This window comes from Nuphar pumila, chromosome 1, assembly GCF_984573655.1.
Source record: "Nuphar pumila chromosome 1, dmNupPumi1.hap1.1, whole genome shotgun sequence".
Classification (NCBI taxonomy): Eukaryota; Viridiplantae; Streptophyta; class Magnoliopsida; order Nymphaeales; family Nymphaeaceae; genus Nuphar; species Nuphar pumila.
This window is the reverse complement of record NC_143249.1, coordinates 26,042,830-26,110,038: the sequence shown is the minus strand read 5'-3', so window position 1 is coordinate 26,110,038 and position 67,209 is coordinate 26,042,830. Positions and strand designations below refer to the sequence as shown.

The 67,209-nt window shown below is 38.5% G+C and overlaps 2 protein-coding genes and 1 long non-coding RNA gene across 3 annotated transcripts in view; 1 reads left to right on the top strand and 2 right to left on the bottom strand.

Annotated features, from left to right (window-relative positions):
- The window catches only part of LOC149848443 (potassium channel KOR2-like), an 11,052-nt gene extending 10,185 nt beyond the window's left edge, over positions 1 to 867 (bottom strand). The window contains exon 1 of the mRNA XM_090004351.1: positions 1 to 867. This exon is cut by the window's left edge and continues 193 nt beyond it. The gene's annotated coding sequence lies outside the window, so the exon portion shown is untranslated.
- Positions 868 to 16,815: 15,948 nt separating this feature from the next.
- Positions 16,816 to 20,995, top strand: LOC149848442 (uncharacterized). Its single transcript, XR_016432800.1, has 2 exons — positions 16,816 to 17,105; positions 20,705 to 20,995. It is a non-coding gene; the product is annotated as an uncharacterized LOC149848442 (long non-coding RNA).
- Positions 20,996 to 34,910: 13,915 nt separating this feature from the next.
- Positions 34,911 to 38,152, bottom strand: LOC149848441 (B-box zinc finger protein 22-like). The gene is made up of 2 exons (XM_090011513.1): positions 37,094 to 38,152; positions 34,911 to 35,934 (listed from the first exon to the last, which is right to left on the bottom strand). The coding sequence occupies exons 1-2, from the start codon at positions 37,274 to 37,276 to the stop codon at positions 35,536 to 35,538; spliced, it is 582 nt and encodes a 193-aa protein (XP_089867639.1). The 5' UTR covers positions 37,277 to 38,152; the 3' UTR covers positions 34,911 to 35,535.
- Positions 38,153 to 67,209: the final 29,057 nt, after the last annotated feature.

Here is a 67,209-nt window from a genome sequence, read left to right as displayed (position 1 = left end):
TCTCTCTCTCTCCTCTGTACAATTACAGGGACTAATAACTAATGTTGCAAGGAAGCAAAAGACATCAGCTTGTCTTTGGATCTTCTGTGGTTGGTGGCCACTGCCATGTGAAGTTTGGGCCGTTGTTGTCTTGAAAAGGATGCATTTTTTCTCTTAAAAAGGGACCTTTTGATCCACCCCGCATGACCTTTAATGGACTGACCATCGAGCCACAGTGGAAGTGGAAGGATCACCAATTACAACACACAATTAAAAATGTTCTCATGTATGGTATGGATAATGGATGGGGTGGGGTGTGAATGTAAAGGCCAACTGCATGCGTGTAAAGATGTGTCCGGAGAGTATTATACTGCCGACTTCTTCGTCATACATGGATCTGATTTGTGGATTGGGTAATACAAAAAAGTTTGGGCTCATCATAAGGTGTTCACCCCTTTTCCCTTGAGACCGCTTTTCATCTTATTCTGTAGTTTTCCTGCATCAATGCTGGGCCAGCCTTGGCACATGGAAGGCTCATCTATTAACCGACAAGCAAGTCCACGCACTAGTAAGAGCGAGCGTGAGGTTGTTTGTGGTATGTCCTACTGTCTCAATCTTATAGACATGAAAGGAGGTAAAGAAAGCATGGGTTTTTGTGGCACCGGAAGCAGAAAGAAAACGACTTGTTACCTCAATTATCTTGAAAAGGTAAGATGGTAGTATAAATTGTTCCCCCTGTCTAATATCTCATCCAATTTACACGGCAAAAGCATCTCAGATCGGGTTTTCTCACAAGAAACTTGTTCCCGAGACTAAGAAACAACAGCGTCTATACGTCTTGAAGTTTGCTGTAAATGGTTAAAGCCTTGCATCTACTGGCCTCTTGAGGTTCGCTAACAAGAAATGCCGCTTTGGGGGTAAGTTCATTAAGTGGCCCAGTTCTCGGCAAGGGTTCTTGTTGGATTTTGGTATTGGACCCAGTGAGGCTACAAGGTCTCACAAATGGAACCACAAGAATTGTGGGCTCATTAGGATAAATTATGTAATTTAATATGATTTATGAGCTGTATATAACCTAATAAATATGGATTATGGAGGAGGTTATTGAGTTTAATGGGGACACTAACTCTAAGTTAGTGGGCACTATCTCTAAGTTAGTGGTGTATTTAATAGATCCCTGTATATGATCATGATAGGAAAGTTAAGCAGCAGAGAACAAAAATATGAGGAGGATTGTGAAGTGTCTCACACTTAGAGATGGGCTGAAATAACTCAACTGACAGAACATGTCTTTTCACATAGATGGATATTTAACTCCTCCTAGTACATGCCCATTCGATACAGTGACCTCATCCATACCGAATTTTGGAACCACCATGTTCCAACAGTTCCTCATCATGAAAAAAAAGAAAGGGTGCTGCCTGCAGTGAAAACTTCTCCTGATCTTTTTCCTGCACAACTGCACATATATTTTGTTCTTAATCTCCTGGTTAGGTAATTAATAATAGCGATGATGATCCAAACACGACACAACTGTATAAGATAATGCCAACCTTTTCAAATACCACTATCGCACTCGACCTCTACTTGGGCAAATTTTATCAACGGTTCACTTTTCAGAATCTGCTTATCAGTTGGGCCCTTCAGCAACCAGTTCAATATATATCCTTGAGAACATGAGCTTCTGGCTTACGTGGCCTGAGACAAAGAGTTTTGGATAAGGTGATATTGGAAGTCACAATTGATGATTATTTTCAATTGTTTTGCACCGGACACCAAATCCATCAATCTTTTTTTTTCTTTTTAATGGGAGATTTGGCATCCGGGTCTTGATCCATCAGGATGGCCCCCTGATCCCATCTGGACCCGATGGTCCAATCAAGTCTGGGACAGAGAGAGAGAGAGGATTATATATAATTGACAATATTAATTATTCTTTCACTTATTTGAGCATACCTTTTATGGTAAATTAAGAATTCTATTATCTAAAAGAAAATATTACCATCTTAATATTTTCATATTTGAATTGATAAAAACTTACTATAATCAATCCCTAACTTTTAGTGTCCTAATCTATCTTCAAGTTTCCTATCCCTACCTATTCAATTCAACATTTCCTAATTTGCCTATTACATTAATATAATTTCTTAATGAACCTATCATTTGTTAGCCTTGTCCTAAGGTTGACCCTAAATTATCTTTATCCTTCTATTACTTCCATTTTTGTCATCTAATACCATAGGCTTTATCAGAAATAATTGTTTTTCTTTACACCTATAACCATTGTAATATTTTTAATCATAGCGCCGAAAAAGACCACGCATAGTTAGATCATGAGGTTCTTGTACAAGCCTTTTAAATTTTCTGCTTTCAATTTTGCATTCTTTTTGCGCCGGAACCACTAATCATAGTTGCAAAGCTCTAGGTTAACCAGATTATTTACAAAACCATATTTATGATATTGCTTATCCCTTAAAAGGATCTTGCACTATGTTGCTCCTTAAGGATTCTTTGATCTCTCTCGGGATGATAAAATTGTAGGATGAGTTCAAGCAATTTCAATACTGATAAGAATGTTCAATAGAAATTGGAATGACTTTTGTCAATAATCTTGGGGTCTGGAAATAAGCTGATTAGTTGTTCATATGATATGAGAACCAAATGGCCAGAAAACTCGTTTTTCAAGAAGCAAGAATATATGCTATCATTTTACTTTCACGAGAGTTGGTTAATAAACAAAATATCAATGGATGGTTCCAATGGAAATCTCATGGTTCACTTATTCCAATGAGAAATGCTACAGCTACCGCTTGGTGGTGGCCATAAATTTTCTGGTTCCGCCTCTCCCGGTGTGCTTTTGCTTTCCTGCATAGTATCCGAGCTCTCACAATTCCTCAGGAATTGCCCTGCTTGGCAAATCGTGATTAATCGGGAAAAAGATCGTGCAAACTTGGCATGCAAACTCATTAAATCATGATTAATCGGCAAAATCACAAATCTGATTTGTCAGCAATATCATACATTTCACATTAATAAATATAAGCAACTAAATTAGAAACTATGATAACAAAAATGATGAAATTAATGAAGTTTAAAGAGATATATGACCTAATTGATCCTAAAAGATGGTTAATTTTTTGCTTTATTAACCAACTTATTAATTGGATATTACCTTATAAAAAAGATTAATACACATAAAGTACTTTCATTTTTCTATATATTCATTTTTTCAAAATTTATTTCCTATATTGATGTTATCTCTTATTTATTGATAATGGTTTTATTTTTGTCGTAAAGTCATTTAGTTTTTAACGCATATTCTTTAATAAGAATAAGGATGACTCTCTCTCACTGTTAGTTTTTTCGATACGAAAGATGGTGTTAGGCAGACCCCTACCAATGTATTGATGTATCAGTAAAAATGGACAATATTAGATATGTTGTACAAAATGGTTCCAATCCAGAGGTTTGTCTCTCCAAATCTTGTCTTCTGGGGACTTGGCAAAATTAGCAAAATTATATACCAGTTCATTGCTAAATTTTGAGGTTAAATGAACTTGGCACCTGTGTAAAGAAAGAAGGCTTTGAGACAAAAACCCGGGGTCCGGGAGGGGCTTCCTCTTCCTTTTAGGGATCTATTGAATTGATGCGCTTGGTTTCTCCTTGAACATTCGATGATTAGAGGTTGAGTGACTGAAATGGCATGACCTTATGCCAGTACTCCCAATCCTTTTCTGCAACTGAGCTGCTGCCAAACACCCAGCTTCTCATCTCTGCCGCAATTGTATAGTGAGCCCATCTGTGGCCCAGGCCACGGATCCAAACGACAACCTTCATCTAGGTCTGGGGGTGTTCCTGTGATATCTGAATAGGCTAACCCTGCTCCATTACCATCGAGAGAGATAGCGAGTTAGGATCTCTCTCTACAACCTTTTGGTTCTTTTGACATCTTCTACTGGACAGAAGCTGGTCATGTTCAGGGAGAGCTTTCAATTTTGTTATCTCGTGGAGCACCTGACAACCAAAGGTCAGCAGCTTACACGACAAGTTTTTTCTTTTCTTTTATGCTTACTTGATTGGCCCCTGTTGTCACTCAAATTAAATCCATCTGGTTGGATGATCACTTGGGGAGGATGTTCTGCCTCACAATGTCTTTCTTGTTGTGGAGCCACTAAAGGCCCATCGAATCTTTGAGCTGAGAATTCGTACCCAGGGAGAGTTGACTCAATTTCTTTGTTGATCTATACTGAGAACAATATAGGCTTCTAATTGAATTCATAAGGCTTAATAGCAGCTTTCTGATTGAGTCCTTTAGGTGGGGAAGGAAACAAAATTGCTGAAGAGGTCAGCACAAGGGAGGAGGAGGGGAGTGCTTTTAGAAATGGCAGAGCTTTGGACTCATGTATTCATTAGGGATTTGGTCATTCTAGAGATTAATGGGTGGAAGAGAAGTTTTGGGGTTGGGGCCTATAGGGCTGACCATTGAATTTGTGTTCTTAGAGCAGGGGTTGCTAGGGCTTGGTTGTGTAGGGTTATCATCCATCAGTTCTAAGGCACTAAACCTATTGTTGGAAACCTGATAGGGGGTTTTTGGATTAGGTTTACCAGGATGTCAAGACATCTTGACGAAAGACCATTCATCTTCAACCTTCAGAGTGATCAGAGACTGCGCCCATGATCTCTTAGGGAACGTGGACAGAGTGATTGGTGGAACCACAAACTTTACAATATCGCATCCTTCCCTCATAAATGATTTCCTGCTGAAAGCTTCTCCCATTCTCGGTCATAACCTCAACATGAGGAACCGAAGTAAAGGTGAGCGACACCGCTATGCATACTTGAGCATACAAGAGTCGTTCCTGATTTTGACTGTGGGCTTCAATCTCTCGTAGATGACCCTTCAAGAACTTAGCCACTCTATGGAAGCACTCTGCCGACCACAGTTCTGTGGACAGATTCGGGCGCCTCATACACAGGCACCATATGACTCTCTTCCAACCTAAGGTCCATACCTGGTTTCCATCGTCTAACCAACAAGGTACGTTTCCCTACCTTCCATGCTCCCTTTCTCATCACCACCCTAATATATTCTTCATTTCTTAATCTTATAACGAAAAACCCTCTTTCCAAGATCGAGAACTTCAAACCCACCATATTAGGCCAAAAAGAAGCAAAATTATCAAATACAGACCTGTCTTCCATACTTTTGGAGATCAAGCCCCCCAGCTAGACCGGCCAGAAGAGTCCATCGATAGGGGCCTACCATTTCTGCATAGACATCGGTTGGGATGATGATTTTATTTGATGGGTCTTCTAAAGTTGCAACTAATAAAGGATTTGGTGGTGGATATTGAGCGTCCCCTAAGCCAATGGCAGCCCACAAGGGTTTGCTACATTGTTCAGGGCTGGGGGGAGTTATTTTCCCCACTGGTGTAGAGGGGGTCTCCTTGGAGGTTATATGCTCCCGGAGGAAGATGGGGGCGTAGGGATGAGGTGCCAAAGACTTCTCATTCTCCAGTGTAGGGCCCGAAAGGAGGGGGTTCATGGGGGATGCGGATGAGGAGGTGGAGGATCGCTGCTCGCACTCAAGGAATAGGGAGTTAGGATCTCTCTCTCTCTCTCTCTCTCTCTCTCTCTCTCTCTCTCTCTCTCTCTCTCAGTGTTCACGCTTGGATGTCCTTGGTTCATGCTTGGATGCTGGCTCTCTTCATATCTCGGACTTCAGAAAATTTATCCGTGTCGTTAGGAGAGAGCCTCTCGAAGCCCGTTCTGTCATGGCATTGTTTGACCCGCCTTTCTTTTTTCGGGAGCTTTCGCATTGGGTCGCTGATCGGGGTTGGCAGCATGTTCAATCTTCATGGCAACGCTCTTTTCGTGCCCTTCGCACAAGATCTCAGTTGCGACGTGCTAAACCGGGAGACTGGTGGTGCGCATCATGTTTGTTCTTAAATTTTCAAAAACATTTTGATTGTCATAGGTGTGGTTTTCATCTTTCCTTGCTCGTCGTCATCCTTTTTGGAAGCAAAAGCGAATAAATGCTCCTCACCAATATTCAACCGGGAAGCCTCTTGACTCCAACGAACCTTTTGTGTTGGGGACCCACTTTGCCTGTCAGAGTTATAAGCGACCTTCGCGACGTACTTTTTTTTCGCCATGGGTGCAGATTGGAGATCTTCAGGAGTCGAAGATTTCTTTTCATGACATTAAGATTGAGACTATCTGGGTCCCGGTCCAGTTATCACATGCTCTGCCAAGGCAGCTTACCAGAAAATCTTGTTCTAATACGGTTCCAGCTATATCATCTACATCTTCAACGTTCGTTGCCAAACCCAGCACGTCTGATCAACTTCTCGCATCTCGCTTTCAACGGTCGTCGAACGTGCTGCTGGGGAGCCCTAAGATATCTGCTGCAACTAGTTCTGAATATTATCCTACTGGTGATAAGTCTATCATTATTCCACATGCTCATGCCCATCATGGTTTATTTGTTAGTGACTTTGTGCCTTACACGACTAGCGCCCCTTCTCGAGGTGGATTGGCAACTCGGTTAGACAGTCATGCAAAAAGTGAAAAAAGGTCAATTTTGTCATCGTCTTTCATTATTTTTTCATTGAGGCGCTTTGATTATATGACGGTTCACATTATGGCATTTAATGCTCGTTCCACTGAGGCTCACAGATGCATGATTATTGGTCTATCAATTCATTTTCCTTTATCGTCGGTCGTTACTGAGGCCACTATTACTGCATCTACCGTCACTGATTCTGTGTGTAGTTCTTGGAGGTGTGGGGATCTCCCAAGTGTGGCTCTCCCTTCCGCTCCACCCGTTCCTCGACAGTCCCCCCCTTTGTCGCCCTTGGGTGTTGAGATTGAAGAGGCAGCCCGGATGCTTGATATCTCTCTCTCCTCATCTCAGCTGCTTCATATAACTGTCGATATGGTATCTACTATTTCGGTAGTCTCTACTATCCTAGGTGGCTCCTTAGGTCCTCCACTTGATGTTGTCTCTGATCTAAGGGGTGATTCTCCCGGTCCTTCGAGGACTACTGAGCGTATGGTGGTTGTTCGGCACTGGCAAGTTAGCAGTGGTAGTAGAAGCAAGAGAAGCAACCCACACAATGTTACGACTTTCGATGACAGGTCTCCACGAAGGTCAGCGAGGTCACACACACCCCAGATTTTTCCAGATTGTGTGTCATGAAGTCTCTTTGCTGGAATATCAGGGGCTTGAATTGCCCCTCTAAGCGTAGGTTTTTGGCGAATTGGGTTAGACAGGAGAAGCCTGACCTGATTGCTATTTGTGAAACTAAGATGGATGAAGTTTCTCGCTCTGTTGCCTCTAGTATATGGAGGGGTGCTGACTATTTTTTTAAGCCTGCGGTCAACCATGCCGGTGGTATCCTTATTTTGGGGAAGCAATCTTTAAATATTTCTCAACTAGACATGGGCCTGTTTTCTTTGTCTGTTGCCTTCACTTTGCAAGACAGTGGCAGGAGGGTTGTGGTCACTGTTGTATATGGCCCTAATCACGCTGTCATGAGGCCTGCTTTCTGGAACGACTTAAATAGGATCATCGTCTCAAACGGGGAGTACCATTTCCTTATGGGAGACTTTAACTGCCTTTTGTCTATTCAGGATTCTAATAACCTCGTTCTTCCCAATCCATCTATGCGAGGTTTTCAAGATTTTGTTCATCGACATCACCTTTACCCAATTCCTTTTATTGGGGAGCATTACTCTTGGTCGAATAGGCGGATTCGCCCATGCTGCAAAGTTCTTGACAGGGTTTTTGTCACTCCAAATTTGCTGGATCTCATTCCAGATGTCAAATGTGTCTTGTTGGCTCCTTCTATCTCGGACCATGGTCAGTTAATCACTACTTGGGGGGGGGGGGGTTAATTACGCCAGGAGTTTTGTGTTTGAACAATGGTGGCTCCAGGAGCCAGATTTTTATACTATTATTTCAGACTCTTGGAACAAGCCCTCCAATGAGCAGTGGGCAGCTATTCGGTGTCATGCGAAGTTGTCTTGTCTCGCTAAGGATATCAAAGCTTGGCTCCATAATCGAGACATGGTTAAATTTCAGCAAATGACTGCTTGGGAGCAAGAGATTTCAGCATTGTATCAAACTATGTCTTCCCCGGAGTCTCTATCTGATTCACACTTGCAAAGTTTGCAGGCCCGATCTATTGAGTTATCAACGCTTTTGAAGAACTGGAGGGTCAAAGAGGAAATTAGATGGAAGCAACGGGCAAGGGTGAAATGGCTTGCGGCCGGAGACGATAATACTAATTTTTTTTCACTCATATGCTTCTCATCGTCATAGGAAGAATGCCATCTCATCAATCACCATTGGGAATGTTTCGTACCTTAATCAACACATTATTTCAGCTGTCACTCAGTATTTCAAAGATTTATATTCAGTTTCCCTTACTGGGAAGAGTGTCATTGGTCCTGTTTCTGTTGGTTCGATTCAACAAGATCAAGCTAGAATTATGCAAATGAAGTTCTCTGAAGATGAGTTTTTTAGGGCAATCAAAGGTTTGTCAGGGTGGAAAGCTCGAGGTTATGATGGGTTTCATGTAGATTTCTTCAGAATTTTTTGGTCTTGTGTGAAGCCTGATGTTATTAACATGTTTGGTGAGTTCTATCGCAACTCCAGATTGCCTATTCAAACCCACTTGGTAATTATTTCTTTAATTCCGAAAGATGATGTTGCAACTGATATCTCTAGGTTTTGCTCGATTTCTGTTATGAGTGCCCTTTATCGGATGATTGCCAAGGTGTTGGCTAATAGGTTGAAGGTCGTGACTCGCCAATTTTTTTTGAACTCTCAGTTCGCCTTTATCCACAATAAGAGGATTCAACATTCATTCATCTTGGCCTCTGAAGTCATTCACTCCTTACATCTTAGTGGTCAGGCCTATTTTTCTCTTAAATTAAATTTTCATAAAGCCTTTGATTCTGTGCATTGGCCCTTCTTATTTCAAATGTTATCCAATTTTGGCATTGGTCGTCATTTTTCTGGGTGGGTGAGGGAATTGGTCTCTAATGCTCACGCCATGATTAAGATTAACGGCACTAGAGGTGGTCAAATCAAATTGGGGCGTGGACTAAGGCAAGGCTGCCCTCTATTGCCTTTGTTGTTCAATGTCATTGCTGAGGGTCTCGTGGTGTTGCTCAAGCGTGCTGCGGAGAAGCGCCTGATAGATCCTCTAGATCTTCCGGATTTTTTGCACCATATTCTTATTTATGCTGATGATATGATTATTTTTGGGCGAGCAAATGTGCAGCAAATGCTTAGATTCAAGCTTATTCTCCAGTTCTTTCTTTCTCTTTCTGGGCTTTTCCTAAATGATAGCAAATGCTCTATTACTATGTTCAATGTTCAGTATTCTATGCTTGCAGCGGGTCAAAGGATTTTCAATTGTGCAATCTCTGAGTTGCCAATGACGTATTTGGGCCTGCCGTTACAAGTGAAGTGCCTCTCTTCCGCTGCTTGGGCTCTAACTATTCAAAAAGTGAAAAACAAGCTTTTTTCGTGGCAGGCGTCTTATCTCTCCATTGCTGGCCGTCTGACTTTAATCAGACATGTTCTTTCTTCTATCTCTGAATTCTTCATGTCAATGTTCGTGATGCCTGTGGGTGTGGAGAAGCAGATTTGTCGTTTAATGGCAGATTTTCTTTGGTCTGGGTGTTAGCTTAAGAGTAAGCGCCATTTGGTTGGTTGGCGAACGGTGGTGTTACCTAAGCGTATGGCTGACTTAGGTGTTTTTGCTCCAAGACAGAGGAGTATTGCTCTTGTGGCCAAGCAATGTTGGATGGCCCATCAACCAGGTTCTCCTTGTGTTCATTTGCTTCATGCTAAATATGGTGCTCTTGATTTATCTAATTTTCCTCATGGAACCCGGGGGCTGGCGATCTCGCACTTGCGAAGCATGTGGCTGAGAGCCTTATCGTCCTTCAGAGATCAAATTGGGGATGCAGGTAATTATGATCAGTGGTTACATTGGGCTATTGCACCAAATGGTGCGTTCCACACCCACAAAGTGTATAGATCGTTGCTCCCCCCAGGGACAGATTGGTTCCCTGAGTGTGCGTTATGGGGTAAGGGCCCTACCCCAAGATCTCGGGTCTTGGCTTGGTTAATTTTGCATGATAGGGTTCAGACTCACAGTTATTTAAAGAAGTTGGGCTTTCAGTTTCCAAGTTGGTGTGTGCTGTGTCAAGCTGCTGAAGAAACTACTTTTCATTTATTCTAGTCCTGCCCAATCTTCGTGGCCCTATTTAATAGCACGTGGAGATCTCCAAACGTAATTGTCAAAGAGGAGTCTTTTGCGCTTGATCTGCTCTTAGGCCCTATTGAAATTAGACGTTGCAAGCAGTGGAGACTGATCTGGAAGACATGGTTGCTTACTACTTGGTGGTTTGTTTGGATGGCACGCAATGATGCTACTTTTCGTCAAATTTCGGTCATCCTTAATAATCTTGTCCATAAAATCTTGGTTGATGTATACGCGATTCTACGTATGCATCTTAGAGACCTCTCCTTCCGTCTGAACAAGGTTCACTCATCGGTGGTTCCTTCTTATCCAGAGGATCCTGGTTGAGCTTGGCTTTGTTGTTTGTTGCTAGCTGGCTGTAGCTTCTTTTTCTTTTTCTTTTTCTTTTTCTTTTGTTTTTCTATATTTTAGTTTTGTTTTTTTATTTTGTTCGGTTCATGGGTTCAACATTTTGTTGATCTTCATGAGTGATAATGTTGATCCTCTTTCGGCTCTCTCTCAGTGTTCACCGGCCACCACCGCACCCTCTCTCTCTCTCTCTTGTTCGATCGCCTCTCCTGCACCACCATCGGTGTTTCTTTTCATGTTCACCGGCCTGCAATGCTTTGTCCAGCTTGCCACCACCCCTTCACCCAAGGTAAATTTTTAATTTTTTTACAATTTATAAATTTAAAAGTTTTGTATTTTAAATTTTAATTTTATAATTTATTTAGTTAATTCATGATAAATTTGATTTTTTTTATTTATATATGATTTAAATTTAAGAAATTTTATATTTTAATTGTTAATTTTGTAATTTATTTAGTGAATGCATACTAAATTCAAATTTTTTATTTATTATTTAGATTTTAGAAGTTTTACATTTTAATTTTTAATTTGGTTATTTATTGAGTGAATGCATGTTAAATCTGATTTTTTTTTTATATATGACTTAGATTTTAGGTGTTTTATATTTTAATTCTTAATTGTATAATTTATTTACTTAGTGAATGCATGCTAAATCTGTGAGTTTTTTTATATATAATTTAGATTTTAAGGGTTTTGTATTTTAATTTTTAATTTGGTTATTTATTGAGTGGATGCATGCTAAATCTAATTCTTTTTTATGTATGATTTATATTTTAAGAGTTTTGTATTTTAATTTTTAATTTTGTTATTTATTAAGTGAATGCATTTTTAAATATGTGTTTTTTTTTCTTATATATGATTTAGATTTTAGGTGTTTTGCATTTTAATTCTTACATTTATTATTTATTTAGAGAATGCATGCTAAATTTGATTTTTTTCTTATATATACTTTAGATTTTTGAGGTTTTATATTTTAATTACTAATTTTTCTAAATGCGTGTTAAATTTGTTTTTTTTCCTTATATATGATTTAGATTTTAGGTTTTTGTATTTTAATTTTTAATTTTATAATCTATTTAGTGAATGCATGCTAAATATGTTTTTTCTTATATATGATTTAGATTTTAAGAGTTTTGCATTTTAATTCATATTTTTTTTATATATTAAGTGAATTCATGCTAAATCTGATTTTTTTTCTCATATATGATTTAAATTTTAGGAGCTTTGCATTTTAATTCTTAATTTTGTTATTTATTGAGTGAATGCATGTTAAATATGTTTTTTATTATATATGATTTATATTTTAAGGGTTTTATATTCTAATTCTTAATTATATAATTTATTCAGTAAATACATGTTAAACTTGTGATTTTTTTTCTTATATATGATTTATATTTTAAGGGTTTTGCGTTTTAATACCTAATTTTTTTTATTTATTGAGTAAATGCATGCTAAATCTAATTTTTTTCTTATATGTGATTTTAATTTTAAGGGTTTTACATTTTAATTCATAATTTTGTTATTTATTTAGTAAATGCATAGTAAATATGATTTTTTCTTATATATGATTTAGATTTTAGGGTTTTGCATTTTAATTCTTAATTTTGTATTATATTTAGTTAATATATGTTAAATCTGTTTTTTTCTTATATATGATTTAAATTTTAAGGGTTTTGCATTTTAATTATGAATTTTATAATCTATTTAGTGAATGCATGATAAATTTATTTATTTTTCTTATATATGATTTAGATTTTAGAGTCTTAAATTTTAATTTTTATTTTTTTATTTATTGAGTAAATATTTGCTAAATCTTTTTTTCTCATATATGATTTAGACTTTATAGATTTGTACTTTAATTTCTAATTTTATTATTTATTGAGTGAATATATGCTAAATTTATGATTTTTTCTTTTTATATATGATTTAGATTTTGACTTATTATTTAAGTTTCAATAAATACAAAATCTTAAACTAATATCATTACAAGTATCAATATAGAAATCTGAAACTCTTAATGAGTCATTAGGTGTAATGAAATGTTGTTTATGGTAACTAACAAATTATCAATATTTTCAATGCAGTAGTTAGAAAGGCAAAACAATATATATATGCTTTGGTTATTGTAGCGCTTGACCACAAAAGGTTAAGGTGGTTATTAATTAGTATGGACAACCCATAAAGTGAGAGACACAATACCTTAATAGCTTCATAAGAATCATCGCACGAGTTCCATACTGCACGCCTTTATATTTTTTTACTTAGCGTGCATTATCAAATTCCTACAAGGAAGATGCTTGATCTTCAGGTATGTATATTCTTTATATATATATATATATATATATATATATATATATATATATTGTAATTGATTTGATCTTTAACATTTATCGTTTCAATAATAAGATACATATATTGTTAATGAAGAAAAAATATGAAATTTTAGAGATGATGAAACGATGGATTATGAAGGAATATACTAGAACTTAAAGAAACTTTAGGTTCAAGTTTATGATAATCTACAAGCAGTATAGTACTCTCGAGGAGCGCCTCGTTGCACATTCACCTTACATTCTTGATCATTAATAAGAATGTTTGATGCATCATTTTTATTTTCGTCAATCGAAGGTTTACAATTTTTATTATATGTTAATGTTTTATTCAATTGTAATATATATATATCATTTCATGTCTTTGTAGGCACTAAGTACAAAGAATACAACCAATTACGCGTAACAAATTTTTTTGCACACTATGGGCATGAAAAGGTTCATACAGTATCGAGAAGAGAAGGTATGCATCATATTTTGTATAGTTATTGTTCATATATAAGACTTTACATTTTTAATCATATTTTATTTATTTGTAAGTTGGTGATGATGGGGTAAGACATTCTTGATGGCAAATGTTTTGGATGACCCATACCAAAAAAAAAACATGAAGTTATCAATGAAGAAACAATTGAAGCGACTGTAAGGTCTATTTGCTTTATTAAGGTTTATAGTTGGAATCATGGTCAAAACTGTTTTTGAAACCATAGACAACAAGGTTAACAAATTTCTAAAAACCAACAAGGCAATCAAACCAATTCTAGCTCTCAAAATCAGTTTTTTAACAGCATTGAAGGCCAGAGTTGCCACCTTGTTGGGCACTTTAATGTGTATTGCAAGGATCGCTATAATTGAGTCGTTTAACCTAAAAATTTGCCTTGCACTTTAATTTGCAGCTCTTACTATGGATTATGTTGGTGACGAAGAATGGTTTCTTAACACGAGTGCTACAAATCATGTCATGAATGACACTGTTGATTGTAGTTTGAGTTTTTATTGGACTAGGCACCTTGCCACATAGAGAAGTTTCTTTTGAACTCTTGTTTAAAATTTCATCTATCTGATATAGAAAATAGAGATCATATGAGGTTCTTTGATGGATAAAGACTCTACCTTGATAATTATAAATAAAAAGTGTGTTCTCTTTAATAAAAGGTTAAGAAATACTTCTTAGCTGAGAAAAAAAAGAAAAATCATCTATCTTTTGCTATTTAAAGAGAGTGGTTTTGCTCGCTTGAGTGGTTCACTGATGCTTGCATTTTTTTTTTGAATTTTGATAGAAAGTGAGAGAAAATATGACAGTTTCTTTTTGGTGAGTGAGATGAAGTTTTGGGTTGCATACATCAATACTCTCAGTGGATCGAACGACAAGTGTGATTGTTTTCGTGATTTTATTTATTATTCCTTATATTAGTAATTGATTATATTAATAAAGACTTTCGATACTCTCTTTGTGAATGTCGAGGACTTTTGCTGAATCACATAAAATCATCTTGACTTTAAGTTATTTGCTTATTTATTGATTTTATTATGATTGTTTGTGTTTCCTAATCACATTAATATCAAATCTGATCATCTTAAGCACAGGCCTCAAAATCACAACAGACGCTAGGTTGATGAGTTTCTCAAATGCTTATCAAGATGATTGTAAACTGTAACACCCCGATTTGGGACCTCAGGAGTCCGAGTTCGGTTGGTATTACTTCCCAGAGGGAAGAGTGCAAAGCTTACACAGTGAAAACGTGGCTAAAAAAAAACTTTTTATTTCATTCTCATAAATCAAACTTTTTCTTACAATTGTTCATCATTCATAATAACTAAAACAATTACATCTTATTCAATGACAAGGAAAGTAAAAATATACCGCTGCTCTGCTGAAGACTGAAAAAGAACTGCTCACAAGCGACTGATTTAATACCTGGAACCTACAGTTGTAATTAAACACAAATGGGGGTGAGTCTACAACCCAGTAAGAGATAATCATAAGTAAACAAACAACAATTTACAACTGTAGTGGGCTCTAAGCCCCTAGTCTTATTTTAATTCTCGATACACCTCACATGTTTGTCTATTTTAATTTCCCCCATTATCATTCTCAATTACTCTCTTTCACACAACTATCACTAGGCTGGCTATACCGGTAATAGCCATCTATGGGCGTAGCAACCCTGTAGAACACCCCAATTCTACATGTTGGCCAGACAATGAACCATACACTCCCAGTGGTCCCCAGACCACCAGGCACTGCAGTGAACCACCACGGGGACCCCACCGGTAGCTAGCCAGGGGATCAAGCTCTCAATCTCGGCATGGTTCATGCTACATCCTAAACATGATGGTTATTAACCATCCATGGTCCTCTAGAGTCTCAAACCAGTGTGAGTGAAATCCTAAGTCATAGCCAAGTTCACACATTGAACAATATTCTCAAATTCAAAGTTCACTCGTTCCCTCACGAGTGGTGTCATGACTAATCACAACAATCTCATTCTCAATCTCATGATGACGTTAGGACTCACACCGCTCTCACTTAGCACGCAATGATGTAGTGTCTCTACATCATTAAATCACCGGCGGCCCACTCTCCATGGTGGCTGCACTCTGGCCGCGAACCAGGTAGCCCTTGCCACAGGTCGCCACTTCCGGGATTTAAGGGGTACTGCATGCTGAACTCTAAATATCCATTCACACCACATGAATGAATTAAATGAGACTCTAATCTAACTCAATCTCATCACAATGCATGATATAAATGCTCAATTAACATGCAATCATAAACACAATCTCTTTCTATCATGCATGACATATTAACACTAACATGCATCTCAAAATAAACATGTATTTAAAGTAACTCATAATTGTCAAGCATGAAATTTATGCATGTCAAGGTCTAACACAAAGCTATCATGCTAATCACATGATCCCTATAGCACTACGATAACAAGCAACGTGTAAAGGGTTTATTCACATCTAAAATTACTTATAACATCTTTTACCTCAAGTGCGGATCTGTACTTTCACCAAGAGTGAGTCTCAAAATGCTAACAGTAGGATCTGGTAATTAAAGCAATATATTTGAGTTAATCACAAAACCTCTTACTAAAATTACTAAATTACCCCTCCCGAATCTTCTTAAAGAAACCAGAGTTTCTGTATTACTAGTTTGACTGAAGTTCATAGACTATTGGATTCCTCTCTTTAATACGAATCCAACGCACCAAACCTCGCTCGATTCCGAGTTCGGAGTGCGAAGCTATGTCCATTTTACTGAAATGGATCCCACGGATCCAAATGGATCTCTGGCGCATTTCGGATTTCGGGCCAATCCGAAACTATTTTCTGATCCAATCCTGATTTGGATCCAAACCCTGTCTGTTTGGATTCCGATCCTCCTCATAACTGGATCCAAAACTGCTAGTTGGATCCAGAAAGTCTGATTGGGTCTGAATCGGTTCGACCCGAACCGGTCCACCCAACAGATTTGGGTCTGAACCGGTTCACCCAAACTGGATTGGGTCTGAACCGGTCCACCCAATCAGTTTGGGTCTGAACCGGTTCGACCCGAACTGGTTCACCCAACTGGTTCGGGTCTGAACCGGTTCGACCCGAACCGGTCCATCAAACCGGTTTGGGTCTGAACCGGTCCGACCCGAACCGATTCACCCCAAACCGGTTTGGGTCTGAACCGGTTCGACCCGAACCGGTTCACCCCCAAACATTTTTTTTTTTTTTAAAGGGACTCGGTCTGGGCGCAACCCAGACCGGTGGGCTCGGTCTGGGTCGCACCCAGACCGACCCGGTTCGGTCCGCCCTGGACCGAACCAGTCCCCCAAATTAAAACAGCGGAAGGGGCTGAACCCCTTCCGATCTCAGGCGCAGGGGGGTCGGCCCCTGCCGACCCTCCCTCTGCACCCACACGCCTGGGCCGGTCTCCGGGACCGGCCATCCGTGTCGGTCGGTCGCCGGGGTCGGCCGTCGGAGTCGGCCGCCACAGGGGCCGGCCGACCACCCCCCTTTTCTCTCTGTCTCTGATTTTTTTTTTTTTTAACTGCAACTTGCCGGCAACCATGGCTGCCGGCCCTCTGAGCTCCCAACAGAAAAACGAAGAAGAAGACGAGGAAGGTGGAGGCCTACCTTGCTGCTGTCGCCGCCGCCGCCGCCTCAGGTAAGTCTTCCTCTTTCTCTCGTTCCCCCTTCACTCTCTGTCTCTCTCCCTCTGCCGCTCGTTTGGTGCGGTGGAGGGAGGCTGCGTGAGGGTTTTTATAACCCTCACGCAGGGTGAGGATAACCCTCACCCTCCCGCGGATTTCGGGGGGTGAGGCTTATCCTCCCCCCTCTGTTACGCGGTTTCCCCTTTGGGGAGACCGCAGTTACAATTTTTTTTTTTTTTTTTTAACTTATCCCCTCCGGCGACTTTGCCGGAGGGGGTTTTACATAAACGGTAAGAGGTTACATATTTCTCCTGTTGGTAATGGTAATATCATTTTGAATAATCATACCTTTTATTTTAGTAATATGTTGTTGGTTCTTGATATAAACAAGTTGTCTGTAGCTTGTTTGACTATGCTCTTTTATATTTTTTTTCCTTGGGGTTATGAAATAAAAGATCTGAGCATGGGGGAGGGTTCTCTATTGGGGAAGGAATAAAGAGAACATCTACCCAATTCAATCTGGTGAAGTTGATAGAAGTCCTCGAGCTTTTCTTAGTTATCGAGCTCCTGTTTCAGTATGGCATAACCAATTGGGTCACCCAAGTGAATCAGTTTTTAATCTTTCAAAAAGCGAATAAATTTGTTTTTATTGGGACAAATAAATTGATGGGACTTTGCAAAACTTGTTAAAAGGCTAAAAACCATAAGTTGCCATTTGAGCATATGCCTCTAATGCTGATTCATAGTTCCGTTATTGGATATAGATAATATATTGTTTTCATAAATGATTTTACTTGGTTTGGATGGATTTAATCGGATGCCTTTGATCGTTTTAAACAGTTTAAAGCTCTTGCAGAAAATCAGTTTTCTTTGAAAATTAAATCGTTTCAAACTGATGTTGGTTGCGAGTTTACAAGTAATGTTTTTGAATCCTATTTGCTAGAGCATGACATTCATCACCGCTTTTCTTGTCTGGACACTACAAGGGCAGAATGGTCTAACAGAACAAAAGCATAAGCACCTTGTTGAGATGGGATTGGCCTTAATGGCCCATGGGGTTCTGACAAATCTTGGGAGAAAATTTATTTCTCACAAACTGTTACACATAAAATACTGATATTTTAATGTCAAGGAAAGGCCCTGATAAAAATACTCAATGGGGTTATTGAGGCTGGAGAACATACAACGAGGTTTGTGTTAGGGATGGCAGTGTACCGGGGAAAGTGGGGCCCCACCCCACCTCGCCCCGTTTGGACCGGGGATGAAGGGTATGAAACGGGGATGGAGGCAGGGACGAAGGTTAAAATCCATCCCCGTTCGGGGATGGAGGCGGGGATGGACGTACCCTTTTCCCCGTCCCCACCTCATCCCTGCCCCGCCCCATCCCTGCCACTTTTCCCCGCCTCATCCCCGTTTGAACCGGGGATGGAGGACATGAAACGGGGATGAAGGTGGGGGTTAAAATCCATCCCCGCCCGGGATGGAGGTTCTAATCTTGAGGCGGGGCAGGGGTGGAGACCTTGTCCCCCGCCCCGCCCCACTGTCATCCCTAGTTTGGGTTCTGAACTAGACAAGACTGTATTTTAACTCTGACAAGGTGCACTAAAAAAATCAGATCTCCTACTGAAATTAAGATAAATTCTGATTTTAGGTGGGTAGAATAGGGACACTGGGGAAGTTGTGGTTCAATTTTCAGTCCTAAACTCATTAAGGTTAGATAAATATGATGTCTGTAAGTTCACATCAACAGAAACATGCCTTATACAATGGTGCGTATTGGCAGAAAATTGATCCGCTTCACCTTGAATCGGCTATTTTTTAAAAAAAAATGCAAAAAAATATTAAAAATTAATTATTTTATTAGTATTTTAATAGTTTTAACACGTGTCATGTTATGATTGACACATACTATTTTTTATTATTTTCTAACCAATACAGAACGATTCACTTGAGTATCGGGCTGATACATCTGAATCGGTGGCCCAATGATTCAGGGCCTATTGACAACATTGGCCTTATAAGAGTCCCTATGAGAAATTATATCACAAACGACCTAACTACAATCTTTTTGTACTTTTACATGTCTTTACTTCCCATTCTTGGGACCTATATAAAAAACAAGCTTGATTTGGAGACTGTTGGCTGTTGGCTGTGTGTTTTTGGAGTACAACTTTAATCATAAAGGTTATTGGTTATGGATGCTTGGATTTCTCTACTCGTTGTCTCTATGTATCTGGTCATGTAGTTTTTGAGGCGCAGATTTTTCAGCTTCAGCTCGTTCATTACCACATGCCGCTTTGCCTAACCTTCTACCTTCTCCACCATCCCAAGATCCTATTCAGCCATGCACTGTATACACACCACAATCCAACTCAAGTTTGCTTCTTCATTTCCCACTGCACCTGGGCCTTCAGCTCACGAGCTGTCCCTATAGACTCCATTGTTGAACCTGTAACCTCTTCGGCACATCCTCACACACCAAACACCCAACAAGTTGTCTTTACCCATCCCATGGTAACCCGATCCATGGACGACACTGGACGTTCAATTTTTTTTCTCCACCCAGCATCCCTTACGGACGTGCTTTCTAGCCACATCTATTTCACCTTTCTCACCTGAACCTCACACATGCAAGGATGAGATTTGAAGGGCAGCCATAAATGATGAATTTCATGCTTTACTCAAAATAAATCTTGGACCCTTATTCCTGCTGCCCAAGCCAAAAAAATTAGTTGACTGTAAATGGGTCTTTAAAATTAAGCAAAGAAAAGATGATTCTCTTGAAAGGTACAAGGCTCGGTTGGTGGCCTATGAGCAGGTTGGTATTGATTTTGACAAAACTTTTCCATTATAATTCACCTAGTCCTTAGTTTGGTTATTTCTCAACATTGAACCATTCACTAATTAGATGTCAAAATTGTCTTTCTCCGTAAACATTTTGATAAATAAGTGTATATTCAACCTCCAAAATTTTTTACTCATGTCTTTAAGCTACTTAAAGCTATCTATGGGCTTAAACAAGCCCCTCGGCAGTGTTTTCAACATTTCAACTCAACTTTTAACCGTTGGTTTTCAATATAGTCAAGCAAATTCTTTTATGTTCATTTATAGTGGTCATCTTTCTTAATGAATTTGTTGTTGTATATTGATGACATTATTTTAGCAGTGGATAACTTGCACATTCAATAATTTATTTTCAAGCTACATGCATAGTTAGGACCATTGCATTAATTTTTGGGGTTTGGAGGTTACATGGATCAGTTCGGGTCTCATTTTAACTCAGCAAAAACATGCCTTGGATATTCTAAAAAGGTTTCAAATGGAAGGATCCAAGCCTCTGTTGCTTATGGAGGAAAATGTCTCTTTATGATGTCAGTGCTCCTTAAGACCCTATTGAGTATAGGCGTTTGGTTGGTTCCTTGCAATATTTAACTCTTACACATGTTATTAGCCACTTGGTAAATCAATTCTGTCAGTTCATGTATGCTTCTCTACAGCACATTTGACGACTGTAAAACATATTTTTATGTTAGATCAGGGGACTCTAAATATTGGCATTTAAATTCGTCCAGCTCCAACAAGAAAACTTATTGCTTTTTCTGATGCTGATTAGGTTGGGTGCCTCGACAACAAATGTTCCACTAGGGGCTATTGTATTTATTATGGTGTCAACAAATGTTCCACAAATGAGCCATGCAACGGACTGTTTACCAATCTAGTGTTGAAGCTGAATGCAAGTCCATGGCTACCACTGCTACTGAATAATTTGGTTTCCGTATTTAATGAAGGATCTTAATATTTTTTTTGGGAATCTAATACGTATATATTGTGATAACATTAGTGAAATTTACATGGCTCCAAATTCTATTTTTAATGCTAAAAGGTGCCACATTGAGATTGATTATCATTTTATTAGAGAGTTGTTCAAGCTGATTTTCAGCTTTGCAACAGCATACTAAGGATCAATTGGCAGATGTCTTCACCAAAGGTAATTCATGGTCACAATCTTTGCAATTTTGAGACAAGCCCATGGCATTTCTGCCTATTCGCTTGTGGGGGAGTAAGAACGGATCAATAAATTCTGATAAAGATCCAATGTCAAATCCAAATGAAAGCAAGGATACGAAGGAAGTTGTGATTATCAAGTCAGCTAACTCCAAAATTAAAAGAGTCCCAGCATGGAAGCTTGTTTTTGCATAGTGACCAGCAGAAAGGAAAGCCTTATAAGGTGCCATTCAAGGAGCATATTAGATCTGATTCTCATTCTAATCTTAAACAGAATAAAGATGATGATCAGATAAGCTGTCAGATCAAAATCTGTGCCAGAAAATGAGACTCAATGTATATATAAATATTCCCCTTCACTAAATAATGGATGAGAGTGGGTATTCATCGTTGATGTAGGTTTGACAAACCGAAGCACCTAAATCGTTTTGTCTGTTATTTATTTTCTTGTTTTTGGTTCAGGGACGAGAGAGAGAGAGAGAGAGAGAGAGAGAGAGAGAGGGGTGGGTGGGTGGAAGATGAAGATAGAGGAAGCTCCATGGTAGCCCATGGAATGAGATGTGAGAGAATGGTGGACAGGGTGGAGGAATTTTTCCTATAAAAATCAAACTTTTTAGAAAAACTTTCCTTTCCAAAATTTTCTCTTGTTTGGTACGGATGAAAAAGTTATAATATTTTCTTCCCTACCATCACCTTTCCTATTACTTTTCTCCACTTTCAAAGGCGTGTGTTGGACATCACCTTAAAAAAGTCACTCTGAAGGGGGACCTGATAAAACATGGTGCACGAGAAGGAATCATAACAGAGACAAGTAGCGTGGTTCGGCATGAAGCCTACGTCCACGGGAAAGAAGGGCACTCAATCAATCTTATTCAATGTCTACAATAGGGTACAAGGCATGAAGAATATATATAGGATGAGGCCATGAGGATATATCGTTTCCATTAGGAAACATTACAAAGAAGGGAAAGCACGAGATTTGGTGGGTTTCCCATTTAAGGAGATGACTCCCATTCGAGTAGTTAGGGGAGATCACGACCCTGATCTTCAGGGAAACTTAACACTCCCTCTCAAGTTGGGACTTGGATGTTAAGCAGTCCCAACTTGCTTGTAATTTCTGAGAGTTTACCCTTTCCAACGGCTTTTGAGCATGTCGGCCAGTTGGTCTTTGCTTCTCACGTGCAAAGAGTAGATGATACCTGCTTCAACCTTTTCTCTTACAAAATAATAGTCAACTTCAATGTGTTTTGTCCGTTCCTAAAAGATAGGATTTGCCCCTACTAATTGTTGCATCATAGTTCCATAGGCTTTGTGTCACGAGTCCCGTATCACAAAGTAAGGCCTTGATCCATATGAGTTCGCATGAGGCTGCAACCATTGCTCTATCTCGATGTAGATCTCCTGTCATTTGGGTCTCCTATTCAATTCTCATCTGAGTATCCTACAACTTCAATGTGGCCATTTTTGCACATGAGAATTCCTTTGCCCAGCGACGATTTGATGTATCTCAAAATCCTGTGGGCGATGTCTAGGTGAGGCATTTGCGGACTGTGCATAAATTAGCTGATGAGATTGAGCGCATACGTGATGTCGGGTCTCATGACGGTAAGGTATATTAGACGACCAGCGAGCCTTTGGAAGCTGCCAATGTCTTGAATGGGTTCTCCTTTATCCTTTATGACTTTGTGGTTTTTGTTCGATGGGGGTGTGATAGGTTTTGCTCCCAACATTCCAACTACTTTCAGTAAGTCCATTGCATATTTTCTTTGGCACACGAATATGCCCTTATCCGACTGGGCTATTTCTATGCCAAGAAAATACCTGAGTTTACCGAGGTCTTTAATTTCAAATTGTTGATGTAGGTAGTCCTTAACGTCATTTATTAACTTTTGGTTGTCTCCCATCACAATAATGTCATCAACGTAGATACGGATGATGATAGTACCTTTGGTGCTTTTTTTGGTGAACATTGAGTATTCAGAGGGGCGTCTTTGGAATCTAAACTGAGTGAGGGTGTCAGTTTGGCAAACCAATCCTTGGGATGATTATTTGAGTTCACATAGGGTCTTTTTAAATTTGTAGATGAGGTTCTTGCCTTCCCCACTGAGGTGTCACAGGGACAGTTCCATGTATACTTCCTCTTTGAGGTCTCTGTGAAGGAAGACATTCTTGATGTCGAGTTGGTATAGGGGCCACCTTTGATTTGGTGCGACACACAAGAGAATCCTGATCGAGTTCATTTTAGCAATTGGCGCAAACGTCTCATGATAGTCGATGCCCTCTACTTGGGTGTACCCTTTTGCTATGAGTCTTGCCTTATGCCTTTCTATCAATCCATCACTACAGTACTTGAGTTTGTACGTTCACCTTCAGCTAGGGGTGGCAATCGGGTCGAGTTGGCGGGTTGGCGGGTCAGCATACCTCAACCCGAACCCGACCCGTTTATTAAACGGGTCGGCTGTGGCAAACACGAACCCGACCCGTTTAATAAACGAGTAACCCGACACGACCCGCCAACCCATTTAATAAATGGGTTGGGTCGGGTAAACGGGTTTTCAGGTTGGTGGGTCGGGTTGGCGGGTTGACGGATCGGGTTGGCAGGTAGGCAGGTTGGCGGGTCAGGTTGGCGGGTTGACGGATCGGGTTGGCGGGTTGACGGATCGGGTTGGCAGGTAGGCAGGTTGGCGGGTCGGGTTGACGGGTTGACGGGTCGGGCAGACGGGTTGGCGGGTCGGGCAGACGGGTTGGCGGGTTGACCCACCCGCCTAACCCGTTTATTAAACAGGTCAGCCGGGTTGGCGGACCGGGTCAGAAATTGCCACCCCTACCTTCAGCCCACTGGTTTTTTGCCCGACGATAGGGGGATGACTTACCGAGTTTGGTTTTTCTTCAACACTGCAAGTTCCTCGCCCATGACAGCTCTCTAGACGACTTGAGTGTTGGTTTCACGAAATATGGATGGCTCCATGCTGGAATACACGTTGAAAGTGTATGAAAGAGAAGCTTTGGAGAACCCATCGAGCGATACATGCCTCTCAATCGGGTGGTCCATGGATTTGGATGCACAGTAGGTGTAAAAATCCCTCAACCTACTGGGAGGCTTTGTGTCTAGTAGAATCTTGGGGCATTCTAAATTCTTCTTCAGATGTGTCAGTTGATGTCTACTCGTCCTCTTCCCTTGGAGGCTCAATAGCATCATGGGTAGAAGGTTTGGGCAAGGCGCTGTCAACTACCTTGGTGGGTAGGTCATCGTCAGCATCAATCATGGGCATAACAAGGGTCTCAACCTCTGCCAGTCGTTTCCCCTATTTTCCATGATAAAAAAGTATAAGTCTTTATGACAATAATACGACTCTTTTTTAAAGAACTCAATATCACAAGAGAAAAATAATTTTTTGCTTCGTGGGTCATAGCATTTATATCCTTTTTTATGGAGGAATATCTCAAGAATATGCACTTGGTTGCCCTTTTTTTGAGTTTGTCCTTGTGCCATTCTTGTAGGTGCACGAAGCACTTACATTCAAAAACTCGTAAATGAGATAGTGATAGGTGTCTCCCCCTCAACAGTTCCATGAGGGTCATGTAATCGATGGATTGGCTGAGAAGGCGACGTGACATGTAGTAGGCAGTAGATATCGTGTCTGCCCAGTAACTATTGGGAATGTTCATGCAAAAAATAAAACCATGGCTGTATTCAGAAGGGTCCTTCTTTTGAGCTCGACAACCCCATTTTGTTGGGGTGCGCTTGTGAAACAGGTTTGATGGGTGATTCCGTGACTAGTAAGGTACTCAGTGAAGTTGGTGTTAATGTACTCTCCTCAGTTGTCAGAGCAAAGAACCTTGATTTTGGCATTGAACTAGGTTTCAACCATACTCTCGAATTCCCTGCAAGTTTTAAAAACCTCGTCTTTATGTTTGAGCAAGTGTACTCAGGTTGCACATGAGCAATCATCAATGAAAGTGACAATATTTGAAGCCCAAATAAGATTCAATCAAAGCTAGGCTCCACACATCAAAATGTATAAGAGAAAACTTTTTGTCACATTTGTTTTCAGATGATGAACAGGAAATTCTAGTCTGCTTAGAATATTGACATGCATCACAAGAATTTTGACATAAAGAAATACTAGAAAATATCATTTTCAGAATGCGTTGAGAGGGGTGCTTGAGCCTCTAGTGCCATGTCCAAATGCACTCAGAGGGGTGCCTGAGCCTCTGGTGTCATGTCCTATCGGAGTCGATAATTTTTTAGGCGAGATGCGCCTAACTCTCCTCGTCTAAAAGGTAGAGGCTATTCACTTAATGTCCCTTACAGTCACTTTCCTTGTGGTTAGATCCTAAAAATTTACATGCTTAGAGGAGAATATCACAATACAGTCATCTTGCTAACAAAAATGAGGCTAGAGGGAATAAAAGGAATGTAAAGAGCTTCAGAGGGTCTCACTGATGTAGACTCGGTAAGCACCGATCTACGATTCAAGATCCAAACGGATCTCAATACGCGCATAAGTTTTTCACTAAGATGAGTTCAAATAGGACTTTATGAAATAGGGTTTTTGGGACCTGTGTGCTCTGTTTTGACAGAAGCAATCCAAAAAAAAGTTGTGCGTGACTCGCACACCTTTTCAACGAATTAGAAATCATTAGATTTGGATCAGGGATGTCTGTTCCACGGATTCGCAACTGGGACAGGTAATCAAATTCATGATCGACTCTCTGGGTTCGGTGGACAGCCTGTTCGAGGAGGGTTTCGACCTCTCAGACTGCAAAGTTTGTAAAAACTACCAACAAAAGAATTGAAGATCAAATTCAGACCTTTCTAGAAAGATATGGCTCAGAAATTTTCAGCAATCCTACTCGCCTCTACTGAATTTTAAAAATCCCTGATGAGGTAGTTCTTAACTAGCCTAAACTGATAAATGGGTTCTAGTTTTCCGCATGAATCACTTCGGATTTAGGCGCTTTGATGAGGGTTTCAGAAGAAACCCCAAACTTTACTATTGTGTAGCTGGATGTTAGCTAATCATACTAATTTTTAGATTTCGATTTCACACCATAAATAATCAGATATTAAAAAATTACGAAGACATACACAAAATACTCTAACAGTGAATATTATATTCAGACTTAAGAAAAGTGCAAAAAAAAAAAGACTTTTTTGGACTACTTGCAGACTCAATTGGTTAAAATGAAAAACATAAAAATTATAGATCTTTGTTTTACCTTTCTATAGAATCAAACAAATTAGATTTTTATGAAAAAGATCATGAGAAATCTTCAAAATACGGAACATTGTTCACAATATTCTGGATGGGACAGGATCTAACAGATTCTGTTCAAATGACTGCTTGACTGGGAATTTTTAGGATTCTGCCGGCCAAATCAAGCCATGACTTCAACAACAATGTTGAAGGTTTGTGTCTTGTATTTTCAGAAAGCAAAAAAACACTGGAATCAGACCAGTGTCTGAGCAGATACAGTTCATTCTTTGGAGTTATCTCTGACAACTCTGGAATCAGGATTCTGATTTTTGACAGAAAAATAAAATGGATAAACCATAATGCTCAGAATCAAGATATGACTGAAAATAATATTCAATAACATATAATGCTTCTAAACACTTAGTACATTAACAACAATCAATTAGTTTGCAGTTGTATTCACCAAACATCAAGATCAAAGCACAAAAATAACAAGAGATCAAGGGATGCAAACACAGTTTCGTAAAAAAGATGGTGCGACTGTGCAGTGGACAACACCATCACCAGTTCGTGGAAAGTGGGAGATGATGAGCCCTCCAGCCATGGATGTGACTCTTGCAGTAACTCAACCAATGTGACATTTTCCAATCTAACCTTCAAGCACACACCAAGCTCCAACTCGCATTTTTTGTTCACCTTCTTCCTTGATGCCGTCAGTAGGCAACTTATCTGGGACTTTAGCGGCTTAACTGAGCCGAATCAAGCCAAATGATAAACAGAAACTTGTAGAGAAGGATCTTAGCGTTCTAGCAAGCTAAAGATCATGTAATTTGGACCAGTATCTAGGGAGATACAGTCAAAATATTGAGATTGTGTTCACCCTTCAAACAACCTTTTCCTCTCTCTCATCACCATTTCGAATTTTTTTTCTTTTTTTCTCAAAACAACAACCACCAACCCTTATGGTCGACCATCATGAGGGTCTTAAGCCCTCAAAAGGGTAAAATGATGATGTCACCTCCAACTCCAATCACTCACAAAGGGCGGTGGGCTTCTCCAAGTTGTCGCCCACTTGCCCAATGCGTGAGCTCCTTTTAAAAATGGCTATCATTGCCTCCAACAACCACATGCTCCTTTTCCTAGTCAAACTTGGAGTTTGACTGGGGTCCTTGTTTTTCCTTATGAGGTGGTGCCAACTAGGATTAGACCCCAAGTGGTTTGGTTCTTGTGTAAGATCCAAACGTTAGATAATCCAGATCCAACTCCAAAAATGCATTAAAAATAAAATGCGAGAAAAAGAAAATCTATCCGACTTCCCCATATACCCTCTAGTGCCACAAATCAATCCTACAAGGCACTAGAACTATCCAGATCCATAGAATCCGACACCTAAAAAATAAAAATAAAAATAAAAATAAATATCAATTATGATTCCCAATGTGCCAAAATGGAATCAATATTATAAAATATAATAATTAACAGAAATGGATAACTTTGAGGATCCAATTGGACCTGACAAGTCCCAAATGAGATTGAATCGTCTTGGGAACCGTATTTCAGATCGATCCTAAAGAGTTAGTTTTGCATCCAACTCGCCTTTGATGCTCAGATCATTTGGATGCTCTGCATCACTCACACCATCTAGAAGAGATACATCACCGATTCCTTGAACGAGGATCAGAGATCCATTGGAAATACTAATTGGGCTCTTGTTGGCCGATCTGAGATTGAACAATAAGTCAGCCTTATCCATCATGTGGTCAGTGGCTCCCGTGTCAACAACCCACCTGGAATTAATTAACTTGGAGCTTAGGGCGGAGCTGTTACCTGCAGTTTCCTTTTTCTGATCTCCTAGCGCTGTAGTTAAGTTCGATTTATTGAAGCAATTGTGTGAGGTCATCGATAGAGGTAACCACTCTTAATCTTCTCTTGCTGCTATGTAGCTTCTCCTACCCTGGGTGTCTGTGAAGTTCCCAACACTTGTCCTTCACGTGATCGAGTTTTTCTGTAGTGACTATGAGATTTTTTGGAGAATTGTCCCTGTACAACACATACAAGAAGAAGAAAAGCACAAGAGAGAGAGAGCAGTGAAAGATGACAGGACATCTCACCTTAACTGAGTGATGTCATATATATATATATATATTGCGCTATTACAATTTACAATAATACCATAATGCATATCAGGTCTGGATATGGATTCAAAACACATGAGTATCAATATCATTCTAACACTATTCTAACATGCCCCCTCAAACTGAGCGTGGTTGACGACCATGGATAGTTTGGATTTTAGATTCCAATGACAACGAACTATAAGAGCCTTGGTGAAAAGATCAACCACTTAGTCCTCTCCTCGAATAAAGACTGGCTGAATTTCTTTGGCTTCAACCTTTTCTGAAAAAAAATGTTGACCAATCTTGACATGTTTCATCTTACCATGTTGAACTAGATTAGTAAAGATAGCAACCATGCTCCTATTATCACAATAGAGCAGAGAGCTCAATATATGATGATGCAAGCTTAATAATACTTGTTTAACCCATGCAACTTCTATAGTAACAGTTGTCATAGCCCGATATTCCACCTCTATACTAGAGCGGGCAATAGTTTTCTGCTTTCGACTAGCATAAGAGACCAGGTGCATTCCCAAATAAACACCATAACACCTTGTGAGAGGATCATGGACCCAATCTGCATCAGAATAGGCTACAACCTTGATGGAGACATGAGGACTCACCGAAGAAGGTTGAAGATATATGAGACCATATGAAAGAGTGTCTTCAATATATCTAAGAATCCTTTTTACCGCTTCCATATGATGCATCTGAGGTTTATGCATAAATTGAGATTCTTGATTCACTAAGAAAGATAAATCTGTAAGGTAAGATACTGTAAGGCACTAACAATGCTTCGATATTATTTAGGTTCAAAAAAATCAGTATCATCCGAAGAACTATGACCCAATTGAGTTGGAATAGCCATGGGAGTGAGTACAGGTTTGCATGCCAGCATTCCACTGCGATGTAGTATGTCTCTAGCACACTTTTGCTATGAAAGAATAAGGCGATCTGATTGTTGATCCACCTGCACACCCAAGAAAAACTGAACAGGGCTCAGATCCTTCATGTGAAATTGACTATGAAGAATGAATTTAAACTGACTAATCTTGGCATGACTGCTACTTTTGATGACTGTATCATCTATATAAACCAAGATGATTGTGATCGCAGATTTGTCATGATGCACAAATAGGGAGTAATCACAATGACTGCGCTCAAAACCAAGAGAACGAACAACAATGTTGAATGTATCAAACCATGCCCGTGAAGCCTGTTTTAGGCTATATATAGCCTTGTTTAGTCTGAGAACAATGTTGTGAGCATCTCCCTTAGGATAGCAAGGAGGATGCTCCATATATACTTCTTCACACAAATCACCATGGGCAAAAACATTTTTAACATCTAACCGAAATAAATCTCATCAATTAGATATGACTAGAGACAAAACAATACAAATCATTCCTATGTGAATAACTGGACTAAAGGTTTCATCAAAATCGAGTCCATGTTTCTGAGTATAATTTTTAACTACTAACCTAACTTTAAAGCGCTCAATGCTATCATCAGATTTACGTTTAATTTTGTACACCCAATGATAGCCTACCACATTTTTATTTGCTGGTCGAGGAACTATTTTTCATGTATTGCACACATGAAGGGTTGTGATTTCTTTATTTATAGCATCAGTCCATCGTGGATGAAAACTAGCTTCAACAAAAGATTGGGGCTTTTGAAAATCATAAAGTGATGCAGCATATACCTGAAAGTCCAAAGAGAATAACTCATAACTCACCCATTTATCAGGAGGACATTGAACCCTGCTGGACATGCGAGTAGGGTGAGGCTGCTGCTGAACGAAGCCAACTTCTACTGCATTATTGGATGATTAAGATGGGAAACTACTAGTAAGCTGATTGGTGGTATTACCCTCAACCAATGAGAGAGGTTCTATAATCTAATCAGAAGTGTAAGTAGTGGGCCGAAATGGTTTGGTAGTTTATTTGCTATATTTTTCAAACTGTTATCCACCTTATCTGTTGTAGACCTTTTTAAAAATTTGAAAATGCGGTTGTTCTTCATGTACTGGCTGAGTATAGACCAAGTCCTAAATGTCATTCGTAGATTTAAATTGTATGTTGAAACTTAATTTTCTTGAAAAATCTTAACCTTACGGAGTGATGGTGGTGGTGAGTTCATGTTCACTCAGTTCACACATTTTTTACTTGATAACGACATTCAATGTGAGTTGAGTTTTCCAAGGACATCTCAACAAAATGGTGTGACTGAACGAAAACATTGCCATATTGTAGAGACTGCCTTGACCATGATGTATGATGTTAATCTCAAGTCTTACCCATGGTCGGAGGCCTTCCACACAATAGTTTATTTGATAAACAAAATGCCTCTATCCAACCTTGGAGGTGAGTTATCATATTTTTTGTTGTACAGATCATACTCTAATTATTCTTGGTTACGTGCATATGAATGTTGATGCTTTTTTCATATTGATAGCACGATGCAAAATAAATTATCTCTCAGAGCCATCATGTGTCAATTCATTGGGTATGACGAAGAATACATGGGATATAGATGCTTTGATCATGCTGCCAACAAGGTTCTTATCTCTCGTCATGTTGTTTTTAATGAAGATGTTTGTGGGGTTGCCTCATCTGAAATAATTAATAATTCATTTTATTCATTTTTGCCTTCATTTACACCACAAATAAAGTTGCTGCTAATAGGAAATATATTCAAGTGAAACGAGTAAAATCATTTATGAAAATCACATAATACTTGGATTTGGATAAGGATATAACCGGGGAAGGTCCCCAAACATCAGAGTGAATCAATTCGAAAGAGTTCAGCACGAGAGAGTTTATCTGAATCTTCTGTTACATGGTGTGCAACTCCTAAGTCCATAATCTAGCCTTGTGAGGGAGTGCCTGAAGAAGGTTCAGCTAAAGGTTGGAAGTGCATGTTGGCAGCCCATGGATTTTCAACAGGATTATGGTTATATTGAAAGTTCAACTGACCAAAACCAATAATAAGTGCATCTAAATCATGAGAACTTGTGACTGAAGAAGGATAAGTATTGAGAGGAACTTAATGAGCTTGAACAAAATTCGTTGGAGCATGTGGACTTGATTCAGATGGTGCGAATGCTGGGGAAGCAACTGCAAGAGCCCTAACACAAGCAGGAATCAGTATCGTGGGTGGCTGATAAGTAGGAACATATCGCAAATAACAATTGGAAGACATATGACCCTTCCACATATTTGACATACCAAATTCGCTTGATTAGTAGAAGAAGAGGGAATATGAAGTATGCCACGACCACCAGAATTGTGTCCATGGCCACATCCTCTTCCTCGAGAGGTGTTGAAAGAATATGTTGCAATCATTACATCATGACTCACTTCATCTTTCGGGGATCAAAATGATATGTTAAACATCGCTTCATATTCCAATAACATAGTACACAACCAATCAAAAGGCGGGTGAGGAACTGTACTAGTATAAACTATGATAAATATATTATATTCCTACCCAAGGCCTCTAACAGGTTTTGAACATATATCATTAGTTGGCAATGGAGAGCCTATGACTGCAAGCTGATCCACCAAAACCTTGATCTTGTTGAGATATTCAGCAATATATGAATCTCCCTATTTTAGATCTGCGAATTCTGCCTTCCACTGGTAAATTCTGTGAGTAGAAATCTCTTTGTACCATTTATTCAAAGTATCTCATAACTCTTTTGGTAGAACTCTAGATGAAATGTGAAGAACTTCACAAGAGAGAGTGGTTGTGATGAAAGCTACGACTGATTGGTTATTCCTGTGCCACATGATAAAATTTGAAATTTTTACCATGTTTTTGGAGGCTTTTGCTGCACTTTTATTATGTTCTGAGATTGTTTTGGGAACAAACTTTTAGGGTACTGAGATTGACCCATCAAGGTGCCTCATCAGATCATGACTGTTGAGGAAAGGGATAATTTGTTTCTTCTAGGTAATGAAATTGGAAGAATCAAGTTCCTCAGTGACTAGGTGATTAAGAAAAGAAGCATTGATTGTGTCCATCAAAGAAATGAAAGAAAGAAAAGAAATGAGTAACAAAAATAATAAATGATTGATTGACAAAATAGATAGTCTGCACTCTGCGACGATAAATCAGAAGAAATCAGAGAATAATCTCTGGTAATATTGATGCACAGAAGAGTCCAATAACTGATAACATATGCATATAAGGACAAAGCCTATATGTATATTTTAAGTCTATGAGCCCCCCTTTTTTTATTAGGAAGGATACACGTAAGAGCAGATCTGGTGTGATGGTGAAAACCAGAATCATGTCAGATCTGATATAACGTGAGATATAGAGGGAGACAATCGAATATGATATGATGATGAAAATCAGAATCACATCAGATATGATCTGGTCTGAAAATTAAGAAAAGATGCAATAAAAGAAAAGAAAAGAAATGACTTTAGAATCAAGAAACTAAAAAATGAGAAAGGAGAAATATAAGTCTAATTAGGAAGAAAGGAAAACTTTGTAAGGAGATAAAATAAGATCTACAGTGATTTGAAAGAAAATTAGATCTAACGTGATCTGACAGAAAAAAGAACCCCTCTTTTTTTTTGGGATTTAACAAAGAAGAATATGAAAAAAGATATCAAATCATTTTTTTTTAGATCGATTTGATTGATATCAGATTTAGCAAAAATTTTAATTTGAAATATTGAATCTGATTGACAACAGATCTGATAAAAGGAAAGAAGTAAGATCTGCATTTCTGAGGAAGAAGAGAGATTTGCAGTCCGGATCGATGAGGGTTACCTCTTATGGCTGCTATGATACCATGTGATATTTTTTGGAGATCTGTCCTTGCATAACACAAACAAGAAGAAGAAAAGCATGAGAGAGAGAGAGGACATGACATGACATGACGTCTCATCCTAACTGGGTGACGGCCTTAGATATATATTGGTATGTTACAGTTTACAATAATTACAATAATGCCATAATGCATATCGGGTCTGGATATGGATCCAAAACACATGAATATCAATATCATTCTAACACTATTCTAACAGTGGAGGCATCGAGGCCTTGCTTGACCTCGTGGACGCTCGGCATCCTTGGATTCTGACGTCGGGTCATCCTTGGTGCCACCAGTGAAAGCGACCCTTTTGTGAGCTTTAAAGAGGGCTTTTGCTTATGGATTCATTACCCTCCTACAAGTTTCCTCACGTTGTATGGTCCAACAAACGTCGTTGAATCGCAACAGCTCTCGGGACATGAGGATTTGACTCCTCTATGTTGTTGTAGTCATGTTCTACACCAGCAAGAGTTTTGAACACCTTATCTTTCTCGGTGCGTTTTCTGATGGTCTCCACGTCAATGGCACACAGTTTTTTTTGTCAATGAAAATAGGGAACAATTTGCTGAAAAACCGTCTAATGATTAGAAAAATTCAGTCTAGACTGAAAACTCTTATCAAAATTCGAATTTTCTTTTTAAATATAGAATTAAACCACTACATATCCCTCTCCAAGCTTTGCATACTCAAGTCAAAACACTTCCAACTTCATATCCAAACACAATTTACAGCAAAAAACGACAGATTTATAGCTAGGTCTACTGGGAAATCTAATTCTTGACTTGAAGACTATGAACTGTGTATCAGTTACTGTAAAACACAAATTTTGAGCTCAATTTGCATGATCCGAACTTGATTTTCAAGATCAGATCACTCACTCTGATACGAGGTTCAAATGAGTTGATTCAACTTAGATCTAATCAATTTTACCAATGAAATTAAATCTACTAACCTTAAAGAATGGAACAACCGATTTTCTTCGCTCTAGACACGATCAACCATCAATTTTGATCAATTCTTCACTTGATCAACTCTAGCATTTCAGTTTCTCCTAAACACTAGATCTCTAAGAGTTTAAGAACCGCAACAAGCTCTAGCATGAGAATTGCCGTTTTTCTGAGTTTTTTTTTTCATAACCGCCCCTACCTTAAGAATGATACACAAAAACATCACCATCATATTCAATTTCCCAAAATCATCCTTACGTTTCAAAATCTAGGACAAAGGCATTCTTCCATCATCGAAAAGGATGGTTTGGGATTTGCCTTAAAAGGGAGAAACGATTATGGAAAAAAAACTTCCATGGTGAAACACGAGATTCGGTATATGATTGTTCAGAAAATTTTCTAGAACTTCCACGGGATTCTAGGACAAAACTTAACAGTTGAGAATGGATCAAGGTTAGGTACCATGCGTCCCCTTTACCATTAAAAGTTAGAAGATAGAAGCGGTTTCATGGATTTAAGCATAAAATCTCTTTTTTTACCGACTTCAATATAATCGTGGTACGGACATATGCTGAATAATCCAATTTGAAATTAAACTTAAAAAATATCTTCTCAATGGATCTGTCCTTTTATTCAGCAGATTGGTGGTACTGTGCAGCTACAGTCGAAGAGAAGCAAAATGAAGAAATGCAAGACACCATCATCTTCACCCAATCCCTTGGAAGAAGACACCTTGAGAACATCTCTTTACATCAAACAGATTGCTGCTGCTGATGCTAACGCCAACATCACATTCGACGATCCGAATATATGAGCGATAGCCATGTTCAAAGCAACAGAATTGGCATCAACAACAAAAATGAAACAGAGAGATGTACAAAGCATGCTGCATTTCAATTAGGTGGCATCTGGAGAGGTTGCACATCGCCATCCCCAACTTATCTCCTTGCTCACAAGTCCATTAGTGGGGGGCCAAAAGGATCGAGTGAAGATCAAAGTCTAGATGTTAGCAACGAAGTCCAAGAGTTAAGGCCATCACAGGAGCATGTACGAATTCATTAATGCCTGCTGCATCGTCCTGTGTCCATTGAGTTGGAGCTTCTTTACCGTTGTGAGAAATCTGAACACAGATGCTGATAACGCAAACGGGCGAAGGTTTCCAGGAAATCTAAAATGAATGGTGCGGAACATATTGAAGGTGAACACAGATAGAAGAAAGCTGGTAGTGACACGCATAATAGAAGAAGAGGCAAAGGAAGAAGTGTTTTCCTGTTGGTCTGAGATTTAGATGAGATCTGCTCTTGTGCTCTGCTCTCTTACTACTGTTGTGCTCGACCGATAACCTAGGAAGAACTGAATTCCGGGAAGCCAACAAAGAAACCATCGTTATGCTCGTGTTCTGACGGAGATGTGGTGGTGGTGAGCATCATCTCATCGAAAGGCCAGTGTGGTGGTGGGAATCCCGTCATCATCTCACCAGAAAAATGGGTGGTATCCTTCTCATCAGACGAACCGCCGCGTTGCTTCCTCTGGGAAGCTGAGACCAGTGGCTCAGCAGAGGAGGAGTCGGCTGGTGCGGGCGACGCCGCTGGATTGTTGGGCTGATGTAGTCCGACCTTCACCCCAGTGACTAAGAATCTCTGGTGGGAAGAGACGTAAGGAGTGGCCATGTGTATGGACACATCGCACTGCCTGCACAGCAATGCTCTGTCCTCCAGACAGAAGAAATACCCCGCCTTCTCCTGCACATACATTACATTTGGCAAAACCAAGAAAAAAAAAGCAGGAATACAAGTGTGTTACTTAATTATCACCATCAGGTTTAACACCAAATTAACGCTACTAGGAGACGAAATGGATATGAGAAGCCATGTGTGATGCAGAAGAGAAAGCGAGTGTTAAAAAGTAGAACAAAGTCAGAAGTAGGATACAGTTATGACACGATTTTGCAGAAGCATGAGAAACGAAAAAAGAAACACATAGGAAGCACTACAAAGTGGGGGCGAAAGCAAATATGGAATGAAGTGAAAGAAGTACAGAATGATATAAAATCAACATGTAAGCTTGTTATAAAAAGAATTGCCCGAATTATTGGTGTGGAGCTTTTTTCCTTATCAAGCCAAAGCTGTATCCTGTATGTGTGTTGTTGGGTCATGTGTGCCAGCTTCATTCTTATTTCATCATACCATTTTACTTGGATTATGGATGCTCAACTAATCAAAAGATGCATGAATCATAGTTACCGAAAGTTTTTTGCTATAAGGGGAAGCTCACTTTCAGTGTTTCAAAAGTGAGAAACTTCTCCTTTTGCCGAAAGGAGGGAAAGTTTTAGGAATCTGGCTTTTCTTTAGTGGAAAGCCCGTTTATCTCAGACTCGGATAATTTTTTTTGGTTGATCTGTTTTACTCTACTGGTCTGATGGTACCAGTAAGCAGTAACAATACCAGGCAAAACAGGGCAGGCGGATGAAGGATCAGCTCACCACCAACAACCAATTTAGGCAGGGCGACCCTTAAGTCATCTACAGCTACAGTAAAACTGACTAGGTGTTTGTGATGTCATCGAGCTTAAAATGCATAAGAAAGCAAAACGCCCCAAATGAGGAGAAGACGCCGTTTGTACGACTGTAAGAGAGAGAGAGAGAGAGAGAGAGAGAGAGAGAGAGAGAGAGAGAGAGAGAGAGACTCCCTTTGGACTTTGTATGTTGATACACCAGAACAAGACAAGCCTTATTGTTGGAGACGCTTCTTTTTCTGATTGTAAAGGAGAGAGAGAGGCTAAGACTGGAAGAAGATTGAAGGGATGGGCAGACCGGCATCTATAATCAAAACCAGTGCACAAGAAGAAACAGAGGAGGAGATGATTTTTGAAGATTCACAAAGAGAAAAAATAATCTCATACCTGGCAGATGTCGCACTTGGGTATCTGAGAGGAAGGATTAAGCAAGGGCACGCGCTGGTGCTTGCCGGCGAGCTTGTTAGCGGCGTGAACCTTGCCGTCGCAATCCCAGCACAAGGCCGCCTCATCCGCGCAGCACAGAACCGTCGCCTCTGCCTTCTCACAAACGTCGCACTGTATCTTCATTCTTTCTCTCTCTCTCTCTCTCTCACCCAAGTCGTGCCGGGCTCCTTGGCCGAACCATACACGACTGAAACGGATTTTTCTATGTTTCTTCACTCTTGCTTCCCAAAAAAGCTAGAAAGTTCCGGCAATGCGCCAAAACATCCGGCAACACACTGAAATATCTTGGGAGGGAAGGGAAAGCCTGGGTGCGAAGAATAAAATAACAAATAAAAGACGAAAAAAAGTAGGCCCGCTATTAGGAGGAAGCCATGATGATATTTAAGGTCCGGCGCAAAGTCGGCAAGAGCGAAGAGATATTTTGTTGCTAGTGATTCTAGAACATGTGACTACTAACTAATTCTACCAAACCACTCCTTGCTCCCTGCTTGTTGATATACATATATATATATATATATATATATCAAATCCAACGAAATGCTAAAAAATAGTAAAGAAGCTTTGGGTTTAGGTTTAAGATTCGGCTCCACTCGGTCTGATTTGGTTTCGTCATGATCAAGTTGCACTATTGATTTATCTTTTAATAAAACTTTTCCTTATCTCGAAAAAAAAAAATGAAACATAAACATAGTAATAAAAACACACTAGGACTAGGATGACAGTAGACCAGAGGAGAATGGGGCCCTGCCCTCGCTCCGTTTGGACTGGGGATTGAGGACATGAAACAGGAATGATGGTTAAAATCAAAACCCGTGCTAAGATGAACTTATAACCTTTTGCTCCAGCCCCACTTCACTCGTCTCTAATCTCTGTTAAAGAAATTACTATATGTGTATATAACCCAACCTAAAATCCTTTCTCGAATCTCTTCCTCTCCCTTTTTGCCTATTTTCTCTTATCTCCTTCCAATGGTGGAAGACAAAAGATTGAGAAAACGGGGCCTTGTCTTAATAGAGAATAGATAATAGAAAATGGATGTTACAATCAAAACCCATGCAAGGATGAAGGCAAGAATAAAAGGCAAAATTTTGAGATGGGGCAGGGTTTAGAGACCGTATCTCCCGCCCCCACCTGGTCCACTGCCCCCATCCCTAACGCACGAAGGTGGATCATCTTGTCAATTTAAGTGAGTTACTTTCCCAACGCCAAGGGGTCTCTTGTTTTGACGTGTGTTGGTGTTGGTTTTGGTGTTTGGTGAAACCAGCTGGCTGGGTTGGCCCCCATTATTCTTCTTATTGCTGGTGGTCCCGGACAGGTTGAGAGCTTGACCAACTGCGGGGCAGGCATGGGCTCATCTCTCTCTCTCTGTCAAGACCTTTTTAAATACGTGTACCACCCAAATTGAGCCGTTTGAATGCACAAATTTGAACCACGTTATAAAATACTGCCCAGGAAAAGAAAAATGATTTCTTAATGACCAGAGGACCCCACGACGGTTGCCAGTAGCGCTATGCCTTCCGTCTTCATACTCTTTTATTGGGTCAAGTCATATCCATCCTTTGGCATAGTATGGGTTAATCCTAAGCTGTTCCTAGCCATCTGAACTGCAAGATTAGCCCACATAAAAATAAAAAATGTGGACAAATCCTAGCCATTGACTGAACATATAGGATTAAACATATGGTGAAACCCATCATTTGTGAAATGACGATATCCATACTCGATGTCAATCACTCATATTTTGTCTCTTGTAATTAAATAAGTCTATGAAAGGTATTTTGGTCATTAGAGATACTTTAATATGAGAACTGAAAATATGATAAAAAATGTGAACGGCTGTTTTCATGGATTTTTTTTTTCTTTTCTCTTGAATCTATCCATTATCCATATGGATGTGATCTACATGTTTGGTTTTATAAGAACCCGCTCTTGAATCATCTAATTTTTTATGCATAAACAAGACTTTTTAAAGCTTTAAAATCAATAGCTCGTAATCTTCATAATTATTCAAGCATTAAAAAACAACATTTTTCACAAAAAATAGCCCATTCAAGGATTGATTCCTAGCAAATTCACCATGCCAAGCACATCCACATGGTTGGATTTGCACAAAAAGTGTTGAAAATGCTCATATTTCTAATGACTCTTGGTCATTAAGTCTTATTGATATTGGAGAGCAAATGCAGGTTGTTCTAATGCTTATATGTTTAGAAGTGACTTTTGCTCATTCTACGACATGTGAGATAAAAAAGTTTTTGTCTCATATCCATGTCCTACGGCTCATAAGTGATTTTAAGAGTGTTTCAAATCCGATCATGTGAGACTACATTGTAGTGTCTCTTTTGATAAGATAGTTTTTCTTTGGATTGAAAAGGTAAGGTTGTTGATCTTTTGAGGTGGTGTTTTTCTTTGGATTGAAAAGGTAAGGTTGCTATCTTTTATTTTGTAAACTCCTTGTCATCTTTTTATTAACAGTAAAATCTTGATTATGGTTGAACTATTTAAATATCTTGCAGTTTTTTTTTTTTTTGCAAATTTGTCCCTCCATTATATATAGTTGATTTGCAAAGTAGTTTCTATCTTTTGCTATTTTGCAAATCAGTATGGACTGTTTCATTAACCTTTGCAAATCAATCCTTAAAGTTAAACAGCTGTTAGCTTTCCTAACTGTAACTGTTAAAGGGCAGATAGATCCACAAGTTTGCCCATACAAGAAGACCAATTTGCAAAATGTGAATAAGGTAGAGTGAGGGGCATCTTGGTGACGAGTTAACCCCTGGTCAAACTAACAGCTATTGACAAAGTGACCAATTTGCAAAATGGCAAAAGGCAGGAACTATTTTGCAAAATGATTAATTAAAAGGCAGGGACCATTTTGCTAAAAAAAACCTATATTAAAGTTTGTGCCGCTTGTTTTTTTCTATTTTACTATCGCTATCGTGTGCATGCATTTTGAAATGCTTTTGTGGTTGCTTGAATTAATTAGTTCTTATTACAATTGATTTGAGTCATGATCACATTAATGGTCTCCCTCTTTCATTATGAAAAAGAAAACATGGTAGATCATCATGTCTTTTATTGGTTGAAGCCAAATACCATGATTGGAATGAGGTAGATCAGGTGAAATCACATTGCAGGCTGAAAGTGTGCCACTACATCTGACCACCTCCCATCTAAGGGATATATAGCTTGTGAGGTTCAATAGTAAGATGGAGGGTGGTCAGTTGCAACGAGATGCTTTCAGTGTCCAATGTGATTGTTACACCTGATCAACCCTAACTTGAAATGATGATTCCATGAAGCTTTCTCCAGGCACATACATGTTAGTTTCTGATGCAGGCGCAGAGCAACTAGCATTTGGGTCTAAGAGATCTGTTTGGATATAGTTTTTAGTTTAAGTTTTTTTGAGTTTATATTTATTTTTTTGAAACTTAATTATATAATAGATCCATCTCAAATCCAGTTTAGGATTAGGGTTTCTTATGTTCACTATGAATGCTGATTATGGGGATTTTGTGGGTTAGATTGGTTGTGATCTCTTTTTTTTTTCCTCAAAGTCTAAACTTATATCTTTCTCTTCTAGTTCCTTTTTATTATTGTTATTTACATTTATTTAATTGAATTTTTAGTTTTGTTAGCATAATTTTATTGAGGATGTATCAATTTTGGTATCAGAGCAAAGGCCAATTTGCTAAGTTCTGCAATGACAGAACACGAAGAGCGACTGGGAGGACTTGGTAGACGGATGGAGGCCAATACATGCAAGCTATATAAGAGGACTATAGTTTTGCATAAGTGAGATCAAAAGACAGATGAACACAATGGCAGGAGACCTCAAAAAAAAAGGATTATGGATCGAATCGATGGTGGGGTTGAAAGAGCAATTTATGCAAATGATGACAGGTAAGCACTGGAAGAGCGAATATCGTAAAAGATAGAAGAACACATGATGCAAAAGATTGAATCGTTAGAAAAAACATACAAAATATGAGAGAGCTATTGAACGAGATGCTACACGCCCCCAAAGCTTCAGAAGAAATCTATGTTGATGTATTTAGCCACAAGTAAACTTTATAAAAAAGTACATTGATGATGGATGCAGACAGTCATTATGCACTCTAATGGAGCGGGTCTTAACAACTCATTGGCAAGCATAGGAATGTTGAAACACAAGTCTGAGTCTACTTTGTGATTCATCTTGAGCATGACTGAATCGGCCTCAAATTAGGGGCAGCAAGGGAAGCCTACCCAAGACCTCATCTCTGTCGCCATCTGCCTGTACGGCATCCTATCAGAAGGTAGAACAAATTTGGATCAAATTATTTATAATTGAACCCGAGAGCATATGTAATTCGATTTTTTTATTAGAGCCCATATATTGCAAGTGGAATCATTTGATATTGTTTCACACCAACCATCTAGAAGCAGCTGCACCTGCATGCTTTCGGTATTCAAACCTACCACTAGCAGCTCCTTCAGATCAATTGAGATCTACATCTGCTAAAGATTGTATTACTTCCGTGGGTCTCAATGGTGAAGTGACATTGGAAGAAATGAAAGCAGCATCGGACTCAAGGGCGAGTCTTCTCCAATCCAAGGATAATGGTGGAGGAGTGAAAAAACTAATAATCTAAAAGGATACATTTGAAAGCGATAAAAATATAAGAAAAGTGATGCAAAATAGAAAACCTATATGAATTTTTTTGACCCTTCCAAAGAAGAGAAACTTTTTTGCAGAAAAGAGTTTTTTTTTAAAAAGTACATTTTAATAAGAAACATTGCTCCATGAGAGATGGAGGAATGTCTCTTACCAAAAGAATTTATTTTTACATCTCACCACCAACCATCTCACCATCACCACCACCACCACCACCATCCCTCTCCCCCATTTGGATCGTGCACTTTACATTTATAATTTTTTTTTATTTTAAAAAGTTATCAAATCTAAACTTCTCATAGGCAAACTTTTCTTTTCTTATGAAATTTTTTCTTGCATCCAAACCTACAGACAGTGCATCAGTTTCCAACGTAAATGATGCCAAGTCAATCAGTTAAAAACAGACTCATGCTTGATGGGTTGGATCCTGCCGGTTACGCCACGTGAGGCAGGGTCCCAAAAAGATACGTGGGTGGGTCCATGGGGGAGAGGGAAACGGCTCCTCACGTGATGCCCCTCGTGCCAGGGCGTGGGTATTGGGCCAGCTACAGGCATAGATACAGTGTACCGGTGACGTGGGTGGATGGCAGCGCCTCCCTCACTATGATATCAGTTTTAATGCATTGCTCCTGGATGCACAAACGCTGCTATCAATTCGTAGTAGTGAAAAAAGATTAGGTGCAATACGATTGCACTTGATCAACCTTCATCTCGGGGACAGTGTATGAGGGCTATCAGGTGCTTAATGCACAAAAAATTTTGTGCAATCATATTGCACCCGATCCGGACTCTTATTCGTATCGTCCTTATTTGTTGTTGTTGTTGTTGACATCACCCTTTTATTTCTTTTGATTTTTTTTTCTTCTTTTGTTTTTTCTCTTTAAATCCCTGCAATGCAAATGAGATAGTCACTTGGTTACACATGATATCACAATTGTTAAAGTGGGAGAAAAGAAACCCGTGAAGCAATTAAATTTACGTACAGAAAAAAAGTGATCGAACTTTCACTTATTGCATTCACCGGCCTACTTCTTTAATTTATGTTTCAAGTCATGCTTGGTCGCCTAAAACCATTCCAAAGATCATTGTTTAGCCAAACAACGTGGCTAAAATGACCTCGTTGTTGATTTGCTTAACAAAAGACCAAACATAACATAAGATGTGTTGTTTTTTAAGAAGAAGACAAAAATATAATTCTATGAAAATAGAATAAGGGCTCTAGAAACTTCAGGCTCTGACTGGGAACTGTTGGAATCAGTCCACCGGAGTGCAGCTGATGAATACCCACCATCAAGACTATTTTTTTTTATATTTACATGGAGAAACAGACACAGAATCCAGAGACCTAGCCGCGCTGGCTCTGCCTGCCTTTTGATGGGTACAGAGCCATAAGGTAGAATTTAAGTCTTTAAGCCAGGCTATCCAACCTTTTCTACAATTTCATCTGATATGTAATGCCACAAAAGTTAAAATAGGATGTACAATTTCACTTACGCAGTTATATCCCCTGTCGATAGGGGTTGGCTCCCAAGATCATTAACCTTTTCTACAGAAGTCCCAGTCATTAATAGCTGCAGGTTGCTTAACAGTTGTTTTGTCCATAAATGTTTGCTTAGAATATTAGCAACTGAATATAAGAGACTTTAGATGACAAGAAACCATCTGCCATATTTAACATACACCGTAATAGAACAAAGGCATAGGCATCAATCAATACATCTTAACAAACCAATATAGGCAGAGGGTTATATCAATATACCTTAACATACCAATATAACTGAAACATAAACAGCATCATAAGCAGTTTAAAATCCAGCACTGTGGAGCACTCAGTACAGAGAAAAGGTCATGCTGCAGTATTTTATCTTTTTATCTGATAGCTATAGTACATCTTTTATATATATTGTACCTGAAGAATTGGAGCAGAATGAAACCAAGACACTAGGCCGCCTTATCATCTATCAAGGTAGACATAGTTAACCATTACAAGGATATTGTTATGGCATGATTGTAATTTAAGAGACTCCATTCAATCAAGAAAAAATATAATCATATTCAAATGGCATCAATTGCAGCTCAGAACTTTGAATACAGTCCTCTGGCATGTACATACTTTGCTGAAAAAGGGTCAATTGAACACCAATTATAAAGGTTTGAAAACTAGCTCCTTCAAAAACCTACCAAGTACTAACTTGTGGCTCCTAGCCTGCATAATTGATATCACTGATGATAGAATACTTTGTATTTGCTCCATGGATGCTTTATCACCAGCTGCTCAACCTCTTAGCTTTCTAAGCACACAGAATGATTTGTTTTTCTCCATTCTGCCTTTACCCATCACAATTGCAATGGGTGCAAACCATATACGCTAAAATTCCCTCCACCTATAGCATTATTCCCAATGCGGTCAACAAAGTAACCAAACTGCAAAAATGATTCATTTGATCCATTTTGTTCAGAGAAAGAAATTCCACTACCACTATATGAAATACGAATGTCAAAATTTTCAATACCAAAACTGAAAGAAATATGAATAACTCATTCAGAGATATCAGTATCCCACGAATCTGAGGTCTCAACAATATAGAGAACAGCTGCATGCATGGCGTGTTAGAAAGAAATGAAAATGTCAATATAAAACTTGATTAAAGTCTAAATCAAAATTTGATTCTTAGTCAATATGAAGCTTACAACAATTTCATAGAAAATACACACGCCCAAAATGTATAGAAAGGGTGGTGTAGTTGATGCTCAGTAACCAAGAACTCTAATGATTAAACCAGTTATGCAAATGAGCTAATAAAGGCTCAAACAAAGGTTGCAAGGAATGAAATGAAACAATCTTGCAAAACTAAATTTGCAAAAGCCCATATCCAGCCTGAATCAAAGCAATGTTCAGGCTGCCACAAAATCACAACAAGATGGCAATCTAAATGCAGAAATTTTTAAAGATCGAGTTGGTACCTGAATCCCAGAAGCATAACTGATCCATCTATTCACAAGGGAGCTGAGGGAGAAAGAAATGATTCAGTACACTGTTACCTCAACTGCCAATGCTGACAAAATTCAATATGTACAAACATTTTTATTAAAGGGCAATATACAACAATTGCTCCAAATTAATGACTCTTGATTAAGACTACTATCTGTACAAACAAGTCACCTGCATACTTTTTAGAAATCAAAATAACTGGCAGCGTCTTCTCTTGACCTTCTGCCTTGACTGTTAAACCTGCACTCTTATACATATTCCTTTCTTGGTTCAAATACATAATGGCCTGATCATACACCATAAACAAATAACGGGTAGCATCCCAACAATGATGAGGAACACAGGTAAATAAACTAACAACTATTTGGTCAGGGGCACCTTGGTGATTAGCTAACCCCGGGTCAAACTCTATTGACAAAAGGACCAATGTGCAATAACGGTGAGAAAGGCTAGGACCGATTTGCAAAGTGGCAAAAGGTAGGAACTATTTTGCTTTATGATTAAAAGGCAGTGACCATTTTGCTAAAAACCCATATCTTGTGGTTTGTACCTCTTGTTTTTCTATTTTCCTATCACTATCTTGTGCGTGCATTTTAAAATACTTTTGCGGTTGCTTGAATTAATTAGTTTTTATTACAATTGATTTGAGTGATCACACTAATGGTCTCCATCTTTTATTATGAAATAGAAAATATGGTAGATCGTCATGACTTTTATTGGTTGAAGCCAAATACCATGAGTGGAACGAGGGTAGATCAGGTGCGATCACATTGCACGCTGAAAGTGTGCCACTACATCTGACGACCTTCCATCTCTGAGATATATAGCTTGGCGATTCCATAAAGCTTTCTCAAGACACATGCATGTTAGTTTCTGATGCGGGAGCGGAGCAAGTAGCAATTTGGGTCTAAGAGGTTCGTTTGGATCTAGTTTTTAATTTAAACTTTTCTAAGTTTATATTTATTTTTTAATCTTAATTATGTAATGGATCTATCTCGGATCCAATTTAGGATTAGGGTTTCTTATGTTCACTATAAATGCTAAGTATAGGGATTTTGTAGGTTAAATTGGTTGTGATCTCCCTTTTTTTGTTTTCCCACAAACTCTAAACTTTTATCTTTCCCTTCTTGTTCTTCTCTGTTATTGTTATCATCTGCCCGAACAGAATAGTTAAATTGGTTGTGTTTATTGCAAACTGACAAATAAGATCTTTCTTTTGTTTTCCATTTTCACAGGAGAAGACTGATTAGAAGTCTCCTTAGACTTTTGATTATCGTTTTTAGGCCTTCTATTATTGTTGGCGCTTTGACAAAAACCTCTTCCTCTAGAATTGAAGTGTCTCGTGCTTCTACGCCTTCTATAATCTCTCTGGCTATAGAAAACCACTTGAGGCTGAGAATCTCCTTAATACTTATTTGTCCTCACTTCATGGCTTTGAAGGAGAGGAACATTTTTTCGATACGGTAGGACGAGTGGCTTCAATATGATGGTGACCAATGAGTCATATCCAGGTCTCAGACCCTGCAAAAGCCAAAAAAAACTTTGGCTTGACCATCAACTGGCTTGCCAATAGTAGCCATATAGTCACACACAACTTTAAACTTTCTGATGTAATCTATAAGGGTGTCAGATTCTTTTTTCATGGAGGTCATTTTTTGCATTAAATGGAACTCACACTCCTGTGAGTCCTGTGCAAAAGACTCAATGAAGGACATTCATATTTGAAGAAAATAAAATATAGAATGGAGAGAAAAATGGAGAACGATGACGGAGAATAACTTCTAATACTTTTACTCAAAAATGCTCTTCACAATTAGGATTCATACAATGACTCTTAGACTAGGCTTTTATAGCACTAGTAAGACCTTTCTAGAGGTATTGAGACTCCAAAAGACTCTTAGAAACTTGTACCTACTTAATAACTCTAGAAGACTCTTAGAAACTTGTGCATACTTAATAATTCTAGAAGACTCTTAGAAACTTGTACATACTCAATCATTCTAGAAGACATTTGTTCAAGTTTAATTTATTCCCAACAATGTCTCTTCTAAATTAAACTTGCTTCTTATACCCAATCTTTCTGCATTTCTCTTGAAGACTTGTCCACTTAGTGGCTTTGTGAAAATATCTGTCATCTGATCTTCCGTTATGCAGTACTCCACATGAACATCACCTTCATTCACAAGTTCTCTCAGAAAATGATACTGAATCCGAATGTGTTTTGTCCTTCCATAAAGAACTGAATCTTTCGCAACTGAGATAGTTCAGTTGTCACAGAAAAGAATTGTTGGCGTATTTTGCTTCTGCTTCAAGCTCTCCAAAATTCCACGCAACCAGATTAACTGACAACCTGCAAAAGATGCAGCAATATATTCTGCTTCCATAGTAGAAAGCACAACAATTGGTTGTTTCTTTGAGCTCCACAAATTTGTTTCACTTCCAAGATTAAATACATAACCTGAAGTACTTCTGCTATCATCAACACTCCCTGCTAAGTCACTATCAGTATAACCAATAAGGTTGACTGCAACATTTGTTTCATAATGAATTCCATAATCGATAGTTTCTTTCACATATCTTAGAATTTTTTTTGCAGCTTCCCAATGATTTGAATATGGCTTCTCCATGAATCTACTCACCAAACTGAGAGCATACATAATGTCAGGCCTTGTGGATGTGAGATACATTAGATTTCCAACCAAACTTCTGAACATAGTAGAATTGACAAGTTTTCCTTAACCTTCTTTAGATAGCTTCAAACCTGAAATGCATGGAGTCGAAACTGGATTAACATTCTCCATCTTGAACTTCTTCAAGATCTCTTTTGCATAGCTCTCTTGTGAAATAAAAATTCCTTTCTTGGTTTGATAAACTTTAATACCAAGAAAATGATGTAATTCACCCAAATTTGTCATCTCAAACTCTGTCATCATTGAGTTCTTGAACTCATTCAACATCTGCACATCATTTTCTGTGAAAATTAGATCATTAACATAAAGACTTACAACAATGAATCTTCCTTCTGAATTGACTTTGATGTAGAGAGTATGTTCATATGGACATTTTTGAAATCCACATTTTTCAAAATATGAATTAATGCGGCTATACCATGCTCTGAGTGATTGCTTCAACTCGTATAAAGCTTTCTTCAACTTGTATACTTTCTTCTCTTCTCCTTCCTTGACAAACCCAGGTGGTTGGTCAATATAGACTTCTTTATTAAGAACACCATTCAAGAATGCAGATTTTACGTCCATTTGAAAAAGCTTTCAATTATTCTGAACCGCAAGAGAAATAATTAAACGAACAGTCTTAAGTCTTGAAACAAAAGCAAATACCTCTGTAAAATCTTCTCCTTCCTTTTGCTTGTACCCTTTTGCTACCAGCCTTGCCTTGTGCTTGTTGATAGAGTCATCTGGATTCATCTTTGTCTTGTACACCCACTTTACTCCAATAGAACTTTTTGTGTGGTGGTAAATCTACAAGCTCCCATGTATCATTGTTTTCAATTGAACTAATTTCTTCTTTCATGGTTCCTCCATTTTTCTTCTTGACATGCATCATCAAAAGAAATTGAATCTTCACCTGCAAAGAAGGCAAAAAATATGACATCATTCTGACTAAATTCTTCTGTGATGTCATATAATTCTTGGATGCTTCTCATTTTTCTTATAGGGCTACTCGATGAAGAACTTGGGAAAGTAGAAGAATTTTCTACTTGGGCACCAATGTCATTATTTTTAAATGTTGGATCATTCTCTTCTTCTTCAAACTCAAAAGGAAAGATAGCTAAATTTTCTTTTCCAACCTCCAAGTCTTCAAATATGGAATTTTCATCAAAACGAACATCTCGACTCATCATAATCTTCTTTGTCACCGGGTTCTACAACTTGCAAGCATTGCTTCTTTCGATGTAGCCTATGAAAATACACTTCTCTGATTTATCATCCAACTTGTTTCTCATAGCATCTGGAACATGAGCATAAGCCACGCTCCCGAATACCTTAAGATGGTGAACACTAGGCTTTGAACTATACCATGCTTCATGTAGTGTGCAAATTTCCAAGCTTCTTGTTGGTGATCTGTTAATAAGATAAATTGCACAAGAAACAACTTCTGCCCAAAATCTTCTTGACAACTTCTTCTTCTTAAGAATGCATCTGGCCATCTCCATAATTCTCTGATTCTTTCTTTCACACACACCATTTTGCTGTGGTGTATGTCGGACCATCATTTCATGCCGAATACCATTATCCTTGCAATATTTTTTAAACTCATTTGAAAAATATTCACCTTCGCGGTCAGTCCGCAAAGTATTGATTTTCGGCCTAGTAAATGTTTCAACTTCCACCTTGAAATCTTTGAATTTCTGAAAAGCTTCAGATTTTTCTTTAACACAATACACCCAAACTTTTTGTGAGTAATCATCAATGAAAGAGATAAAATAACGATTACCTCCCAAAGATGTCACCGTCATCAGACCACAAAGATCTGAATGAATAAGCTCCAAAGGTCTTGTTGCACACCATGATGATTGAGGAGGAAATGAATTTTTGTGTTGCTTTCCGAGTTGGCATGCCTCACAAACTTCATCAAGATGATCAGTTTGAGGCAAGTCTTTGACCATCATCTTCTTTGAGAGCAGCTTCAAATTTCTATAACTCAAGTGTCCATATCTATCATGCCATAGCTTAAAAACTCTATTATCAATACTAGTAAAACAAAACATATTTTTATTTTGAAGAGTGAGTGAAAAAAGATTATTTGAAGCAACTCCAACCCTTGCAATAACTTGCTTTTTCCTTGTCAAGTAGCAAGTCATGTCATGAAAATGAATTTCATATCCCTTCTTCAAAAGATGCTCCACACTGAGCAAATTATTTTTCAAACCATGAACGAAATAAACTTCAGACATTTTCTCTATTTTTTCTGATTTTGCTTTGAACTCCATTTCACCAACACCACTAACTTTGTAAGTCTTTCCATCTCCTATATTAACTTCACCATAATTAGATTCAAACAACTTAGAAAATAATTTTTTGTTATCTGTCATATGCTTGCTAGCACCACTGTCTATGTACTAGACATCATCAAGATCTCCACCATGAGACACCAACAACAAATTGTCATGATTTTGCTCTTGGTTTTTATTTTCATACACCAAACGAGCATCATGCCTTTCTTCCTCCTTGTACCAACATTCACTTGCCATATGACCAGGTTTGTGGTAATTATAACATTCAAAATAGCTACGACCTCTCCCTCTTTGATTTCCACGACCTCTTCCTCTTTGCGAGCTTTTGAAATTTTAATTTTTATTCAAGTCATTCTCCTTGCTTGAATAATCGCCCCTTCCTTTAAAGCTTTCACTTCTTCCACGACCACGTCCTCGACCTCTTTGATTTTTGAAATTCTTCTTCTCATTTAGAGACAATTTCGACTAGAGTGCTTGATCCAAAACTACTTCTTTTTTCTTTTTTATTAGCCTTTCTTCATGAGCTTGCAACGAGCCCGTAAGTTCATCAATGGTCATGGTATTCAAGTCCTTTGATTCTTCAATGGCTACCACAATGTAGTCAAATTTTGAATCCAAAGAATGAAAATTTTTCTGAATGACATGAACATCATCCATAGTTTCACCATTTCTTTTTAATTGGTTAACTATAGACAATACTTATGAACAATAATTAGAAACTGATTTCGACTCCATTTTATGCAAACCTTCAAACTCTCCTCAAAGAGTTTGCAAATAGACCATTTTTACTTTTTCACCTCCTTTAAATGAACTTTCTAAAATCTCTCATGCTTGCTTTGAGGAAGTAGCACACACAATCTTCTTAAAAGCGACTTCATTTGAGGTTGCAACTTAGTAGATTACCACGAGAGCTCTCTTATCTTTCTTTCTCGATGCTTTTAGACTCTCTCTTTGAGCCTCTGACATTTCTTCTTCATTTTCAACTTCAACATAACTGTTTTCGACTATCTCCCATAATTCTTGAGATTCAAGAATAGATTTCATTTGGATACTCCAATTGCCGTAATTTTTTTTGGCTAATTGAGGGACGAAAGGAAGAGGAATAGAGTTGTTCATTTTAATCGAACAAAGCTCTGATACCAATTTGAAGAGAAGAAAATATAAAATGGAGAGAAAATTTCAGAACGATGATGGAGAATGACTTCTAATACTTTTACTCAAAAAGGCTCTTCACAACTAGGATTCATACAATGACTCTTAGACTAGGCTTTTATAGCACTAGTAAGATCTTTCTAGATGTATTGAGACTCCAAAAGACTCTTAGAAACTTATACCTACTTAATAACCCTAGAAGACTCTTAGAAACTTGTACATACTCAATAATTCTAGAAGACATTTGTTCAAGTTTAATTTATTCCCAACAATATTTTCATCGATGTCTCAAGGTTGACCGATGATTCTGAGCACATTCTCCAATAACGTGCATGTGATCCAATCTATCCCATTCTTGTCAAGCCGAATATGCGGGATTTGAAATTTCTTTTGTGATATTGCCTATTCTCATTTCAAGAATCATTGGCGCAGGCATAGGCGTTTCTCCAATAAAAAACCCTTGGAGGTCTTGACTTTCGACAAGAGCCATGACCTATGTTTTCCGTAACAGAAAATCAGTACAACTTAACTTCAAAGAAATGAAGTTAGATACATTGACAGATGCAAGATTCAGGTAATTGGAGATTATTGTTGAAGTAGAAGCCACTGAAAAATGAACTGCAACCTTTGTTTTCATGTGAGCGTTGATACCATGAAGAAAGAGAGCGCTCGGTGGGTTAAAAATAAACAGATTAGGAAACTATAATTTGGGGTGGTTCAGCTAATGCTATCTACGTCCACGGGAAAGAGAGAAATGTTCTTTCCTTATTTCGAAAATACCTATGAACAACCCTATATATACATGTAGCATTACAAAAAAACAATAAAATGATAGAAAATTACATATTGACAAAAAAAAATAGAAAAGAAGAAAATGAAAAATGATTTTGTGGGTCTTTTCATCTTCCAAAATCGGTTTGAAAGACACTCAGATATTATCGATAATGTTTCCAGTTAATAGCATTAACGTGATTGCAGAGCATCTTACCATTTGAAATCCTATTTTCTTATTCAAGAAAGTTGTCAGCTGACTCGATTTTTGATATCTTACTATTTTTCTCTTTGATATCCATGTTCTCAAGCTGCTCACACAGGAAATTTGACTTTCCATAGGTTATACTGAAATGATTTTTTTGCTTTTCATATTTTTTGATAACAACAGAGTTGTTGTTATAGTGGGTAAGCATTCCACTTTTATGGATACGCTTTTCAACAATCCTTTTCAAAAGAATGATGTTTTTCTTGCTAGACTTACCATATCTGGCTCTGCTGTTGTTACCATAATCGTGATAATGGTAGCCATGGTTTGATGGTGCTTCTGATGTTGCTATTTCTGTGATTATCTTTCTCATGCTTAGCCTCGTTGTTGTCATTACCTACACAGTTGTTGTTGCCTTTTTCATGGTTTGTCTTACTGTGATTGGTTTTTTAATTTTTATCATCACTAAGCTCGTTATTGAGCTTACCACTTTCAACAAAATGTACATTGATGTTGGATGCAGTTAGAGTTATTATGCACTCTAATGGAGCGGGTCTGAACAACTCATTGGCAAGCATAGGAATGGTGAAACACAAGGTTAAATCAACTTCGTGCATCATCTTGAGCATGACTGAATTGGCCCCAAATTTGGCGTAGCAAGGGAAGCCTACCGAAGACCTCGTCTCTACCACCATCCACATCCGTTGGTGCTTCGTGGGCATCCTATCGAAGGTGCAACAAATTTGAATCTAATTACTCATAATTGGACCCAAGAGAATCTGTAATTGGTTGTGATCTCTCTTTTCTTTCTCAAACCTAAACTTTCACCTTTCCCTTATTGCTCTTCTCTATTACTGTTATTTTCATTTATTCAATTGAATTTTCATACTTCTTAACATAATTGTAATTGTAATGTAGTTTTTGCATCTTTGGATTGAGGGCACGTTTGTATGCTAACAACCAGCTGAGGAAGACTTGAGGGTCAACCCTTTGTTTTAGAGGGTCAACACTCGGGGGTGACAGATGGCCCAGTTTTCAGTAAGGGTCGACCTTTGTTCCTAGGAGTTGATCCCTGTTGTGTATCTTGGTTGCACAAGCCATGAGGGCCGACCCCTGCTTTCTAGGGATCTACTCTTGTTGAGTCTTAGGTTGACCCTTGACTATCTGGATCAACTCTTGTTATCGACTCCTGCATTTGGAGAGTAGACTCCAGTGTATCCTATGAGTATTTTTTAAATGTTTTGCTAGATTTTTATTAAGCAAAAGTATTTTGTTAAGTATTCTATTATAGCTTATAAGTGTTAAAAAATTTCTTGTGAGAAACCCTTGATTCACTAAAAAATTTTGCTAAACCTACGATATCAAAAATATTTTTTGTATTCTTGAAAGTTCAGATTTATGAATACTTTAGAAATGTTTTTGGAGTTCTTGTATATTTACAAATTTAGTGTATCTATGAGAAAGTTTTTTAAAATCTAGAATATTTACAGAATCATGCATATTTTTATAAAGATTTCTGAAATCTAAAGAATTTAAAGGTTTTGAGTTTCTTTAGAGAAGCTTTCGAAAAGCTAGAGTATTTAAAAAAGTATATATTCTTTAAAACAAAGATAAATCTTTCTAACATTATTCTGCATAAATGTAGGTTTCTGCAAAATTTATTGAACATCTGCATGGTAGAGAAAAAATTGTATAGTTGTGCCATGCATTTTATTTCTGTTTTAGAGGAGTTAACCGAGGTTGTGAAACTCAAAATTGACTCCCGCTATTCAGGAGTTGACCCCTGCTACTTCGCTAGGTGCTGGACAGACCTAGGGGTCGACCCTGTTCCTAGGAGTTGATTCTTGGCAGTCCATGGGGTCGACCCTTGTTCTTGAGAGGTGACCCTTTTTTAATAGAATGGGCTTTTGTTCATAGAGAGCTGACCTCTAAGAGATGAGAGTCAACTCTTTTGAACAGAATGAAACTTTGTTTCGGAAACAGTCAATCCTACAGGTTGTTGAGTCGACCCTTGCTTAATAGAATAGGTTTCTCTTCAAAATGAGTCAACCCCTGAGCTCTGTGCATTGATTCCTGGTTAGGGAGAGTCGACTCTCGAGTTGACAAAGATGACTCTTTTGCACATGTATAAATATTTATGGTGTTTTGAGCTCGAGTAATGGATATGTAGCTTAGGTTCTGGATGGATCGACCTTAAAGCAGGCTAAGGAATCTGTGTTGATATATATATATATATATATATATATATATATATATATATATATATATATATATATATATATATATATATATATATATATATATATGGGTTGATTGCATTAGTTTGAGTTTGATGGTCTAAGTAGGGACCCAAATAATGTTGAGATGCATAGTAGGATGTATATGAATGAATGTATAAATTCACTTTTGGTAATTTTTGTATGCTTGAGCATGAGGTGCAACTGTGCACATTTGAGCATGTTTCTGCAATATATATATATATATATGGTGAGAACATCATGTTTCCATGCATTGTTAAAGATATAGTACCTTTATTTGAGATATGAACCTATGTTGAATAGATCACTAGGTTGAGTGAACATGTTCATGTTATAGATGTTTGTATATGCATAGGTTTGTGTAGACTACACATTATGTTGGGGGTTCATGAAAATATTGATTTTGTGAAATTACCCTTAATAATTAGATTTAAACCTTGAAAAATAAATTTGCCCAAGTCTGAGCCTACTGTGGTTGACAATATGACCTAGTTGAATATGATGTTATTGGGGGCACAAAGGTGACCCCAAGTATGCAACTAAGTGTTTGAACGTGTAATTGTTAATCTCATACAATGAGTACTAAGTGTAACTTGTTGGATAAGGTCCTATGTACCTAAAGGGTAGAATGAGAATTAAATTAATAATGTATGTTAACTAAAGATGAACAAGTTATAGCGAGTAGAGAGTATGATGGTTACACCTTAAGAGATGAGGTGACTTATTTTAAACTCAACATGTTACGCAAGTTAGCAACAACCTTGTGAAATATTGAGTTGTCGAGAGATACACTCTCAACAACTAAGTTGTCATCGATTATGCTCTCAGCAACAATATGATAAACACTAAGTTGTCGATAGATACATTCTCAATGACGATGTGATAATGTAGAGTTGTCAATGGATACACACTCAGCAACTGAGTTGTCGTCAGTTATGCTCTCAGCAACAATATGGTATAAGTTGAGTTGTCATCAGTTATGCTCTCAACAACAATGTGGTAAAGGCTGAGTTGTCAGTTACACTCTCAGCGACAACATGAGACATATAGAGTTGTCGATGAATATGCTCTCAGTAGCTGAGTTATCGTTAAAATGTTTTTCAGTGATGGTACTTTTTGAAAACTGTCTTCATCACCAAAGGTAGGCTCATCCCCAACTGCAAGAACCTGAGGACAAAGACTCCAATTATGTATGCTAGCAGCAGTGCATTATAACTTTTTTAGAGATATGAATACTTTAAGAAAGAGTTTCATATTTCTTGGTGTTGGTGGATTCATATGCATGAGGTTAATAAAGAGAAAGATATAGTGCTTGAAATTAGTAGTATCCCAAGCAATAGTGCCTTGATGGAAATAAGTTATTGTAATCCCTTTGTGTTGAAATAAAAGAGTAAAACTTAATAAGAAAGGCATAAATATTTGTTTTTGCATTTAAGATGTGCATGTTTGTGTTGTTCTCCTTCTTGGATAGGGAGGAGCTAAGAAAATTTTTTAAAAGAGAAGTTTTTTTTTAAGTGTGAATTTTTATAAAAATAATTCTCCACCCATAAGGATGGAAAAAAAATTCTGTCAAAAGTTCACCCTCTCTTTGAAGCCTCTCCTCCCCACCATCCCGAACAACATTAATAGCAACATGTCTCCACTATCACCATCCCTGATAACGTTAATGGCAATGTCTATCCACCACCACCACCGCCTTCTCATCATCGCCATTGCCCTCCTCCTCCATTTCACATCAACCAAAGAAGCAGAATCAGCAGCAACAACAATGACCATTGTCGGCCTTCCATGTGGCCCCCAAGTTTCAGAACGGCACCGATTGTGATTCAATGACACCATCCATGTCGTGATGACCCTTAAAGTCGTCTACCTTCGCGGCTCAATCGCCGGAATCCTCCAGCATCGAAGTAGGTTATAAGTTCCCCCCTGGAACACGCAGGTGCGTGTTCTCGGGTCTGAATGAGCGCCATGTATGTAAGCACGTGGGGCTCATTTCTTTGTATGTGTCAGCATCACTTAGCATCAAAGTCTGGTGCGTTTGCAAGACTTAAGTAACCTTTCCCGCCATTAGCACCATAAAACGATGTTTCGAGTAAAGGACAAAAATGTTCTCTCGCCAGAAAGGGTTAAAATCATCATCGTTTTCGCCCTAAAGAGTAAACTCCTCTGCTTTAACAAGAGCTCCTCGAAATATGTCGCCCTAAACATTCTGGGTCACCCTTTAACGATGCATCATCTGTTGTAACAAGAGCTCTAATTGATGACACACTCTTTGTCACTGTCCGCTGCCGCCGGAGCACCCTTTGTTGTCGTCTGCTGTCGTCGAAACACTATTTGCCATCGTTTGCTGCCGCTAGAGCACCCTTTGTCATCGTCGTCGTCTATTATTGTCGGATCACCCTTTGTCTTCGTCTGTTCGTGAGAAATAGTTGAACTACCAGAAAAATCTGCATTTTGTCTATTGTTCATCATGATACGAGGGTGCAAACGTCCAACTGAGTAGACAGAGAATAACGATTTACAGCAGAGATAATGATGGCAACGCCAAACTGAGTAGAGTAGCGATTTATAATAGAAATCAGATAAGAGAGTAATAATTTACAGTAGAAATTAAATCAGAGAGTAGCGATTTACAGTAAAAAAACAGATAAAAGAATAGCGATTTAAAGTAGAAATCAAATCAGAGAGTAACGATTTACAATAGAAATCAGATAAGAGAGTAGCGATTTAAAGTAGAAATCAAATCAGAGGGTAGCAATTTACAATATAAATCAGATAAGAGAGTAGCAATTTAAAGTAGAAATCAAATCAGAGAGTAGCAATTTACAATATAAATCAGATAAGAGAGTAGCGATTTACAGTAGAAATCAGATATGCGAGTAGTAATTTACAGTAAAAATCAAATCAGCGAGTAGCGAATTACAGAAAAAATTAGATCAAAGAATAGCGATTTACAGTAGAAATCAAATCAAAGAGTACCGATTTACAGTAGAAATCAGATAAGAGAGTAGCGATTTATAGTATAAATCAAATCAAAGAGTAGCGATTTACAGTAGAAATCAAATCAGAGAGTAGTGATTTACAATAGAAATTGGATAAGTAAGTAGCGATTTACAGTAGAAATCAAATGAAAGAGTAACGATTTACAATAAAAATTAGATAAGAGAGTAGCGATTTATAATAGAAATTAGATCAGAGAGTAGCAATTTACAGTGAAAATCAAATCAGAGAGTAGCAATTTACAGTAAAAATCAGATCAAAGAGTAGTGATTTACAGTAAAAATCAAATTAGAGAATAGTGATTTACAATACAAATCAGATTTTTACTGTAAATCGATACTTTATGAGAACACAACCTTTCACCTGTTGGCCGCCCTTCCTACCGGGCGAAGCTTCACCCCTATGCAAAAGTGAGGAGGCAGAAAATGAGGTAGTAAACGACGATGGGTACGACGAGAGAGGCACTCTGCCACCCTACTTCGGTGCAGAGGTGACAGATTGAAAACTCTTTGCCCAAGGAAAGGTGCCACCATCTGTTATTGTCCCCCACTCCTCCGGTGATCCCGAGACCATAGACGTGTATGATCCGGACACATCTTTGAAAAACATATTTATTAGAAAAAGTTGTATCAAAACTTTTTATAGTCAAACTTTTTTTTTCCTATGAGAACTTTTTTTTTTTTACTTTTTTTCCGACGGTGCATCAGTTTCCGACGTAAAAATGATACCAAGTCAATCAGTTAGAAAACAAACCCATGCTCGATGTGTTGGAACCTGCCCGTTACGTCATGTGACGCAGGGTCCCCGACAAAATATGTGGATCCATGGGGGGTGGGGGAGAGGGGCACGGCCCTGCACGTGATGCCCCTCGTGCCAGGACGTGGGTGTTGTGCCAGCTAGAGGCATGGATACAGTGTACCGGTGACGTGGGTGGATGGCAGTGCCTCCCTCTCTAAGATATCAGTTTTAATGCATTGCTCCTGAGTTCACAAACGTTGTTGTCGTCATCCGTTAGTGCTGAATGAAAAGAGTGGAAGGTGAAAAGATCTGGTGCAATATGATTGCACTTGATCACCCCCCATCTTGGGGACAGTGCATGTCAGGTGTAGAGCTATCAGGTGCTTAATGCAATTTTTATGCAAACATATTGCATCCGATCCGGACTCTTATTCATATCGTCCGTATTTGTTGTTGTTAACATCACCCTTTGCTTTTCTTTTTTTTTAATCAGTGCAATGCAAATGAGATAGTCACTTGGTTACAAATGATATCACAATTGTTAAAAGGGGAAGAGGAAACCGTGAAGCAATTAAAGTTTACAAAAAAAAAAAAAGTGATCGAACTTTAACTTATTATATTTACCTACCTACTTCTTTCATTTATGTTTCAAAGACATGATTGATCCTAAAACCATTCCAAAGGCCATTGTTTAGCGAAACAACGTGGCTAAAATGTTCTCATTGTTGATTTGCTTTACAAAATACCAAACATGACATAAGATGAGTTGCTGTTTTATGAAAATGACAAAAATGTAACTCTGTACAAATAGAATAAGGGCTCTAGAAACTTCTGGCTCTGAGGCAACCACAGTGCAGCTGATGAATACCCACCATCAAGTCTATTTTTTTTATATTTACACGGAGAAACTGCCTCAGGATCCAGAGACCTAGCCGTGCTGGCTTTGACTACCTTTTGATGGGCAGAGACCCTTAGGGTATGTTTGATGGCTTGTCCAGGGTTGGACGAAATGAACAAAAAGAACGGAAAAGAGCACTGGTTCTGTTCGTTCTGTAACAACTGTTCTAAGTCCAACGTTTGTTTGAACCGTACTCAAATGCTATGTTTTAATTGTCCGTTGTTTGATGACCATGTGCCCATGTGCGAACAACTTGGACAGTCAAGAATAATGGGTCGACGATGGTTTGTTTTTTTGGGAGGGTTTAGAGAGAAGGGTCCATGGTGGCTGGTGATGGTAGTGGCCATAGATAGAGGGCACATAGTGGATGGTGGTCTGCGATGGGTGGTGGCCGGTGATGGTAGTGGCCAGAGATAGAGGGCTCGACTGAGAGAGGAGGGAGATCGGGAGCCTGTGATTGAGGTGGCTGGCAATGGTGGTCGATGATGGGTGGCCAGAGATAGAGGGCACAGAGAGGAGAGAGGGAGGAGATTGGGAGCCTGTGATTGAGGCGGCCGACGATGGTGGTCAGCGATGGGTGGTGGCCAGAGATAGAGGGCACACACAGGGCTTGACTGTGAGAGAGAGAGGGGGGGGGGGGAGCTTGTGATTGAGGTGGCCAGTCGTGGGTGGTGTGGAGGCGGCGGGTGGTAGGCAATGATGGTTGTAGGTGGTTGCTTGCCGAAAAAACGAATGTGAGTGGTGTGGAGGAGGGTGGGGCAGCGTTGGGTCTTGGGGCCGGAGGCAATGGTGCCGCCACCCGCCGCTCCAGTGGAGCCCTTGCACAGAGAGAGAGACAGATCGACGGGTGCAGTGCGCCAGTCGATGCATTTATTTTTGTTTCCTCCGTTACTGTTCATTTTGTAAAGGGGGGGGGAGGTGGAACGAAAATTACATATAATTATGGATGTAGTGGACGCACGAAACGCCGTCCACCGCATCCAACGTTTGTTGAAAATCACTGTTCCCAGCAGGATTTTCGTCCGAATCCCACTGGTAACGGTGTATCAAACATGCCCTTAAGGTATAATTTGAATCTTTAGGACAGGCTATCCAACATAACATGATTCTACAATAAGAACCCTATCTTGACCAATAAAATAACGTAATCCAAAGTTCTAAAGTTTGAGTTGCACATAGCCTAAACAAAAAGGACAGCAGAAAATTTTAAGGGCATGCTTGTGTGTCACGGAAAGTTTGGCCTTTTTGCAAAAATGTTCTAAGAACGAAGCATTTCTTCAGAGGAAAGCGGGGGCAGTTATTGACGAAAAAAACCCACCTGATGAAAAGTCACCAAGTTGAAGGGACATCCAAAGTTTTTACTTAGGCAGCGTTTGATTCGCGGGATAAAGTCCTACAAATCGGCCCTGTGTGGGTCCCTGCAGGGACGACTTTGCCCATGCCTGTTATTTTTCCAAAGGCGCATGCAGGATGCGCCAATCATACACCTAAGGGTGTGACTGGCACGTTCTAGACAAACGCTGCCCCGCTTGTCCGGGAGGCATTTGTCCAGCAAAACTAAAAATAGAATATCAATTTCATCTGCATATGTAATGCCACAAAAGTTGAAATAGAATGCACAATCTCACTTATGCAGTTATATCAATAGGGGTTGGCTCCCAATATCATCAACCTTTTCTACTGAAGTCCCAGTCATTAATGGCTGCAGGTTGCTTAACAGTTCTGTCCTTAAATATTTGCTTAGAATGACAAGAAACCATCTGCCATATTTAACATACACCTTAATAGAACAATGGTAGAGGCATCTATCAATATACCTTAATAGAACAAAGGTAGAGGCATCTATCAATATATCTTAATAGGCCACTATAGGCAGAGGCATCTATCATTATACCTTGTCAGACAAATATAACTGAAACATGAACATCATAAGCAGTTTAAAAACCAGCACTGTGGAGCACTCAGTACAGAGAAAAGGTCATGCTGCAGTATTTTCTCTGTTATAGCTGATAGATATAGTGCATCTTTTATATATATTATACCTGAAGAATTGGAGCAGCATGATACCAAGACACTAGGCCGCCTTATCATCTATCAAGGTAGACATAGTTAACCATTACAAAGGATATTGCTATGGCATGATTGTAATTTAGGATAATCCATTCAATCAAGAAAAAATATAATCATATTCAAATGGCATCAATTGCATCTCAGAACTTTGAATACAGTCCTCTGGCATGTACATACTTGCTGAAAAAGGATCAATTGAACACCAATTATGAAGGTTTGAAAACTTGCTCCTTCAAAAACCTACCAAGTACTAACTTGTGGCTCCTAGCCCGCATAATTGATATCACTGATGATAGAGTACTATGTATTTGCTCCATTGGTGCTTTATTACCAGCTGCTCAACCTCTTAGCTTTCTAAGCACACGGATTGCTCTGTTTTTCTCCATTCCGCCTTTACCCATCACAATTGCAATGGCTGCAAACCATATACGCTAAAATGCCCTCCACCTATAGCATTATTCCCAATGCTGTCAACAAGGTAAGCAAACTGCAAAAAATGATTCCTTTGATCCATTTTGTTCAGAGAAAGAAATTACGCTACCACTATATGAAGTACAAATTCTATCATTTCCAATATAAAAAATGAATGAAATATGAATAGCTCATTCAGAAATATCAGTATCCTACGAATCTGAGGTGGAGAGGTCTGGACAATATAGAGAACAACTGCATGCAGGGCCTGTAAGAAAGAAAATGAAAATGTCTATAAAACTTGATTGAAGTCTAAATCAAAATTTGATTCTTAGTCAATATGAAGTAAGTTACAACAACTTCAAAGAAAACACACGCCCAAAATGTATAGAAAGGGTGATGTAGTTGATGCTCTGTAACCAAGAACTCTAATGATTAAACCAGTTATGCAAATGAGCTAATAAAGGCTCAAACAAAGGTTGCAAGGAATGAAATGAAACAATCTTGAAAAACTAAATTTGCAAAAGCCCATATCCAGCCTGAATCAAAGCAACGTTCAGGCTGCCACAAAATCACATCAAGATGGCAATCTAAATGCAGAAATTTTTAAAGATTGAGTTGGTACCTGAATCCCAGAAGCATAACTGATCCATCTATTCACAAGGGAGCTGAGGGAGAAAGAAATGATTCAGTACATTCTGTTACCTCAACTGCCCATGCTGTCAAAATTCAATATGTACAAACATTTTTATGAAAGGGAAATATGCAACAATTGCTCCAAATTAATGACTCTTGATTAAGACTACTATCTGTACAAATAAATCACCTGCGTACTTGTTAGAAATCAAAATAACTGGAAGTGTCTTCTCTTGACCTTCTGCTTTGACTGTTAAACCTGCACTCTTATACATACTCCTTTCTTGGTTCAAATACATAATGGCCTGATCATACACCAGGAACAAATAACGGGTAGCATCCCAACAATGATGCCGATAAACACAGTGCTGCATACACTGCACTGAAATGAAATGGGGATCTTCGAAACACATGCTTTGATTAACAAGAGCAAGTGTCAAGAATGACACTAAAGCATAACCCTTAAAAAGGGTATAACTGGAAACAAAATAAAAATAAAAATGTATTCTTTATTGATATGAAAAACCAATTGCTTAAGAAGCATTGGGGTAAAATACAAGAGGGGCTGCACCCCTTTATATACACAGCTGAAAGAGGACTCAATAGAGCTGTTGGGCACAGTCCAACAGCTCTATTTAGAGCTGTTGGAATGTGTCAGTCCAACAGCTCTATTAAGAGCTGTTGGACTGTGTCAGTCCAACAGCTCTATTGCTAGTCAAGTCTGGACAGGACTTGACTAGCAACAGTCATTCTAGTTCAAACTGAACTAGATGACATAAAGACAAAAAATAAAAATAAAGGAAAAAAATACAGAAAAGAAAGAAATTAAAAATGTATTTATATATATATATATATATATATATATTATAATAATATAATATTATTATATATACATATATGTACAGTTTTACATTTTAACACTCCCCCTCAAACTTACGGTACAATGAGCGAAAGTTTGTCTAAGAGAAAGTGAAATCGGGGAGCAGCGAGAGGCTTTGTAAAGAAGTCTGCTAACTGATATTCTGAAGTGACATATGGCAGATCAATTATCCCGTGTAGATATTACTCTCTGACGTAGTGACAATCCATTTCGATGTGTTTGGTGCGTTCGTGGAATGTTCTGTTACTGGCAATGTAGATCGCACTTTTGTTGTCACAACACATTTGTGAAGCCTTTGTTGCTTCAACTCCCATGTCAGCAAGCAGTCGTCGGAGCCAAACTACTTCCATGGTCGTGGTTGCCATGGCTCTGTATTCAGCTTCGGTGGATGAGAGAGATACCTTCTGCTGCTTTTTACACCTCCACGAGATTAATGATTCCCCTAAAAAGACACAAAAGCCAGTGGTTGAGTGTCTGTTATTGGGATCACCTCCCCAATCAGCATCAGTATATGCAATTAAATCAAGAGAAGAGGAGGAAGATAAGAAAAGTCCTCGTGAAAGAGAGGACTTGATGTATCTGATAATACGCATGACTGCTCCCATATGAACAGAAGTAGGAGCATGTTGAAATTGACTTGTTGTATGAACAACATGTGCTATATCTGGTCTGGTAATGGATAGATAGGAAAGTGCCCCGACAAGCTGTCTGTAAGGAGTAGGGTCTGCAAGAAGTTCTTCATCATCAATCTTCATTTTAACATTAACAACTTCTGGAGTGTCAACTTTCTTATCATCAGTAATACCAGACGTGAAAACAATATCAAAAGCAAATTTAGTCTGAGATAATAAATATCCTCTAGGAGAATAAGCAACTTCAATGCCTAAAAAATATCTCAACAAGCCCAAATCAGTCATTTCAAAATGAGATTTAAGAAGTGTTTTGATTGTTTCAACTCCCTGTTTATCGCTTCCGGTGATGATCATATCATCCACATAGAGAAGAAGCACAATGATCCCTGCATCAGAATTCTTAATAAACAAAGCAGTGTCAGTTAAACAGAATTGAAAACCAATATCAATCATAACACGACTAAACCTATCATACCAAGCTTTTGGTGCTTGTTTAAGTCCATAAAGAGCTTTTTCTAAGCGAAGGACTTTACCCTTAGGAATACTTAGACCAGGAGAGGGTTCCATATATACTTCTTCAACTAGCTTTCCATTTAAAAAAGCATTTTTGACATCCATTTGAAAAATAGACCATTTTTTGATAGAAGCTAAGGCAATTAAGGTTCGGACAGTAGTCATACGAGCCACCGGAGCAAAGGTTTCTTCATAATCAATCCCATATTCTTGGGCATAACCTTTGGCTACTAAACGGGCTTTATATCTTTCAAGAGTACCATCACTCTTGGTTTTAATTTTATAAACCCATCGACATCCTATAGTTTTCTTCCCTGGAGGAAGATCTTGAATATTCCATGTAGAAGCCTTTTCAAGTGCATCTAATTCAGCTTTCATGGCTTCTATCCATTTGATATCATTTTTTGCTTGAAAATATGTGGATGGTTCTTCATATGAGTGAATTAATGCAATAACTGCCCTATATGTGGGTGAGAAAGACTCGTATGATACAAACTTTTCTGGAGGCCTCGAGATTCGGGATGATTGTCTAGTTGAAATGTTAGAATATTTCTCAAGTGCACATGGAGTATTAGACTCTTGTCGCCTGGAATATTGAATACTAGTATCTCTATGAACTTCTTCATTTTCAACATTAAGATCAATAATTCTTTGATCATCATCAAAGTTACAATCAAGGTCATATTCATCAGATGTTGATGTTAGATCTAGCAAAAAGGAGTACTCAGTGACGTCTTTTAATTTTCTAAAATCAAAGAAGCTCTCCTTTTCAAGAAAGGAAACATTTCTAGACACATATAGTTTATTATTTTTGAAGTCAAAACATCTATAACCTTTCTGGTTTTCAGCATATCCTAAAAAGGCACAGGGAATCGCACGAGGGGAAAGTTTATCATTTTTGTCAGTAAATATGAAACATTTGCACCCAAATATTCTTAATCTAGAGTAGTCTGGAGAAATGTTCATAAGTTTTTCAATGGGAGTGATATTTTGTAACGAAGAAGATGGCATCCTATTAATGAGATAGGTGGCAGTTAAGGCAGCTTCTGCCCAAAAGTCTTTAGGGACTTGATTTGCTATTAATAAAGTTCTAGTGGTTTCTATAATATAGCGATGTTTTCGTTCTGCCAGTCCATTTTGTTGAGGTGTATAAGGACAAGATCTTTGATGTGTGATGCCATGCAATTTAAGATAATTTTGAAAATCTGTGGATAAAAACTCTCCCCCTGAATCTGTGCGAAAAATAGTAATATCATTTTGAAATTTGTTTTTAACCATATTATGAAAAGTTTGAAAGTATGAAAATACTTCAGACTTATGTTTGAGAAAGTACATCCACGTATGTCGGGAGAAATCATCGACAAAAATAACATAGTAAACAAATCCTCCTTTAGAAATTACTGGTGCAGGACCCCAAACATCCGAGTGTATTAATTCAAGTGGTCTTGAAGAGAAAAAGGTTCTGTTCTGAAATGGTAATCTTTTCATTTTGCCGAGAATACAATCTTTACAATCAAATGATTCAGAGTTACAAAATTTTCCTAGATTTGGAAAATGTTGGATTTTGGCTATATGTGGGTGACCAAGTCTCTTATGCCACAGTTCCAACTGTATTTTTTGAATATTATAACAAAAAGCTTTCTTCGGCATTTCCAAAAAATCCATGTAATAGAGTCCTCCTTCTCTATGGCCTTCCCCAATCAGCTTGCCTGACTGGCGATCCTGTACCCAACAACCATGAGAAGAAAAAGAAATATTACACCCATAATCAGAAATTTGAGATACAGATAAAAGATTTAAATTTAATTTGGGAACATGTCTAATTTCTGGAATAAAAAAAATTTTTGTTTTATAAATTTTTTCAAAATTTCTTATTCTTTCTATTTCAAGAGAAGTCCCATCAGCAGTAAAGACCTTTGATACACTTGTTTTATTTTTAACACATTTGGATAGACTTTGATTATTTGGGGTCATATGAAAAGATGCACCAGAGTCAAGAAGCCAAGAAATTTTACCTAAATCAGAAAAAGATGAGGCTGCTGCGCCGGTTGAAGCTTCAGATGAGGAAGAGGCACCTTTGATGAGAGGCTGAAGAATCTCCATTAGTTGGGCCAGGGAAACTAGTGCATCCTGATCTTTAGGCTCCGATCCAGCAATTGCAGCTCTTTTTTTCTCTCAGCTCCTTAAGTTTGGGACATTGTGGCCTGTAGTGTCCCGGTTCATGACAGTGATGACAAATAACTTTCTTCTTATCATAGTCACCATTTTGTCGGTTAAAGTGAGGAGGCCTATATGATCGAACATGATTCCTTGGTCTAGACACGGCTAAAACGGAATCATCTTCAATTTTTAAAGAACCTTTCCGGAGATGATTTTCTTCCATTGTTAACTCTTCAATAGTTTCAACAATAGAAGGAATTTTTCCCCGGTGAAGTAGGGCCGATTTAGTGGTTTCAAATTCCGGCCTTAATCCAGTGATAAACTGGTAAAAATGTTCAGCATCGAGTTGTTTCTGACGAAGCTCGATGTCTTCGGCACAATGCCACTTTGGTTCTAAAAGGGAAAGTTCTTCCCAAAGTTCGGACAACCCATTGTAATATTCACGAATAGTTTTGTCTCCTTGTGTCATCATTCGAACTTTTTCTTGGAGGTTGCACACGTGTGCAATATCTTTAAGGGAATACATATTCTTAAGGTATTCCCATGCCTTATCGGCATGATCAAATTTGGCAAGACTTGAGCATTTTTTAATGTCAACGCTATTGATAAGCCATGACATTATCTTCGCATGAGATATTCTTCATTCTTTCCATTTCTTCTCGTATGAGGCAATAGCCTTGATTTTCTCTTCTTCCGATAGAGGGACCTCTTTATCTCCCTCCTTTTTAGTAAGAGATAGCTTAGGTTCCGAATCGGAACCATCCACAATCCCCCATAAGCCTTTTCCCCATATATGGTGCTTCATGATTGAAGCCCATGTTACATAGTTCGTATCGCTTAGTTTCATAGGCATGATGGTGACTTTATCATTGTCATCCATCGATTACAAGGAGAGAAAGAATAGGGATAGAAGAGAAACAAGAAGGAAAATGAGAAAGAAAGAAGAAAAAAACAATACAACAAGATGTGAAATCTTCTCCAATGAAGTGATAAAACACTTCTCTTCAAGTGGCGAACACTTTTGCAAACGGGCACGGAAACCGAGGCAGCTTTTCCTCAAGATTTAGTACTTCCGCGGCTCTGATACCATGAAATGAAATGGGGA

Excerpts from the sequence above, each read along its gene's own strand:
- LOC149848441 (XM_090011513.1), bottom strand. The coding sequence starts at position 37,276 with ATGAAGATACAGTGCGACGTTTGTGAGAAGGCAGAGGCGACGGTTCTG. Across the intron at positions 35,935-37,093 it reads CCAAGTGCGACATCTGCCAG|GAGAAGGCGGGGTATTTCTT; the intron begins GTATGAGATTAT and ends ATGTATGTGCAG.